At 34.1% G+C, this 72,089-nt stretch overlaps 2 protein-coding genes across 2 annotated transcripts; both read right to left on the bottom strand.

Annotated features, from left to right (window-relative positions):
• Window positions 1-13,804: 13,804 nt before the first annotated feature.
• On the bottom strand, window positions 13,805-16,798 carry LOC144367600 (complement factor H-like). The gene is made up of 3 exons (XM_078024667.1): window positions 16,596-16,798; window positions 14,401-14,595; window positions 13,805-13,986 (listed from the first exon to the last, which is right to left on the bottom strand). The coding sequence occupies exons 1-3, from the start codon at window positions 16,762-16,764 to the stop codon at window positions 13,805-13,807; spliced, it is 546 nt and encodes a 181-aa protein (XP_077880793.1). The 5' UTR covers window positions 16,765-16,798.
• Window positions 16,799-20,767: 3,969 nt separating this feature from the next.
• Window positions 20,768-63,090, bottom strand: LOC101966045 (complement factor H-like). Its single transcript, XM_078022522.1, has 11 exons — window positions 62,584-63,090; window positions 47,454-47,639; window positions 46,855-46,960; window positions 44,179-44,255; window positions 42,589-42,780; window positions 39,034-39,204; window positions 36,419-36,592; window positions 31,394-31,588; window positions 30,806-30,979; window positions 23,802-23,978; window positions 20,768-21,029 (listed from the first exon to the last, which is right to left on the bottom strand). The coding sequence occupies exons 1-11, from the start codon at window positions 62,639-62,641 to the stop codon at window positions 20,773-20,775; spliced, it is 1,767 nt and encodes a 588-aa protein (XP_077878648.1). The 5' UTR covers window positions 62,642-63,090; the 3' UTR covers window positions 20,768-20,772.
• Between the last annotated feature and the right edge of the window lie 8,999 nt (window positions 63,091-72,089).

The raw sequence follows: 72,089 nt of genomic DNA, 5'->3' as shown, positions 1-72,089 counted from the left end.
ACTCTAGACTTTCAAGTAGTGTGAGCACTAACCTAGGTGGAGTTTGTAACCTGAGGACTCAAGTGTGGAGACATCCTCCCACCAAACCTAACTGGATAATAACACAACAAATACAAGATTAAAGGATGAGTAGCATCTCTGATTTTTCACAAGTTATTTTAGAAAAAAATATACTTGAGGACTGTAAATACTTTATATTATTTCCCCTATTTTTGATTCAGAGCAAAATGAATTGGGCAGTAACTGAACTATTATCAAAACTGGCTTGAATATAGTAAGCAAAATGACTACAGCGTGAAGTGTGAATTCAAGACATTGTGAAAGGTGTGAACAAGGAATTTCTCAATGATAAATAGTTCTGGGACCTGTATTTTAGGAAAGACCTACAGAGTAAATAATGATACATAGAAAACTGAAGTTGAGAGCTAGAGACACAGCTCAGTGAGTGGTAAGGCACATGCCTAGTGTGCGGGAAGACCTGGGCTCAATCTCCAGCCCTGGAGGGAAAGAAAATTAGGTTGAATATTTTCAAAGCTCAATATTCATATGTAATGTATTTCAGAATGAAAGATATTTTAGTGTAATGATCATTAAAAAGTATCATTTCACTGGGTACAGTGGGGCCAAGCCTGTAATCTCAGTGACTTGGGGACTGAGATAGGAGGACCACAAGTTTGAGGCCAGCCTCAGCAATTTAATGAGGCCCTAAGCAAATTAATGAAACTTTGTCTCAAAATTAAAAAGCAAAAGGGCCAGGGATGGAGCTCAGTGGTAGAGTGCCCCTGGGTTCAATCTTTAATAATAATAATAATAATAAAAGGCTCATTTCAGGTGGGTGTGGTGGCACACATATATAATCCTGCAATCCCAGCTGCTCTGGAGAGGCTGAATCTGGAGGATCAAAAGTTCAGGCCCAGCCTAGGCAACTTAGTGAGACCCGTTCTCAGTTGTAGAGTGCCCCTGGGTTCAATCCCAAGTACCAGAACAAATATGTAAATACATATATACTTATATACAAACCTCACATGAGACATTGTTCTATGCCATATAAAATTGAAATAGCTCAATATGTAAGCAAAGGAGAAAAAAGAAATGCCCCATCACGGAAATAATTCTTACCAGTTCCTGATCTCGCACCTATTTTTAGTTTTCGGCAGATACATCTTTGTTTTGTATGTGGTGCTGAGGCTCGAACCCATGCCACATGCATGCCAGCCGAGCACGCTACCGCTTGAGCCACATCTCCAGCCCACCTATTTTTTCTTAAAGGAAATCATCAGTGTGCTTTTATTACTAAAAGATCAAAGCTATGAGGATCCTAATATTTACTGAGTGCATAATTTAATATTTATGTTTAATTAATTTTTATGAAGCTTATGAATGCTTCCTAAATTCAGGTCAGTACACTTCAGAAAAATAGATTTTAGATGGACAATAAACTGGCATGTTTATTTTTCAACAATATAACAACTAACTTTTAAATATATATTCAATACTATCTTCTGAAGTTATTTTCTTCTACTTCTCTTGCATATTGAAGAGCATTGAAAATTGAAAATTTATTTTTTTCTATTGATGAATTAGCTGTACTGTTAGTTTATATTGTTGATCATTTTGTATAAAATCACAACTTAGTCATAGGAATGTTTGTCTTCCAAAAAAATAGGATTCCTAAAAGCTGCAACAAAGAATTGTTCTTCCTTTTGATAGATAACTATTCAAAATTAGCTTACACTTATTCACCATGGAATCATAGAAACACTTTTAAAGGTAACATCTTCACCAACATTTATTGTTATCTGTATGCATAAGATTATAAAACTCCTTAATGATTGAGTATTTTAATTTCTGTGATATCACTTGTCATGCCTCATTTCTCCTCTGTTGTCACGACCCCCTTGCCCGCAAGGAAGACACGACTCAGGAATCTTCTTTCAGCAGTTTATTCAGGCCCTTGATATTCTTCTAATAATTCTTCTAATCCTCCTCGGATGCCCCTCCCAGCCTTAATAAAGCACCGCGAACCCCAATGCGAAGCTGCCACGTGGACCCTTCTCACAGGGTGCTAGAAAACGACACGCCAACTTTCTCTGATAAGGAGTTGACAATACGCCAACTCTCTCTGATATGGAGTTGTCCTTCACAGACCACAGCGGAGCCAGCGCCATCATGTAATGGCGACCACAGTCCGCAGGAACGGCTCACCACAGCTCCCCCTTTGTTTCACTAAGACAATACAGGCGAGAGTAGAGGTCCTATCCCACTGTGCAGAAGTGGCTGCATAGTATGGCCCAGCCCTAGGGGGCGCCTTCCCCAGATCTGACACCATATCAGCCGACGCCTTTTTTCGTGGGGCGGGGCGGAGTCACGTCAAACCCGCATGCAATAGGACATGCTCCCCTTGAGGTCCCTCTTCTCAATGGATCACTCAAGTGCAGTGCCTTGCCTCGCATCCTGTATCGTGACGATGGTGAGTAAGAGGGAATAGCTGAGGTTGAACTGTGGCTGTCTAGAAGTACAACTACAAACAAGTTGGCAGCACCCTGAAAGAAAGGCACGGACTTTAAGGCGATAGAGAAGCACTAGCGTGGAAACCCATCTGCGTGCAATGGTATCAAGACCGGCAGAGTGCAAAGGCTTTCCAACACTAGAAGGATGACAAAAGAAGGACATGTCGAACCCAGTGCAATGTTAGAATAACTTGGGGTGTAACGACCATGTCAAAGGCACTAGTGTAGAAACCCATCTGCGTGCGATGGCAGCAAGGCCTGCAGAGTGCAAGGGCTTTCCAACACTAAGAGAATAACGAGGAAAGACATGTCAATCCCAGTGCAATGTTATAATAACTTGGGGTGCAATGACCATGTCAAAGATTTACTGCTTAAGATGCGCAAGCCAGACTTGAGGTGAGTTGCCAGTTTCTAAAGCAGCAAGAGCTTGTATGATCATAGCCTTATCTTGAGCACTACGAACTTTAAGGCGACAGAGAAACCATAAACAGAGGAACATACCAAAACAACACAGTGCACCAAAAATGCCTACTCCCACCCATTCCTTAAAAAAGGAAAAAGCAGAAGATATCCAATTGGTGAATTGACCCAGAGTCACGGGATCGACACGGGTGTTGTTCAAGACAGCTATCTGGGTTAGTTGAGACTAGATCATGTCTTCCGCTTCCATGGACCAATTTCCAGCCAAATATCCACCAATGATGTGGGAAGCATTCCTGGAATCATTAAATCTGACAGAGGTTATACATAAATGTGCACGTTGGTCAATGCAGCCTAAAAGTACTAGGTCATCCAATTCCTCTACCTGAGCTTGAAGAAAATCTATTCTTTGGTTGGTAGCTAAAATCCCTGACAAAATATGTTGATTAATCGCATTTTGCGATTTAAGTATAGTGGGCGTTTGTTGAACAACTTGATTAATGGTGGCAGCAGTTTGTACTTGACTGGCCATGGCTACTCCGGCCGTAACTGCTGCAGCAGCAGATGCCGCCACGGCTGTCACTATAGCTGCTGTAATTCCAAAATCTCTGTGGACTCTAAGTAGCTCTACAATAGGAAATGTATCTGGATCTGCAGTGACTGGGATTGGGACAAAAGTTGGAATTTTTATAATCACTGCTACAGTCCAAGAACCATTCCAACACTCAGATAAGAAACAGGTAATATTAGAACAATCCAGCATCCCCGATGAGGTGTTATTAGCTAAAAGGAACAGGAACGGGGATTGGATACAGACCATTGCAGGAGGCAATGTGGCACTATGTAACAGAGAGTTGAACGAAACAGATGTAAGCCTATTACCTCGTTCACTCTCCTTAGTAGTGCCAGAAACATTAGCTAGCCAACTTTTGGCTCCTAGTAATTGAGCCAATGTAGAAATATCGGCTGAAGCCCCCTTCTCATTGGAAATGAGCCATTGAAACCAGGACCAACCTGTTCCTGTAGAGGAGTTGGCATTGTTGTTAAAGTTATAAACATATCTCTTAAGAGGGGGGGAAAAGGAGAAACCTTTAGCAACTTGATGTTTCTTCCAAGAATGATCCTGACAAGGCGTAAATGTTGGGGGAAAACCAAAATTAGGGGTACAGTAAGGAGAGGCCTTGAAATGAGTGGCATTGCAAGTACTATTAGAAGAAGGAGGCATTGGGATTAGTACCTCGGAGATAATAGCTAAAGTAGTTATGTTTAAAACAGAGCTAGTTGCGGGGGTCCCTGAGCCTGATTGCTTCCCTGAAACTACTTGGCTCAATACAGCACTGAGAATGCTCCCTGAGACTCGACTGGACCGCAATGGGTCCTCCCAGTTAGTCAAATTTTTGGTCTTAAGGCTAATACAATTAGTGTTCCCAAGGCTGAAACAAAAAACTCCTGTGAGATTAACTTGAGACTGATTAAAAATATTTTCCATGTCCCCTCTAGGAGAGGTACAAGGAGCAGACATCTCACATGAGGTAGAAAAAAGAGTGTGGAGGACACTAGAATTACTATGAACTGGCATTGGCATTGGCCATGCCCGTGCCACTGCCCACCACTGCATTGGTGCCATCTGTACCGTTGGTACCAGCATCAGAGCCAGAGCACTCATCAGAATGAAGCTCCTCATCATGGGACTGTTGTGGCACCTCCTGCTGCTGGTTAGTAGATCTCGAGACTCTTCTTGTCAGGCGTTCAGGGATCCACAGCGGCTCCGTGCGATCCTGGGGAAAACACATACAGATCCTCGTGCCCATGTCAGCACGGGGTCAGGGCCGTTCCATTGGCCCGTAAGAACATCCTTCCACTTAGCATAGCCAGTCACAGAGGGCTGAGGGGACACATGTCTATCGGCCGCAGAGCGGCCATGAATATCCAAATTCAAAAAATTAATGGTAAAAAGAGCTAAGGACAGGCGTTCTTTAGGAGTGTGGTCAACTCCTATTCCCCCTTTTTGTTTTTCTAAGGTTTCTTTTAAGGTGCGGTGGGCACGTTCAACAATGCCTTGCCCTTGAGGATTGTAAGGCAACCCATGAGCAAGTTGTACTCCCATAGTAGAACAAAAAGATGTAAACTGTCTGCCAGTATAAGCAGGTCCATTATCAGTCTTAAGGGATGCAGGTGCACCCCATGCTGCCCATGCCTCTAAGCAATGAGTAATGACATTACGTGCCTTTTCTCCCGATAAAGCAGAAGCATGAATAATTCCAGAGCATGTGTCAACAGAAACATGTATATATTTGAGGTTACCAAAGTCAGGCATGTGAGTTACGTCCATTTGCCAGACAACAAATGGCTTCAATCCTCGTGGGTTTATACCATAAGTAGGAGGATGAAGAAATGTGACACAATGGGGACATTGTAATACTATCTGACGAGCATCCACTCTTGAGATGGAAAAATGTCTGCGCAGTGTCATAGCATTGACATGAAAGTTGTGATGAAGCAATTTAGCTTCTTCTAAGGAGGAGGCCAAGCATACCAACTGACTTCTAGTTGCCGAGTCAGCACAGGCCTGTGATAACGGGCCAGGAAGAGTGGTGTGAGCCCGAATGTGCATTGGATAGAAAGGGGCAGTACGGCTACGGATAAGCTGTTGAAGCTGATTAAAGTAAGCAGATACATTATGGGTGTCACTAATAGCTCCTACAGCCTCCAGAATTTTGAGCGCCTGCACCACATAGATGGAGTCCGAAATGAGATTGAAAGGAAAAGAACACTGTTTAAAAACTTCAATGACAATTTGTAGTTCTACCCATTGTGGATTTCCAGGAGCAAATTGATGCTGGACAGGGGGAGAGTCATTAATCACATAAGCTCCCATTCCAGACTTGGAGCCATCAGTAAAAATGTTAACAGCCCCCAGAATTGGGGTGGGTGAAGTTACTTTAGGGAAAATGATGGGATGCTCTTTAACAAAATGGAGTAATGGATGAGAAGGGTAATGATTATCAATATCCCCTTGAAACGAGCAACACAGAATGGCCCAGTTGTCTAGAGTAGCACACAAAACATTAATTTGAGCTTTAGAATAGGGTATGATAAGAGAAGAAGGTGCTTGTCCGAAAAATTGAATGCTCTGTTGAATCCCTCTAAGTGCTAACGCTGCAACAGCATCAGGATAGTATTCTAAAGATTTTCCTGGGGATACATGTGGGTGGATCCATAGTAAAGGCCCATTTTGCCACAGTACTCCAGTAGGCTGCCGCATAGTGGCAAGCACACATAACTGGAAAGGTTTATCACTCTGGAGCCTGCATAGAGTAGCATGTTGTATAGCTTCTTCTACTTTTATAAGGGCCGCTCTGGCCTCTTTAGTGAGGGTACGAGGGGAAGTAAGATCTGGATCACCCTTAAGAATAGCATACAAAGGCTGGAGCATGATATTAGGAATATGTAAATAACCTCTTATCCAATTAATATCTCCCAACAGTTTTTGAAAGTCATTTAGAGTTTGGAGATCTTGAGTTCTTATAGTAACTTTTTGTGGTTTTAACATGTCATATCCAATCGTCGCTCCCAAATATTTAATAGAATCGCCTGTTTGAACCTTTTCAGGTGCAATATGTAATCCATACTGAGCTAACAACTTCACCAAGTCTTTATAGGCCTCATTAACTGACTGCTCTAATTTGGCTGCCAATAATACATCATCCATATAATGAATAATCTTAATGGAAGGATATTGTTGTCTGAGAGGTGCGAGTGCCTTCCCTACATACATCTGACAAATCGTAGGACTGTTAGACATTCCCTGTGGTAAAACAACCCACTCAAACCTTTGATCTGGTTCCTCGTGATTACACGAGGGAAGGGTGAAGGCAAAACGCTGTGAGTCTTTAGGATGCAAAGGAATAGAAAAGAAACAGTAGCAAATCTCCCTTGTCCCAAAAGCATTTCTTTGTCCCAATGGGGGTGTCCTGCTGCATGATTTTGGGCGGCCTGCTCTGCTGCGCCCTCTAGCACAAATGCTCTCCAGTCCAAATATTTGCCTGGGGAGACGCAAGCCCAAACGAGGCTAGCCCAATCAGAGGGAGTCATGCAGTATCTGGACAGATTCTCTACCTGAGTTAGTGTAAAAGCGGCATCGACCCCATAAGTGCACACAGACTCTGCCAGGGTCTTTACAATTTTGAAATCCAAAAGCTCATGAAATCTTCCCCTATTATCATCCTGAAAAACTGGATAAGCAAGACCCATCTCAATGTCAACAGCCCTTCATGTTTGGGCGTGGAAACTTCGTCCCAAAACACCCCCGCCATACGGAGGCGGATCGGGAGGCCGTCCGTTCTTGAGCCCTTGCTTATCTCTGTTCCCTGTACCTAAACTCCCTAGCTGCCGGGACAGCGTTCTTAACTCCTCCTCCTCAGCGTCTTTTGCCTCTGACCCACTTTCGCATGGGGGCGTGCGCAGCACACTGAGATCTGGATACAGTCTCCTCCCGTTCTCCACGCCCTGCACACTCCCCTCTTCCTGAGACACTTCACTCTCTGTTGTTTTTGATTTTTCTTCATGTAAGTGTTCTAAAACTTCCTGCCCTTTAACAAGCGCTTCTTGGCATCTGCCATCTGTAAGGCAACTACGGACCATCTTCCAGAGGGGTATCACCCCGCCCTCTAGCATGCCTTGCTCACGAGCAAAATCAAGGTCTTTGCCTAATTTATCCCAGCTGGGTGTAGTGAGGCTGCCCGAAAATGAGAACCACGGTGCAGCGGTATCTACCCTCTGTAAAAATTTCTCCAAAGTGCGATGTTTCACCTCTAGTCCCTTGGAATGTAAAAGGCCATCTAGGGCCAGAAGAAGTGGACTTGAAGTCACGGCACCCATGACGCAACACAAGAAAACACAGAAAAATACACAAAAACAAAACGAAAATACACAGAAAACAAAAACGAAAATACAGAGTGCAATTGCTATGAGATGTAACGCCCTCTCTTTATTTGCAGAGGAGCAATTACCTTTTAACGCTCCCTCTTTATTTATAGAGGAGTCTCCGCTTTTTAACAGTGGGTCCCACCTTACCTGGGACTTACCGGCACGCCTCCCTGGCTACTGAAAGTTCTGGTTCCTGGTGTTTTCTCCCGGGTTTCGGCACCACTTGTCACGACCCCCTTGCCCGCAAGGAAGACGCGACTCAGGAATCTTCTTTCAGCAGTTTATTCAGGCCCTTGATATTCTTCTAATAATTCTTCTAATCCTCCTCGGATGCCCCTCCCAGCCTTAATAAAGCACCGCGAACCCCAATGCGAAGCTGCCACGTGGACCCTTCTCACAGGGTGCTAGAAAACGACACGCCAACTTTCTCTGATAAGGAGTTGACAATACGCCAACTCTCTCTGATATGGAGTTGTCCTTCACAGACCACAGCGGAGCCAGCGCCATCATGTAATGGCGACCACAGTCCGCAGGAATGGCTCACCACACCAAAGGTTCCAGGAAAACTCAAAATCCATATGTAGAAGAGTAAAATGTAACCTCTATCTCTCATGCTGCACAAAAGTCAACTTAAAGTGGACTGAAAGCCTAGGAATTAGACCAGAAATCCTGCAGCTAATAAAAGGAAATGTAGGCTCAACAGTCCAACATGTCAGTACAGCAACCAACTTCCTTAAAAAGACTCTTAAACTGTAAAAAGTAAAATAAAAAAAAATAAGTCAGATGACATCAAATTAAAAAGCTTCTGCACAGCAATGGAAACAAAGAGTGTGAAGAGAGATTCTACAGAATGGGGGGTCTTTGCCACCTGCTCTTCAGATGGGCATTAATATCCAGAACATACAAAGAATTAAAAAAAAACACACACACAGAGAGAGAGAGAGAGAGAGAGAGAGAGAGAGAGAGAGAGAGAGAGAGAGAGAGATATCAATAAATGGCCAAAAGAACTAAATAGACACTTCACACACACACACACACAAAAAAAAAAAAAAAAAAAGAAAAGAAATACAAATGGTCAATAAACATAAGAAAAGAAAACTTCACCACCTCTAGCAATTAGGGAATTGCAAATCAAAGCTGCATTGAGATTTTATTTCTAGTCAGAATGGCAATCATCAATATACAAAGAAAAATAAGTGCTGCCAGGTACATTGACTCATGCCTCTAATCTCAGCAGCTTATGAGGCTGAGGCAGGAGAATCAGGAGTTCAAAGTCTCAGCAACTTAGTGAGACCCTAAGCAACTTAGCAAGACCCTGTCTCAAAATAAAACATAAAAAGGTCTGGGGATGTGGCTCAGTGGTTATTAAATCACATAGGATTCTAATGTGTTTCTTGTATATTAGCATCTTATTAAATTTACCATTGGTTTTGCAGTATATATCCCTCTGATTTCATTCTTAAAACTTGTCTGTGTAACTAATTATACTATAAATCTATGTATTTAGATAAGCTTCTAAAGGATGTCTCCAGGGGAGTTTTGAACTTTAAATAGAAAATTATTAATCACTACATATTGCATCTCATGCTTATCTTGGTCAAGGCTTAACACTGGAATTCCTAACATCTTTGGAGATAACCACAAAACGTATTATTCCTGTAACAAAAGAGTTCTGTCCTGACAGTTTATACTGTCATGCCATGTATATACTGAGTTAAAATTGATATGTTGTAAGAGGTGCATCCCTTTCTGGAAGGTTGAGGGAAGAATCAATTTTCTTGTCATTTCCAGTTTCCAGAGACTTTCCCCTTTGTTTGGCTTATGTCCCCTTCCTCCATTTTCAAAGTCAAAAACATTGAACTTCTATCTGACCCTTTTCCACAGTAACATAACTCTTTGCTTTCTCTCCCTCCTTCTCTCTTTCCACACATTATCGTGATTTCACGCAGATGATCCAGAATACTCTCCATATTTCAAGATCAAAGTAATATCTCTAAAGTCTATTTTACCATTTAAAGTAATGCATTTCAGATTCCAAGAATGAGAACATAGAAATCTTTAAGGAGGCCATTAGTTTGTCTACTACACTTAAGAACAAAGGTGGAGGACTCATACATCAGTAAACAAGACAGAGTATATTGATATAAGAATAAATATATACATCAATTTAAAAAATAAAGGAATAAAAAGCCTATAAAAAACACAAAAACTGGGCTGGGGTTGTGACTCAGCAGTAGAGTGCTCACATTAGCACAATCGTGACCCTGGGTTTAATCTTCAGCACCACAGATAAATAAATAAAATAAAGGTATTATGTACAAATACAGCTAAAAATAACAAATATTTTAAAAATCATAAAACCTACATTTAACAATTTCTTGACAATTATATAAGTTTCTCATTGCTCAAAAAACACAAATACCACTCTCCCTTATGTTGTATTGTTCAAAACTTATTTGTGTAGATATACCTAAATTGGAAGGAGCCTTTATTTGTGCCCAGACAAAGTATGCAGATTCTGTTATAAGAAGGGGAAAATGGATATTTGGGGACATATGGATATCTTTGGTACCAGTGAATAAATGCATATTCAATTTAAAAAAACACAAGTTCTAAAATTTTTATTTTTTTAAGAATGACATCCATATAAAAATAAATTCCATTTCATAAAAAACATAACAGTATGTCAATCAACATATGAATATGAGATATAGAAATATTACTGGAAAAATATGGAAATTTGGGGATAAATTTAGCATTGGAAAAATGATCTATATAAGATCAAAAAATAACTCACAAAAATGATTAATTTGGAATTCATCAAAAGTTAGAATATATGTTACTGGAAACAATCTCTTAGAACCTCAGAAGATAAACCACAAAATATGAGAAAATATGTATAGACATATATCTGATAATGGAATTGCATCCTAACTATATGAAGAACTATCACAATGGAATGATAAGAAAACCTACACAATTTAAGTGGGAAAACATTTAAATTTACAATAAAAAGTATAACAATGTCCCTGAAGATATAATGTCTAAGCAAATATAATAGTGCTCACCATAAAGAGTCAACCAGGAAAATAAAATGAGGGCACAATGACATACCATTACATATATGCCAATATGGCTAAAATTTTAAAACTGGCCATCCTATTTGTCAGTGAAGATGCAATTAAATTGGAACTCTTATATGTGGCCAATAGGAATGTATAAAATATTCCAATAATCCTGAAAATCAATGTAGCAAATTCTTACAGATTTAGTCATGTACATATCATATGACTCAGCAATTTCACTTTTAGAAATCTATCCTACATAAAGAGTAAAAATATGTCTATACAAAGATTTTCTTCAAATGTTCATAAAGAGTGCAACCAAAATTACCAAAACATGAAAATACCCCAAATGTTCATTAGTAGTGGAATTGAAAACCAAATACTCTTTGACTTGTATAATGATATATGACTTGGTAATGAAAAAAATTAGTTGTTTGTTGTTAATGCAAGAAACAACAGAAAAAAATTACATTTTGCTGAAAAAAATAAAGCCAAATATAAATGAATATGCTGTGTAAATCTATTGATAACAAAGTTGTCAAAAGGCAAACTAATCTGTAGTGACAGAAATAACATTGATTACCTATGGTGATGGAATTGAGGGTAGACTCAGTGGATAAAGAACCAGAGAACTTTCTCAAAATATTAAAACTATCTCAAACTTCATTATGTTTATACTTATATAATTTATCAAAGTCTTTCACCTTCACACTAAATTCATGTGAATTTCTTTGTATACACTTCATACCTAAATAAATTTTGTCCTTTTAAAAAGTGAACCTTAGAAATTGAAAAATAAGAAGGTGACCAGCAAGGGAGGAAGAAGGACCAGAGGAGGTAGTGGGGAATGAAACTGATTAAACTATCATGTGCAGGTATGAATATGTCACAACAAAGCCCATTAGTCTATTTATAAATACAAACTAATATAATTTTTAAAATCAGCCCTTAGAAATTAAATATACTGTTTTTAAAACATTTTTAAATAAAGTTTAGTTATTGAAAGAAAAAAAGTCAAAGCAATCTATCTACATAGAACATAAAAAGCAAAAAGATATAGAAATAAAAGTCATATGTTCAAAGCAGATTAACCCAAATAACAAACACTTCAGATAGAAAAAATATAGAAAAATAAGAATTAAGCAAAATATAGTTCTGAAGAGAAAGTTAAAAAACATCAAATAAAAGCTCAATACAAATTTTAAGGAAAATAATAATATAAACCTTGTAAAATTTAAAATTTCCAAAGATAAAAGAACATTCTTAGAGCTTAAACAAGTAATGGATAATCTTGTTACCTACAAAGAATAAAGTCAGAAAAGCTCAAAGCCTCTCATTAGCAAAAATGTGTTTCAAAAGACCTAGATATGAAATACAGAATATATACATAGAAATATACTTCATTTCTAAAAGGGAAAGGTCAATATCATTAAGCTGTGAATTATTTGTAAATTATTCTGCAGACCGAAGAGAACTGCAAACAAAATCTAAACAGGGTAATTAAAAGTATGTGGTAAGCAAAATTTAAAAGTTTACAGAAGATCAAAGTGTCACCTCCCAAAGGAACTGATACAAAGAAGATTGGGGTGAAAAGTCCTGATTAGATAGTGATACTTATTATGAATCTATAGTGATTAAGGTAGAGATTACTAAAATATTATTTGCTAATGTTGTGAAATAAAATACACAGTATAAATAGTCAGTATCCATTTTATGATATATGAAAAGTTACAATATTGGATTACTGGGGAAATGTTGAATTTTCCCATATTGTTTTTAAAAGGAAATAATGTCATTATCATGCATAAAATAACCTGCAAATGAATTAATAAATGAAGACAAGATATAACTTTTAGAATAAAAAGTATGTTTACATTCTGAAGTATTACTATTAAAAACCCAAAAACATAAGCAATAAAATACAGTTAATTTTATAGTGAAAGGAACAATATTATTCATAGTAAACATAAAAGAAAAAATAAAAGCCACATAAATTAAGAACACATATGTAGTACATATAATTGAAAAAAATGATATTTAGAATTACTAAGAATCCAACATCAAAGCTTCCAAAAAGATAATCTAAAAAAAATCAAGCCTCATCTTACAGATTAAATGAACTTCCCATTAGCCCATAACAATGTATGCTAAATCCAATTATTAATAAAAGAAGCACATATCAACACTTCAGTGTTTTACCACTTTATTGCCATTTATCTAGTAAATATTAAAATACAACATCACTTAATCATTATCAAGAATGTAGAGCAAGAATTCAGCATTGACCAGAATGTATATTAGTACAAGCTCTATAGAAAATCCAAAACAAAATATGTACAATTTCCCAGAACACTCATTTCTGTAACATGTCCCAGAAATACTCAGAGACAAAGGGCAATACTGCAAAAATACCACATCACTTCTTGACTGACATCTTTTACTCTCATTGTATTCATTTTTTATTTATAACAATTTTATAGTAATTTTGAGTCAAATGATTAATTTCAACATATATGCATATGACTTAATTAAACCAAAAATATTGTATTCAAATTCTTTTTCAAATATATTTTCTAGTTGTATATGGACACAATACCTTTATTTATTTATCTTTATATGGTGCTTAGGATCAAACCCAGCGCTTCACATACGCAAGGCAGGTGCTCCACTACTGAGCTACAGCCCCAGCCCCTGTATTCAAATTCTTTACTATATTCTTGAATACTGTTTACTAAGGTGCACTTATTTTGCAACATACTTATCAATAAATTTTGATTTCCACTTTTACATGAAACATGGAAACAAATTTTTATAAATATTTTGCCCCAGTTTAATGTAGATGGGCCTTTAAAAAATCACGAGTATAGGTATCAGAGCATTTTACTTACTAATCCGAATGCATTTGAGAGGAGGGGACCAGCCATTCTCTGTACATGTAACTGTGTTTTGACCATTTGAAAGACTATAGCCAGAATAACAGTCAACTTTAACAGACTCATGCAGTAAATGTCTTGTTTCACGTGAGTAATATCCATATTCCACATAATTGAAAATGCATTGTCCTAAGGAGCATAAAGTGATAAAAAGTGAAAACATTAATTTGAACAAAATATTGGATTAAAAATTACCTTTATAATATTTAGAAAATGTATAGCATCCGAAAAATGTGCAATTAAGAAAAACCCAAAACTACTATACCAAATGTTTGTTAAAAAATAAAAATCAATAACATTGAATTCATCTTTAATTTTGTAGCTAAAACATGTGTAAATGATACAGGTTTTCTTGTAACTTTGGTTTTCATGTGATTTTTATGAAGAGCTTCTTATAAAAGACAAAAACTAATAGGGTCTTTTTGCACACACAATTCTTCCCTTGGCCCTAATTTGTCATGCAAGACTTAACTGTAAATACTTATGTGCTTCTTTCTTTCCTCATTGAAAGATACATGTATCATTGTAAAGACATTTACTTACTGATGCATGGTACTTCTGGCAGCCACCCTTCTTTTGTGCAATAAATGTAACCCCAGTATGCTTTTGAAGGAGACACAAAATTGTTATCACATTCATAGGTATATCGTTGTCCTATAGGTACTGGAAAGTATGGTCTATATCTTTCTTCATAGTATAGACGTCCATGTTTTATCTCTGGAAAATCACAAGGTTTCACTTGTGATAAAAAATAAGATAAAATAATATTTTATTTTATTGAGCAACATATCAGAAATAAACCATTTAAGTAATGAATTTTGTCTTATTATTAACATAATTACAAGGTTTTCAAGAAAAGATAAGTCAAAGAAATCAGATGATTATGCTCTGTGAGGTCTTTGTTAGTGAAGTCAAATGATATCTTTTCAGTCACCAGAGAAATCAAATAGAAAAATTTGTTAGTATCAAAATAGATAAGGTTATAATAAACAATAGTTTTATTCTAGTTTCAGTTGGGAAATGAGATGTTTTAATGTGCTAAGATCTTTTTCAATGAGGTATAATAGGATTATATCTTATTGACTTATTCTTATGTATTAAATAATTTAACACAAATTTAAATGCTGTTATTTATTTTATTGTCAGCTTTATTTTTATTTTCTTGAAATTTACTCATTTTCAAGAGATTGTTTAGAGAAAACCTAGTCCTTTGAATATCTAAATAGCACTAATTTTTTCCAGGCAATATGATTCTGTTTCAAGAAATCTTGCATGATATGTTATAAAGAATCCCCTCATCGCCTTCATGTATACACACATACAATAAATGTACTACAACTTCAATTAATTTTTCCACTTTATGTTTGATTGCAGACCATTTTCAAGAAGTTTCTTCTCTTCAAAATGGTAACTTGCATTATACACTTTGAATTTTTGCTCATCTTTTGTATTAGAACATCATAAATATTGGGTTCATTTTGACACAATCAAATATGCAAGAAATTTTATTTCAAGCCCCACCCAACCTTTTCCTCCCTTCTTCTCCCTCATGTTCCCTCCTCTTCTCTACTAAAATTTTATTCTATTACACATGCAAAAGGGAAATTTCCTTTGGGATGTTTATATATGAATATGACATGATTTGGTTAAATTCATGCCATTTATCTTCCTCTTTCTCTTCCTTCTTCCCTCTCATTCTCCAATAGCTACTACCACTGATCTTCCCTATATCTTTATGATATCTGATCCCACCCCCACTGCCTTCTTTCCCTAAATTTACTATAACTTCCTCATATGAGAGAAAACTTTCAATCTTTGAGTTTCTAAGTCTGGCTTATTTCATTTAGCATGATTTTCTCCATTTCCATCCATTCATCAGCAAATGTCATGATTTCACTCTTATGGCTGAGTTAACTCTTTTGTATTGTATGTACCACATTTTCCTAATTCATTTCTAAACCTATTGATGGGCTTCTGGGTAGAATCCATAATTTGGGAATTATGCTGCTGTAAACACTGAAGTGGCTGAATCACAATAGGATGCTAGATGTGGTAGTAGCAAGAGTGTATGAGTAGATCCTAAGTGGTATTCAGGCCTCTACTCACTCAAATCAGTAGCTCTGGAGAAAGTTAGCTGTCATTCAGGTAACCTAAGAGAGGCCCTTGTGGTCAGGAGCTGAGGCCTCCTGCCAAAATCTGTGAGTGAACCATGTGGGAAACTGATCCCGCAGAACAGTCTATTACTCCAATGTACTGACTGCACCACAAGAAGAAACTGACTCAGAACTACCCAGGGAAGTCATTCCCCAATTCCTCACCCACAGACACTGTCAGACAACAAATGTTTGGTATTAAATATGTTTGGGGGGGTATATTTGTTTTAATGAAATTAATAACTAACATATTATCTGTTAGAAGGTAGTATTTTCACCCAATGTTTTATTCACGTATTGGAAGAATTTTATTAATTAGAGAAATACACTTATACACATACATATATTTTTTCAGTTGCAAGAAACTGTTTTTAGTTTACTAAAATGTGATTTTCATACTAAGAAAAATAAAGAATGCTTTTAAAGGCTCACTTTAGGTACATATCATGTACATAAACATAGACAACTATTTGGTCTTGTCACTCTGTGTGTGTGTATGTGTGTGTGTGTGTGTGTGTGTGTGTGTTTAGGAGAAAAAAATCAATTCAGAATTACAAAATAGGAAAAGATATAAATGAAACTTACAGCTACATCTTGGAGGAGGTATCCAGCCACTATTTGTACATTTTGCAGTATTTCCCCTGGTTGCAGGATAAAAACCACTTTTACATTCATATCTGATTTCATCCTCAGTTCTGTGCTTAATCCTTTCAGGTGAGTAAACACCATTTGGAATATAAGGAGGATTACACATTACTTCTGGGGAAAAAATAGGATGTGTGAATAGTGTGGAAATCAGTACTCATTAAAATTAAGTATATCAAAGTAAGACTATAGGTGATATTTATTTGTCCGTAGAGGAGCATCAAATGACATTAAAATAAACGTATCCTCATATATATATATATATATATATATATATATATATATCCTCATGTATCATTCCTGTTTAACTTACTGTGGTTTTCACCAATATATATGTTTCTCCTGAACTCCAAATCCCTCTTTGTCCAAAGCTATCATATACTTCATTATACTCCATGTCTGGCAATGACTTCATCATTTATAACTTCAAATATTTCTTCCACTTTCTTCTATTTCTTTGGGCACTGTTGCTCTCATAAGGATTGTTTACAAATATACATAGACTCTTCTTTCCACACAATTGGTAGGATATCACATCCCTTCTTTGAATTAAATGTGGCCATGTGACTTAGATAGTTCAATGTAATGAAAATTAAAACAGAAGGGATTTTTAAAAGACATTGTGTGAATTTTCATGTTCTCACTCTCACATCTGCAATAACTTAAGAAGAACATTGGAAAGATGATGCCTTTTCCACCAGATTCTTAGAACTAGTTTACTATGTTTCACTGCATTATCATTGCCACTGTTACAGGATTCTTCCACAGAGAGACAAGAAATGAGGGCATTCTACAGAAAGCAGAGCATATTAGTGTTGGCACTGGTCCAGCAGATTTGTATCCAAAGGCTGAGGCCCCAAAGCAGGAGGTGTTGCCATATATACATCTTGTTAGCTTCTCTTTATTTGCTATCTCTTTGTCTCCCATATAAGGTAATATACATTCTAATTGGGCGTTATATTTCTATACTATAGATTTGCAACAGTGTTACAATAGAGTTGTGGAATATGCATGGTGATTTTGATGGTGCCATGTTACCTTTCCTTTGTTCTGAGAAAGTCCCTGCCATACCACTGCATTAACATATGTTCATGAGTATTCCATGCATTCTAATCTTGCACCAAGACAGTTTAGTAATGAAGAATGTCAAGTAATACCTGCACAATTAAAAAAAAAGTTTCATATGTGAAACGTTTATTAGCACTTCACTTTTTGGCAAAAAAATGCATAAAATCTGCAATGATTTTTCAGTGAAATACTGTGCAGGGACCATTCTGAACTGTGTTAGAAGTGAGCACAAACCAGAAACAAAGTGTAGTTTGTTAAGATATTGATATACTGCAATCTATTTTTTGGAAAGCCTTTTTTGTAAAGGGTCTCTTTTGCAACTACTTAGATCTGGCAATGTAATATAAAAGTAATCATACCCATTACATAAATAAATTGACATTGTTGTGCTCCAATACAACAGTTCTTTTTAGATGCTTTGCAAATATCTGAGGACAAGAATTACTACAATATAGCTATGTCTTCTTGCTATTCTTTTTATGGTTATGATTTCTTAAACTCTTCAATCATCTATATTCTCTCTTCTAAGTCATGATAGTTGGAAGACATCCCTTTAAAAGAAGGTAGGCAAAACAGAACACAACATTCAGATATACTTCTTGTGGGGAAAAGCGCTCTGCCTTTCTGCATGACATCCTTCCATGAAGAAGCTGGGAGTTAGGATTTCTTTTTCAGCATCATCATCACTGTTGTTCCAAATTAGACCCATTGCTCATGAAAACCTCCACTTTTTGGATCCCTTTAATTCCATTTCCAATAGAGATTTACCTCATCTGATATTAATATAATATACTCTTTAGAGCCAAATTCTAGGCTTTAGAAGAGCATTCTATGTATTTGAGAATTGCAGATTATTTAAATTGAAAAGCCTATGACAGTCCTGACTCTGCTCCTGGAATGTTTTATCACCATGAACTAGCTACTTAATAGTATATTTAAGCTTCTGGTTCTATTTATTTTTATCGTTAGAGAATATCATACAAATTAGGTCAAAAGGACTTTGCACACTTAATTATTACAAATTTAATACTCTGTTTTGAGAAAAATAGATTGCTTACATAAAATTATTATATTAATTAAAATAATTGGGGTTGGACTGTAGCTCAGTGAATGGTAGAATCCTTGCTTAGTATATAGAAGGTCCTGGGCCCAATCCCACATACCACAAAAATAAATAATAAATAAATAAATAACCAATAAAATTCTTTTGGTGTAGGGTACCAAGGAATGAACTCAAGGGTACTTGACCACTGAGCCACACTCCCAGCCCTCTTTTGTATTTTATTGAGATACAGGGTCTCACTGAGTTCCTTAGTACTTTGCTTTCACTGAGGCTGGCTTTGAATTTGTGATGCACCTGCCTCAGCCTCCTAAGCCCTGGGATTACAGACGTGCACCACCACAGCAGACCTGATAAAAATTTTTAACAAAAGAGACAGAAAATAAAAATAACCATACCTTCACATGAGGGAGTTGGACTCCATCCTGAACTAGTGCATGTAGCATTGCCTCTTTCACTGTTTTCAAAACCTTGATTGCATTTATATTGAAATATTTCATTCTCCTTATAAATTTTCTTAGGAGATACAGAATAGCCATTTCTAATTTCTGGTGATGTGCAGGAAATTTCTAAATGCAAGGGATTAAATTCTAAAATGTTTATTATGAACTAAAGGACTATGACCAAGTTGTGTTTATATAAAAATAGAAATTTTGTTTCCATTAGGTAAATCAGCCAACCAAACAAAAGTTCTCTTTTAGCTTGACTGTCTGTTTTATCTGTTATTCTTAACATCAGTTGTTATCATCTGTTGCTCTTCATTTTTGCCAGAAGCTAAATTTCTGAGTAAAATTATGTTTCAACTTTAGTTTAAGGGTAAATTAGTCCTTTGGCAGTGATTTATAGTAATACTCATCAAATGTATATGTGATATTGAATATAGATTTACTGTGATAAATATTTTTTCCAAGTGATCTGTAAAAATAAACCACTTTCTTGTTATTGATTAGAGTACTTATTCAACATAAAACTTTCTCAAGGAAATTTATTCAACTCATTTTTCATTACATCTTTGGAAGTAACTGAGATTCTGCTGTTGTGTCTACACTGTCTATACAGGTTTTCTTTTTCTTTTTTCGTTTTTAAAGAGAGAGTGATGGAGAGAGAGAGAGAGAGAGAGAGAGAGAGAGAGAGAGAGAGAGAGAGAGAGAGAGAGAGAGAATCTTTTAATATTTATTTTTTAGTTATTGGTGAACACAACATCATTGTTTGTATGTGGTGTTGAGGATCGAACCTGGGCCGCACGCATGCCAGGTGAGCGCACTACCGCTTGAGCCACATCCCCATCCCCTATCCAGGTTTTCTGTCAAAAGCAAAAACACTGTGGAACCAACCTAGATGCCCTTCAATAGACGAGTGGATAAAAAAAAAAATGTGGCAGTTATACACAATGGAGTATTACTCTGCATTAAAAAATGACAAAATCATAGAATTTGCAGGGAAATGGATGGCATTAGAACAGACTATGCTAAGTGAAGCTAGCCAATCCCTAAAAAACAAATGCCAAATGTCTTCTTTGATATAAGGAGAGTAACTAAAAACAGAGTAGGGACGAAGAGCGTGAGAAGAAGATTAACATTACACAGGTGTGAGAGGTGGGAGGGAAAAGGAAAGAGAAAGGAAATTGCATGGAAATGGAAGGAGGCCAGACACAGAAAGATAAGTCCCATACATTCTCTCTTATATGTGGAATATTAAAAAGGGTGACCTGGATGTAGAATAGTGACCAATAGAGGTTGAGAAGTTATGGTAGGGTGGGTAAATAGAGACTGGATATGATCATGCTGAGTGTATGCATATATGGAAAATCACACTGACCCCCATTAATAAGAGCAACTATTACATGCTAATAAAAAACACATATATATATAATTGTATTTATTAATTATTTTAAAATAAAAAATAACATTAATCTTTATTTCCTCACATATGAATATTTGGTAGAGAAGCATTCCACAGAATATTCCTTTTTTAATATGTGAATTATTGCTATTTTACACAGAAAAGTATCATACTCAAGGTGCTGATTTTCCCAGGTCCCATGAGATTACTGAAGTACTTACGTAAACATTTTGGCGGGTTTGACCACTCTCCATTTCTACATGTTACTGTCTTGCTACCCTCAAGTTGATATAAGGATTGGCACTGATATTCAACTGATGAACCCGTAGGATATACTGGTAATGGGAATGAAGTGAGGTCTCCATTGTCAATAGGTGGAGGAGGTCCACATTTTCCTGAGGAATCTGGAAAAATATCATTTCATTTATGAGAGAACAAATCAAAATACAGGATAAAATTAAAGCCAGGACAAACACATCACTTTAGATATCATCAATATTTTATGATTTCTGGTAACAAATGATTCCTCACAGAAATCTTAATCACAGAAAATGAGAGTTACATTTTAAGCTCTTCTTTTCATCTCACTGAAGGCGCATATAAACCATCGACAAATGTGTCTGCTTTATAGTGATTCAATACTAAAAAATGTGTCTTAATATATAAATGCTGAACAGGTAGACAGTGAGGACAAACTAAGAAAGTTTCTTATTATATATGACATTACGCAGTATTTATTGTGTCCCTTCTGACTTCTTTTTAATTTTCCTTTTTATTACAAAAGAAACAAAAACTCCTTGAAAAAAGTTCAAAGGAAGTAATTTGTAGAAAATAATAGGGAAATATTGTCTTCCTAATTTGGACAAGATGAGTGAAAATCATTCTTACCTATTCCTTTTTTTTCAGGTTTTGTATGTTGAGTTTTTTTAAAATTTTAATTTGTTATGTATGACACAGAGTGTATTACAATTCATATGACACATATAGAGAATAATTTTTCATATTTCTGTACAGAAAGTATAGTCATACCACTCTTGTCTTCATACATGTACTTAGGGTAATAATGTCCATCTCATTCCACTGTCTTTTCTATCCCCTTTGCTAAGCATAATTTATAATCTTGGACATAATAATTTTTAAATGCCAATATAAGAAGACTCTAGAAGGTGCAGAGAATTCACTCTGGCTAGGAACTTCAGGACTCAAGGAATGGCAAACAGGTTGCTATATGAGTTCATTTTGGGGCTCCTGTGTGTTCTAGATGGAGCACTGGAGAAGGCTGGTAATCTCAGAAATGATATCAGGTAGAGATAAATAAGGAAAAGCTCATGCAGAGTCTCATCCCTTTAACCTAAGGACAAGGAAGGGAGCGGCCTTGCTAGTCTAAGAGATCTTTAAAACAATACATGACCTAATCTAGAGAAAATAATAAAAACATCATAAGGCACTGATGACCAGAGACCACCCACATATAGGGGTGGCAGAAGAGATCCTGTATGCCTGTAGAGGCTGAATGAGAAACCTGGACTTAAATCCAGCATGGCTGTAATGGAGAACCACTGAACAGGAAATTTAAATAAAATGGGGAGGGGGTCTCAAATGTAATACCTAAAATATCAAGTGTAAAATTAAAAATTACTCATCATATTAAGTATCAGAAACATTTAAAAACAAAAAAGATAATAAAAGAGAATACTGATGTGATAAAGATATTGATAGTCAATGTTTCTTAAAAACTCAGTAGGGTTTAGAACAGATAAATATAACAAATTAAAAACAAAACAAAATGTCTCACTGTACAGACTGAACAGTTTGAGGATGACAGAAGGATAAATCCATGCACTTCAAGATATAACAACATAAATTACCCAGTGTGAAAATAGACTGAAAAAAAATCAATCAATGAATCAATCAAACTTCAGAGACCTTTAGAGGAAAAGAAAATGTTGAAGAAAGAAGGAAGAAAGGATAATTGAGTTATCAAATAAATGACAAACTAAGGAGGAAAAAGTCTATTATATTATATATTCTTCCTTTTATCAATTACAGTGTCATTTTCTCACTCCTGTAATTGCTAAAAGGAAGAATATATAATATAATAGACTTTTTCCTCCTCAGTTTGTTCATTTATGTTTATTTATGTTTGATGTTTGAAAGAAAATTATATCATTTGGTAACAATGTTCACTGTATGAACAGGAAACACTAAAGGGTAAGTGGATTTAAATGGAAGCAAAGTTCTCATGTTTTGAGTGAAAATAAAATGCCATTACTAGTAGAGTGGTAAGTTGCAAATATACTATGTATATATTGTAATTCCTAAAGCAACAATTTTAAAAAGAAAAGTAATGAGGAAAGCTATCATAAAGATACACTCAAAACCAGGAAGATAAATCAAAATGCAATTCTTTTAAACTGTTCCCTGAAAAGAATGGAAGAGATCAGAAACAAGAATGAGAAATAGCGAAAATAAACAAACAAAACAAGAAACAAAAATCCCAATATTTATTTTGAATATAAATGATCTAAATATACTAGAGGAAAGAGCAAGTAGGGCAAGATAGATACGTAAAGGAGACCTAATTCTGTGGTTTACATAAAACTGACTTCACCATTAGCCAAAGGTAGAATCAAAGTAAAGTGAGAGAAAATAAATTAGGAAAAATTAATTTTTAAAAATAGAAATGGATGATATAATATCTCCATTATTCATTTCCTGAATTCTAAATGTTAGAATGCTGATGACCGAATATCCAAACTTATTTTTATAAATATAGTGATTCCCTGGCTGGCCTCAGCCATATATTTTCAAATACACTCTATATACAGAAGATGCCCAAATGTATATTTATATTCTATGATCAGTCTTCAATGACCTATTTCTGTTTCTCAAAGTAGATATCTCTTGGAGTTGTCAAAATGTACTGAGTGTCTTAACGTTTAAGATGAGGAATTTTCTCAGATTGTAACTGTTCTATTAATCTGGTTAAATGTGTCTTGAAAAAAATACACCATATTTCTTAGTTCCTTTTACCAGAAAATAAATCTTTAGCAATATCATATTATTTGCATTTGAAAAATATAATCCCTAAGAATGACTTGACTTTATTTTTATCAACATATTTTACTCACATTATGTCCTCAAGCAAAGAAAAGTTAGGAAATATGCTCTTCTACCTTTGCACTGAGGTGGCTCTGTCCAAGTTCCATTTAGACACATCACTTCTACTTCCCCAAATATTTCAAAAGGTTTGATACATTCATAACGTACTCTCCCACCAGACGGATACTTAAGCATCTGATTTGATATTATATTAGCATTTTCCACTTTGGGTGGATTCACACAGGAAAAATCTGAATAGAAAGAAAAGAAAGTATCTCTACCTAGTGTTCATTTTGAGTAGCTAAACAATGAATAAGATTCTGAATACATTTTAAGTAGGATTGAAGATTAATAAATACTTTGTCATGAAGAACTTTTCTGATTTTAATAAATTCACATGTAATACAAGGAAAAGAAGATATAGCGATTTTTTTTTTGTCAGAGCTAACCTTTCATGCCTTTAAATCTCTTTGCTATCCTTCACTAGAACACTGATAGATATTTTATCTCCTTAAAAGTCACTGAGAATAAAATATTTCCTCTTGGGTTGAGTACAACAAATAGCATGTTTGTCTCCAAGAGACGTTTCATTTTGAAGACGTGTGGTACTACCCTCTTGCTGAAAGCACTGGTTCCCCTGTTGAAGCTTGCTAGGGATTACAGTGGGTTTGACTCAAGTCAGACCTCTTATGATGACCTGATCAGGAAAGTTGTGGAAGTCTTCAAGCCAGGAAAATTTGTGACCACCTTGTTTGTTAATCAGAGTTCTAAATGTTGCACAGTGCTAGATGAAATCAAATATCTGTGGAATGTCTAACTAGTCATATTATCATGTATTACAATACATCTGGACTGTGATTTGGCAAAAAAAAAAAAATGCCAGTGGACTAAATTTTGGCCCCTGTCTCTTTTTGTGAATAAAGGTTTTTAGAATACAGCTATATTGATGATTTTTACATTAAGACATTCATGCTAAAATGCCAGTTGAATAACAGCAACAAAAATGTGGCTGCAAAACCCAAAATATTTATTGTCTGTCCTTTATTGTCTTGTCTATGCTGTAGATGATATCTTTGTGGATGGAGAATTCTTTGTTTTGTGGATGACTGTCAATATTCAAAGTAAAGAATGCTTCATAAACTGGATCCAATTCAGAATAAGAGTTCACTATGCCTTCCATACCAAGTATTAACAAGCTTAGTGCTTGCTAAGGGTAACTGCCTTTGGAATAGTCAAATTAATGTATACGTCAGGTAAATACTACCTTTATAAAAATATATGGAAAAGCCTATAATTCAGTTACAAAATATGTCAGCTTTCCCTCATGACAAAATACTCACTCCCCCCCCCAAAGAAAACCATAAATGGGAAAGATTTATTTTAACCCAAAGTTTCAAGGTTTTAGTCCATGGTGGCTGCCTCCATTGCTATGGGCCTGGAATGAGACAGAGAAAGTGGGAGGGGAGACAGAGACAGAGACAGAGGCTGGAGACAAAATAAACTCTTCAAAGACACATCTGCCAGTAAACTTCTTCCAACCAAGCCCCACCTCCTGAAATTTCTACCATCTCCTAATAGTGCTATCAGCTGGGGATCAAGCATTTATCACACATGCCTTTGGGAGGCATTCCAAATGAAAAAACACAATGTAAAAGTACATATTCATATTGTATTCATGGAGTAGACAATCAGGGGTAGTAACACACTTTATAGATAAATTTATGCTGAAATATTTATTAAAACTCTAATATTTCTGGAAAGCAATGCCTACATACCAGTAGTTCTTCTTTTTTGCTTTTTCAATTCGATACATATTATTAAAAATGCACGAAAAAGAATGACAATGAGATACTTTTAACTAAGAAAAGTTGACCAATAAACGGGAAGATAAACTGTCAGGACAGGATTCTTTTGATAGAGGAATAATACCTTCTGTGGTTATCTCCAAAGATGTTAGGAATTCCAGTGTTAAACCTTGACCAAGATAAGCATGAGATACAGTATGTAGTGATTAATAATTTTCTATTTAATGTTCAAAACTACCCTGGAGGCACCCTTTATAAGCATATCTAAATTATGTAAGAATATATAGATTTATAGTATAATTAGTTACACAAACAAGCTTTAAGAATGTAATCAGAGGGATATATACTTCAAAACCAATGGTAAATTTAATAAGATCCTAATATACAAGAAAAACATTAGAATCCTATGTGATTTAATAAAAATGGAAAAATAAATATAATATGTAATATTATTTTAAAAAATCTCCTGCTACCTAAGAAAAGATTTAACAATATATGTACATAACCCACATTTTAAAAGTTAAAAAGCATTACTAAACAGATTAAAGAAGACCTAAGTAAATAGACCTACCATGTTCATGAAAGGGAAGAATTAATATTTTTATAATATGAATCTCACAATTACATACATATCACACTTACTCTCAATCAAACCCCAGCATAATTTTTATAGAAATCAACAAGGTGATATCAAAAGTAAAATAAAATGGAAAACAGCTAGACAAGGCAAAATTATTTTTTAAAATAATGTATTTGTATTTTATTGCTTCTGTAAAAAGACTTCTATTATCTTATAAATTCAAACAACACTAAGTTTTTATCTTAAAATTCCAAATATCAAAAATATGTCATGTATAACTGAGGTAAAATTGAGATGTTGTAAGAGGTGCATCCCTTTCTGGAAGGTTGAGGGAAGAATCAATTTTCTTGTCATTTCCATTTCCAGAGGCTTTCCCCTTTGTTTGGCTTATGTCCCCTTCCTCCGTTTTCAAACTCAGAAACAATTGAACTTCTATCTGGTCCTTTACCACAGTAATATAACTCCTTCTCTTTCTCTCCCTCCTTCTCTCTTTCTTTCCACACATTATCTTGATTTCACCCACATGATCCAGAATACTCTCCATATTTCAAGGTTTTGAAAGTAGCATCTCTAAAGTCCATTTTATCATTTCAGATTCCAAGAATGAGAACATAGACACCTTTAAGGAGGCCATTATTATTTCTACTACACTTAAGAACAAAGGTGGAGGACTCATACATCAGTAAACAAGACAGAGTATATTAATATAAGAAATAAATACATACATCAATTTAAAAATAAAGGAATAAAAAGCCTATAAAAAAAACTGGGCTGGGGTTGTGGTTCAGCAGTAGAGCGCTTGTCTAGCATGATCAAGGCCCTGGGTTCAATCCTCAGCATCACGTATAAATACATAAAATAAAGGTATCATGTCCAAATACAAATAAAAAAATATGTATTTTAAAAAACCACAAAAACCTACATTTAACAATTTCTTGACAAATGTGCAAGTCTCTCATTGATCAAAAAAACACAAATACCACTCTCCCTTATATTGTATTGTTCAAAACTTATTTATGTAGATATACCTAAATTAGAAGGAGCCTTTATTCTAGATGTTCATGTGCCCAGACAATGTATGCAGATTCTGTTATAAGAAGGGGAAAATGGATATTTGGGATATATGGGTATCTTTGGTACCAATGAATAAATGCATATTCAATTAAAACACAAGTTCTAAAATTTTTATTGTTTTAAGAATGAAATCCATATAAAAATAAATTCGATTTCATAAAAATCATAACAGTATGTCAATAAACATATGAATATGAGACATAGAAATATTACTGGAAAAATATGACAATTTTTGAGCAAATTTAGCATTGGCAAAAATGATCTATATAGATCAAAAAATCACTCACAAAAATTATTAATTTGGATTTCATCAAAAGTTAGAATATATATTACTGGAAACAATCTCTTAGAACTGCAGAAGAAAATCACAAAATGTGAGAAAATATGTATAAACCTATATCTGATAATGGAATTGTATCCTAACTATATGAAGGACTATCACAACGGAATGATAAGACAATCTACACAATTTAAATGGGAAAACATTGAAATTTACAAAAAAAAAGTGTAACAATGTCCCAGCAGATATAATGTCTAAGCAGATATAATAGAGCTCACCATAAAGAGTCAACCAGGAAAATAAAATGAGAGCACAATGACATACCACTACATATATGCCAATGTGGCTAAAATTTTAAAACTAGCCATCCTATTTGTCAGTGAAGATGCAAGTCAATTGGAACTCTTATATGTGGCCAATTGAATGTATAAAATATTCCAATAATCCTGAAAATCAATATGGCAGATTCTTATAGATTTAGTCATGTACATATCATATGACTCAGCAATTTCACTTTTAGAAATCTATCCTAGATAAAGAGTAAAAATATGTCTATACAAAGACTTTGTTCAAACATTTGTTCAAATGTTCATAAAGAGTGCAATCATAATTACCAAAACATGAAAATAACCCAAATGTTCATTAGTAGTGGAATAGAAAACCAAATACTCATCGATTTGTATACTGTTATGTGACTTCATAATGAAAAAAATAGTTGTTAATGCAAGAAACAACAGAAAAAATTATATTTTGCTGAAAAATAAAGCCAAATATAAATGAATATGCTGTGTAAATCTATTGATAACAAACTTGTCAAAAGGCAAACTAATCTGTAGTGACAGAAATAACATTGATTACCCATGTTGATGGAATTGAGGGTAGACTCAGTGGATAAAGAACCAGAGAACTTTCTCATAATTTTAAAACTATCTCAAACTTCATTATGTTTATACTTATATAATTTATCAAAGTCTTTCACCTTCACAATAAAAGCATGTGAATTTCTTTGTATATACTTCATACCTAAATAAAGTTTATCTTTTTAAAAAGTGAATCCTTAGAAATTGAAAAGTGAGAAAGTGACCAGGCAAGGGAGGAAGAAGGGCCAGAGGAGGTAGTGGGGAATGAAACTGATTAAACTATCATGTGCAGGTATGAATATGTCACAACAAAGCCCATTAGTCTATTTATAAATACATACTAATATAATTTTTAAATCAGCCCTTAGAAATTAAATATGCAGTTTTTAAACATTTTTAAATATAATTAAGTTACTGAAAGAAAAAAGTCAAAGCAATCTGTCTACATAAAACATAAAAAGTGAAAAGACATAGAAATAAAAGTTATATGTACAAAGCTGATTGACCCAAATAACAAACACTTTGGATAGAAGAAAATACAGGAAAAATAAGAATATAAGCAAAAAATAGTTCTGAAGAGAAAGTTAAAAACCATCAAACAAAAGCTCAATACAAATTTTAAGCAAATTAATAATATAAATCTTGTAAAACTTAAAATTGCCAAAGATAAAAGAACATTCTTAGAGCTTAAACAAGTAATGGAGAGACCTGTTACCTACAAAGAATAAAGTTCAGAAAAGCTCAAAGCTTCTCATGAACAAAAATGTGTATTAAAAGGCCTAGATATGAAATATACAATATATATGTAGAAATACATACATAGAAATATACTTCATTTCTAAAAGAGAAAGGTCAAAATCATTAAGCTGTGAATTCTTTGTAAATTATTCTGCAGACTCAAGAGAACTGCAAACAAAATCTAAACAGGGTAATTAAAGTAACATGGTAAGCTAAATTTAAAAGTTTTCAGAAGATCAAAGTGTCATCTCCCAAAGAAACTGATACAAAAAAGATTGGGATGAAAAGTCATGATTAGATAGCGATACTTATTATGAATCTACAGTGATTAAGGTAGAAGATTACTAAAACATTATTTGCTAATATTGCCAAATAGAATACACAGTATAAATAGTATCCATTTTTATGATATATGAAAAGGTACAATATAGGATTCCTGGGGAAATGTTGAATTTTCCCATATTGTTTTTAAAAGGAAATAATGTCATTATCATGCATCAAAAGCACCTGAAAATTAATTAATAATATGAAGACAAAATATAACTTTTAGAATAAAAAGTATGTCTACTTTCTGAAGAATTCTACAACTTCTAATTAATTTTTCCACTTTCCTTTATGTTTGATTACAGACCATTTTCAAGAAGTTTCTACACTTAAAAATGTTAATTTGCATTATACATTTTTAATTTTTGCTCATCTTTTGTATTAGAACATTATAAATATTGGTTTCATTTTGACACAATCGAATATGCAATAAAATTCACTGATAATTTTATAGTGAAAGGAACAATACTATTCATAGTAAACATTAAAGAAAAATAAAAGCCACATAAATTAAGAACACATATGTAATACATATAATTGAAAGAAAAATGTTACTAAGAATCCAACAAACATCAAAGCTTCCAAAAAGATAATCTAAAAAAACCATCAATCTGCATTTTACAGATTAAAAAATGAACTACCCATTAGCCCATAACAATGTATGCTAAACCCAATTATTAATAGAAGAAGCACATATCAAGACTTCAGTGTTTTACCACCTTATTGCCATTTATCTAGTAAATATTAAGATACAACATCACTTAATCATTATCAAGAACATAGAACAAGAATGCAGCACTGACCAGAATGTATATTAGTACAAGCACTACAGAAAACCTAAAACAAAATACGCACAATGTCCCAGAGACCCATTTCTGTTACATGTCCCAGAAATACTCAGAGACAAAGGGCAGGACTGCAAAAATGTCCCATCACTTCTTGACTGACATCTTTTACTCTTATTGTATTTATTTTTTATTTATAACATAATTTTATAATAATTTTGAGTCAAATGATTAATTTCAATGTATATGCATGCATATGACTTAATTAAACCAAAAAATGTTGTATTCAAATTCCTTTTAAAATTTTTTTTTTAGTTTTAGATGGACACAATACCTTTAAATTTATTATTCTTTATATGGTGCTTAGCATTGAACCCAGGGCTTCACACATGCAAGGCAGGTGTTCCACCACTGAGCTCCAGCTCCAGCCCCTGTATTCAAATTCTTTACTATATTCTTGAATATTGTTTACTAACTTGCACTTATTGTGCTACATACTTATTAATAAATTTTGATTTCCACTTTTACACACTTGAAACATGAAGACAAATTGTTATAAATATTTTGCCCCAGTTTAATGTAGATGGGTCTTTAAAAAATCATGAGGATAGGTATCAAAGCATTTTACTTACTAATCTGAATGCATTTGAGAGGAGGGGACCAGCCATTCTCTGTACATGTAGCTGTGTTTTGACCATTTGAAAGACTATGGCCAGGATAACAGTCAACTTTAACAGATTCATGTAGTGAATGTCTTGTTTCACGTGGGTAATATCCATTTTCCACATAATTGAAAATGCATTGTCCTAAGGAGCATAAAGTGATAAAAAGTGAAAACATTAATTTGAACAAAATATTGGACTAAAAATTACCTTTATAATATATAGAGAATGCATAAGCATCCAAAAATGTGCAATTAAGAAATACACAAAGCTACTATACCAAATGTTTGCTAAAAAATAAAAATCAATAACATTGAATTCATCTTTAGTTTTGTAACTAAAACATGTATAAATGATACAGGTTTTCTTGTATCTTTGGTTTGCATGTGATTTTTATGAAGAGTTTCATATAAAAGACAAAAACTAATTGGGTCTTTTTGTGCACACAATTCTTCCCTTGGCCCTAATTTGTCATGCAAGACTTAACTGTAAATACTTATGTACTTCTTTCTTCCCTCATTGAAAGATACATGTATCATTGTAAAGACATTTACTTACTGATGCATGGCACTTCTGGCAGCCACCCTTCTTTTGTGCAATGAATGTAACCCCAGTATGATTTTGAAGGAGGCAGAAAATTTTCATCACATTCATAGGCATATCGTTTTCCTATAGGTACAGGAAAGTATGGTCTATATCTTTCTTCATAATACAGACGTCCATGTTTTATTTCTGGAAAATCACAAGGTTTCACTTGTGATAAAAAAATAGGATAAATAATATTTTATTTCATTGAGCAACATATCAGAAATAAACCATTTAAGTAATGAATTATGTCTTATTATTAACATAATTACAAGGTTTCCAGGACAAGAAAAGTCACAGAAATCAGATGATTATGCTCTGTGAGGTCTTTGCTAGTGAAGTCAAATTATATCTTTTCAGTCACCAGAGAAATCAACTAGAAATATCTGTTAATACCAAAATAAATAAGATTATAATAAACAATAGTTTTCTTCTAATTTCAGTTGGGAAGTGGGATGTTTTTAATGTGCTAAAATATTTTTCAATGAGGTATAATACAATTATATTTTAGTAACTTATTCTTATATATTAAATAATTTAACACAAATTTAAGTGCTGTTATTTATTTTGTCAGGTTTATTTTTATTTTCTTGAAAAAGTACTCTTTCATGATATTGTTTAGAGAAAACCTAGTCCTTTTACTACCCAAATAGTATTAATTTTTTCCATGTAATATGATTTTATTTCAAGAAATCTTGCATGATATGTTATAAAGAATCCCCCATCGCCTTCATGTATACATAAATAAAATAAATATTCTACAACTTCTAATTAATTTTTCCACTTTCCTTTATGTTTGATTACAGACCATTTTCAAGAAGTTTCTACTCTTAAAAATGTTAATTTGCAATATAAATCTTGAATTTTTGCTCATCTTTTGTATTAGAACATCATAAATATTGGTTTCATTTTGACACAATTGAATTGAATTGAATTGAATGCAAGGAATTTTATTTTAAGCCCCATCCACTCATTTCCTCCCTTCTCTATTAAAATTTCTTTCTTCTACACATGCAAAAGGGAAATTTCCTTTGGGATGTTTATATATGAATATGACATGATTTGGTTAAATTCATGCCATTTATCTTCCTCTTTCTCTTCCTTCTTCCCTCTCATTCTCCAATAGCTACTGCCACTGATCTTCCCTATATTTTTATGATATCTGATCCCACCCCCACTGCCTTCTTTCCCTAAATTTACTAAAACTTCCTTATATGAGAGAAAACTTTCAATCTGAGTTTCTAAGTCTGGTTTATTTCATTTAGCATGATTTTTCTCCATTTCCTTCCATTCATCAGCAAATGTCATAATTTCACTCTTATGGCTGAGTTAATTCTTTTGTATGTGTGTACCACATTTTTTAGTTCTTTATATATTCTGGATATTAGTCCCTTGTCAGAGGAGTAACTGACAAATATTTTCTCCCATTCCAGAGGCTCTCTCTTCAATTCTACTAATCATTTTCTTTTCTGGGCAGATTCTGTTTTAATTTAAGGGTATCCCACCTTCTGATTCTTAGTTTTATTTTGTGAGCTTTAGGGGTTACGTTTGGAAAGTCAGTGCCTGCACCAAGATGATGGAATGTTGATCTTATGTTTTCTTCTAATTTTGGCTCTGATATTTATTATTTCCAATCTTCTGCTGATTTTGTAATTAAGGCCTTGAAGTACTACATAAGCTTATTTATTTGGGCTCTCTATATATTTTTAATGTAGATACTCAATGAAATAAATTTTACTCTGAGCACTGCTTTCATACTATCTCAGAGATTTAATATATCTTTGGTTTCATTTGTTTCTAAATATTTTTTATTTCTTCCCTCAATTATTCTTTGATCCATTCTTTATTTAAAGGATATTGTTTAATTTCCACATGTTTGTGTGGTTTCTGTTATTTTTCTTGCTTTTGATTTCTAGTTTCATTTCAGTACGTTCTAATAGGATACATGGGATTATATCAATTTTCTTTTTGTATTTGCTTAGACTTACATTTTGACCTGGAACATGGTCTGTTTTGGAGAAGGTTCCATGAACTTCTGAGAAAAAGATAAATTGGGTTTGAATACATACAGTTTGGATATATCCTTATTTTTATTTTATGTTTTGATGACCTATTAGTGATAAGGATGTATTGAAATCTTCCAGTATTACTGTATTGGGATATATCTGGGATTTAATGTTAGTTGTGATAAACCTTTATTTTATTTATTTATATGAGGTGTTGAGAATCGAACTCAGTACCTCACACATGCCAGGCAAGTGTGCTACTGCTAGCTACAGCCATAGTACTACTGCTAGCTATAGCCACAGCCTCTTAAGAAGAATTTTTAAATGTAAACTGATGATATTTGGGATATATATATTAATTATCATTATTTCTTCTTGTTGGATTGTTTCCTTTCCTAGGATGCAATGGCTCTCTTTTTCTCTTCTGATTTACTCTTGCTTGAAATATGCTTTGTCAGATATGAAGAATGACTACTCCAGCTTTTTTTTGAGAGTCCATTTGCATGAAGAAATTTTTTTTCAATCCTTCTGCCTTCAGTCTGCAAGTGTCTTTACCTATGAAATGAGTCTCCTGCAAACAGAATTTGGTTGGATCTTGTTTTTGGATCCATTCATCTAGTCTATGTCTTTTAATGAGTGAGTTGAGACTATTTATTTTCAGTGTTACTATGGATATATTATTTGAATTTTGGATTATATATTTTGAATTCTTGCTCAACCTAAACGTCTTTTTTTTTTTTTAACAAACGTGAGAAAATGATTTCTTCTAAGTATACTTTCTTGGTCTACAGTTCATATCTCTTATCATTGACAAATGCTTCCTCACTTTTATGAAGCTTCCAGTGTTGAAATTAAAATGCTTTTTAGCATTTAGTCTTGTTCCTTTTATGTAACATTCACTTTTCCCCCTGTAATGCTTTTTTAAAGATTTTGAATATTCTATATTAACCCATGGGTTTTAGAAATTACATCATGATCTGTCCAAACTTGTGTTATTCAACAAGAACTGTGCCTTGGACATGCTTGAGTCTTTTGAGTTGCAAGAAGTGAGATTTTAAGATTAATCAATTAAATTTCCCACTTGTATATCAGAGATTTGAACCTGGTGGTTGCAGAACAAATGTGTTTATTCATCTCCTTATGCTATTTCATGGAACATCAATAAAAAAAATTAGTTCACTCTTTGCAAAATACACAAAAAGCAGAGAATTGACAGGTATAATTATTATGATAGGCCAGAGGCACTTGGCTATATTCTTCACACTCATGTGTGCACATCTAAACCTCATTAAAAGGGTATTCCTTGAAGCAAATTGAATATTCCACTAGGGACTGATCAGCAGAGATGGGTGGTTCTCACAAAAGCCTCATTCTACTACTTAGAGAATCCACCTGCTTATACTTTCACTAAATGTAGCTCATAGTCTCATTACCAGCTATAGTGTTGAGTCAAACTGATCTTAAAATTGAATATTCACTAATTTTCATAACTGTTGCTAATCCATCTGTCCAAGGGAAGTTTATTTCTTTGACTCAAGCCCAGGATTTTATAGTTACCATTGCAGAAGTTTATTCTATTTGATTCAATTTGACATGTAGGATTTTCTTTGAATGATATGCCTAGTGTAGATTCACTAACATCATCCTTTGTGTCATTCAAGTTGTGAATTTATGCTACATTTTCCCTGAGCCACTGAATAATTTGATGTCACCAATGAGTAATGGAGTTGTTCTGAAAAGAAAGTTCTTTTGGTCGGTTATCAGATAAAATTATTTAATGAAATTGCAAAGAGATAAACCACCTAACTCATCAATTTCATTGTCTTATCCATAAGAACCTGTGGAAGGCAGGTTCAGATATATTTGAGCAAATCCATATTGTCAAAGTCAACTATAAAATCACTGAACATTGACCTTATAGTTCTTACGCACATTGAAATTTGTTTCACAGTTATAAAAGCTTTCTCTGTTAGTGACTGGAATTTTGCCTAGAACTAACATTGAACTCATTGGCCAATCATTTGTGTCATCACATTTTTGTTTAAGTGTGATACACCTTTAAAATGTACTGCTAGACAGAAAGAAAAGGAATATGACTATGGAGATAAACTAAAACTTGAAGAGGGCCAAGAAAGCATTCCATAAATAAAATAGTGTTGACCAGAATGGAATTTTGCCACATGTAAGATTTGTAGAAAACTACATAAGTCCTCAGCACTCCTCTCTCACAATAGGGGAGCTTTATTTTTCTCCTTTTGGGGGCATGTTGGACTTAGTGTCTCATTTCTGAAGAATAGATGTGGTGGTAGCAAGAGTGTATGAGTAGATTCTAAGTGGTATTCAGGCCTCTACTCACTCAGATCAGTAGCTCTAGAGAAAGTTAGCTGTCATTCAGGTAACCTAAGAGAGGCCCATGTGGTCAGGAGCTGAGGCCTCCTGCCAAAATCTGTGAGTGGACCATGTGGGAAACTGATCCTGCAGAACAGTCTATTACTCCAATGTACTGACTGCACCACAAGAAGAAACTGACTCAGAACTACCCAGGGAAGTCATTCCCCAATTCCTCACCCACAGACACTGTCAGACAACAAATGTTTGGTATTAAATATGTTTGGGGGGATATTTGTTTTAATGAAACAAATAACTAACATATTATCTGTTAGAAGGTAGTATTTTCACCCAATGTTTTATTCACGTATTGGAAGAATTTTATTAATTAGAGAAATACACTTATACACATACATATATTTTTTCAGTTGCAAGAAACTGTTTTTAGTTTACTTAGTGATTTTCTTAGTGATTTTCATACTAAGAAAAATAAAGAATGCTTTTAAAGGCTCACTTTAGGTACATATCATGTACATAAACATAGACAACTATTTGGTCTTGTTACTGTGTGTGTGTGTGTGTGTGTGTGTGTGTGTGTGTGTGTTTAGGAGAAAAAAAATCAATTCAGAATTACAAAATAGGAAAAGATATAAATGAAACTTACAGCTACATCTTGGAGGAGGTATCCAGCCACTACTTGTACATTTTGCAGTATTTCCCCTGGTTGCAGGATAAAAACCACTTTTACATTCATATCTGATTTCATCCTCAGTTCTGTGCTTAATCCTTTCAGGTGAGTAAACACCATTTGGAATATAAGGAGGATTACACATTATTTCTGGGAAAAAAATAGGATGTGTGAATAGTGTGGAAATCAGTACTCATTAAAATTAAGTATATCAAAGTAAGACTATAGGTGATATTTATTTGTCCGTAGAGGAGCATCAAATGACATTAAAATAAACATATCCTCACATATCACTATATATATATATATATATATATATATATATATATATATATATATATATCCTCATGTATCATTCCTGTTTAACTTACTGTGGTTTTCACCAATATATTTGTTTCTCCTGAACTCCAAATCCCTCTTTGTCCAAAGCTATCATATACTTCATTATACTCCATGTCTGGCAATGACTTCATCATTTATAACTTCAAATATTTCTTCCACTTTCTTCTATTTCTTTGGGCACTGTTGCTCTCATAAGGATTGTTTACAAATATACATAGACTCTTCTTTCCACACAACTGGTAGAATATCACATCCCTTCTTTGAATTAAATGTGGCCATGTGACTTAGATAGTTCAATGTAATGAAAATTAAAACAGAAGGGATTTTTAAAAGACATTGTGTGAATTTTCATGTTCTCACTCCCACATCTGCAATAACTTAAGAAGAACATTGGAAAGATGATGCCTTTTCCACCAGATTCTTAGAACTAGTTTACTATGTTTCACTGCATTATCATTGCCACTGTTACAGGATTCTTCCACAGAGAGACAAGAAATGAGGGCATTCTACAGAAAGCAGAGTATATTAGTGTTGGCACTGGTCCAGCAGATTTGTATCCAAAGGCTGAGGCCCCAAAGCAGGAGGTGTTGCCGTATATACATCTTGTTAGCTTCTCTTTATTTGCTATCTCTTTGTCTCCCATATAAGGTAATATACATTCTAATTGGGCGTTATATTTCTATACTATAGATTTGCAACAGTGTTACAATAGAGTTGTGGAATATGCATGGTGATTTTGATGGTGCCATGTTACCTTTCCTTTGTTCTGAGAAAGTCCCTACCATACCACTGCATTAACATATGTTCATGAGTATTCCATGCATTCTAATCTTGCACCAAGACAGTTTAGTAATGAAGAATGTCAAGTAATACCTGCACAATTAAAAAAAAAAGTTTCATATGTGAAACATTTAGTAGCACTTCACTTTTTGGCAAAAAAATGCATAAAATCTGCAATGATTTTTCAGTGAAATACTGTGCAGGGACCATTCTGAACTGTGTTAGAAGTGAGCACAAACCAGAAACAAAGTGTAGTTTGTTAAGATATTGATATACTGCAATCTATTTTTTGGAAAGCCTTTTTTTGTAAAGGGTCTCTTTTGCAACTACTTAGGTCTGGCAATGTAATATAAAAGTAATCATACCCAATACATAAACAAATTGACTTTGTTGTGCTCCAATACAACAGTTCTTTTTAGATGCTTTGCAAATATCTGAGGACAAGAATTACTACAATATAGCTATGTCTTCTTGCTATTCTTTTTATGGTTATGATTTCTTAAACTCTTCAATCATCTATATTCTCTCTTCTAAGTCATGATAGTTGGAAGACATCCCTTTAAAAGAAGGTAGGCAAAACAGAACACAACATTCAGATATACTTCTTGTGGGGAAAAGCGCTCTGCCTCTCTGCATGACATCCTTCCATGAAGAAGCTGGGAGTTAGGATTTCTTTTTCAGCATCATCATCACTGTTGTTCCAAATTAGACCCATTGCTCATGAAAACCTCCACTTTTTGGATCCCTTTAATTCCATTTCCAATAGAGATTTACCTCATCTGATATTAATATAATATACTCTTTAGAGCCAAATTCTAGGCTTTAGAAGAGCAATCTATGTATTTGAGAATTGCAGATTATTGAAATTGGAAAGCCTATGACAGTCCTGACTCTGCTCCTGGAATGTTTTATCACCATGAACTAGCTACTTAATAGTATATTTAAGCTTCTGGTTCTATTTATTTTTATCTTTAGAGAATATCATACAAATTAGTGTCAAAAGGACTTTGCACACTTAATTATTACAAATTTAATACTCTGTTTTGAGAAAAATAGATTGCTTACATAAAATTATTATATTAATTAAAATAATTGGGGTTGGGCTGTAGTTCAGTGAATGGTAGAATCCTTGCTTAGTATACAGAAGGTCCTGGGCCCAATCCCACATACCACAAAAATAAATAACAAATAAATAAATAAATAACCAATAAAATTCTTTTGGTGAAGGGTACCAAGGAATGAACTCAAGGGCACTTGACCACTGAGCCACACTCCCAGCCCCCTTTTGTATTTTATTGAGATACAGGGTCTCACTGAGTTCCTTAGTACTTTGCTTTCACTGAGGCTGGCTTTGAATTTGTGATGCACCTGCCTCAGCCTCCTAAGCCCTGGGATTACAGACGTGCACCACCACAGCAGACCTGATAAAAATTTTTAACAAAAGAGACAGAAAATAAAAATAACCATACCTTCACATGAGGGAGTTGGACTCCATCCTGAACTAGTGCATGTAGCATTGCCTCTTTCACTGTTTTCAAAACCTTGATTGCATTTATATTGAAATATTTCATTCTCCTTATAAATTTTCTTAGGAGATACAGAATAGCCATTTCTAATTTCTGGCGATGTGCAGGAAATTTCTAAATGCAAGGGATTAAATTCTAAAATGTTTAATTATGAACTAAAGGACTATGACCAAGTTGTGTTTATATAAAAATAGAAATTTTGTTTCCATTAGGTAAATCAGCCAACCAAACAAAAGTTCTCTTTTAGCTTGACTGTCTGTTTTATCTGTTATTCTTAATATCAGTTGTTATCATCTGTTGCTCTTCATTTTTGCCAGAAGCTAAATTTCTGAGTAAAATTATGTTTCAACTTTAGTTTAAGGGTAAATTAGTCCTTTGGCAGTGATTTATAGTAATACTCATCAAATGTATATGTGATATTGAATATAGATTTACTGTGATAAATATTTTTTCCAAGTGATCTGTAAAAATAAAACATTTTCTTGTTATTGATTAGAGTACTTATTCAACATAAAACTTTCTCAAGGAAATTTATTCAACTCATTTTTCATTACATCTTTGGAAGTAACTGAGATTCTGCTGTTGTGTCTACACTGTCTATACAGGTTTTCTTTTTCTTTTTTCGTTTTTAAAGAGAGAGTGATGGAGAGAGAGAGAGAGAGAGAGAGAGAGAGAGAGAGAGAATCTTTTAATATTTATTTTTTAGTTATTGGCGAACACAACATCATTGTTTGTATGTGGTGTTGAGGATCGAACCTGGGCCGCACGCATGCCAGGTGAGCGCACTACCGCTTGAGCCACATCCCCATCCCCTATCCAGGTTTTCTGTCAAAAGCAAAAACACTGTGGAACCAACCTAGATGCCCTTCAATAGACGAATGGATAAAAAAAAAAAAAATGTGGCAGTTATACACAATGGAGTATTACTCTGCATTAAAAAATTACAAAATCATAGAATTTGCAGGGAAATGGATGGCATTAGAACAGACTATGCTAAGTGAAGCTAGCCAATCCCTAAAAAACAAATGCCAAATGTCTTCTTTGATATAAGGAGAGTAACAGAAGAGCATGAGAAGAAGATTAACATTAAACAGGTGTGAGAGGTGGGAGTGAAAGGGAGAGAGAAGGGAAATTGCATGGAAATGGAAGGAGACCCTCAGGGTTATACAAAATTACATACAAGAGGAAGTGAGGGGAAAGGCGAAAAAAAAAAACAAGGGGGAGAAATGAATTACAGTAGACGGGGTAGAGAGAGAAGATGGGAGGGGAGGGGATGGGGGATAGTAGAGGATAGGAAAGGCAGCAGAATACAACAGACACTAGTATAGCAATATGTAAAACAGAGAATGTGTAACCAATGTGATGCTGCAATCTGTATACGGGGTAAAAATGGGAGTTCATAGCCCACTTGAATCAAAGTGTGAAATATGATTTGTCAAGAACTATGTAATGTTTTGAACAACCAACAATAAAAATTTTAAAAAAAGCAAAAACACAACAAAACAAACACACAAACAATAACAACAGAAAACTGCCCCCATCATCTTTGACACCACTTCTCTCAAACACTTTTCCCTGAGACAGTGACAATGATAACTGTTTTCCCAAATCCTCTTCTTCTGTCTTCCTAATCTGTTTTTCTTGGGGCTAACTACGAAAACTTCCAAATGGTCACTTTATTCCTCCACTTGAAATCCTTCACCAGTTCCCAAATCAGTCTGCATTAAAGCTAAGTTCTTAAGAATGGTGCATTAGCTTCTCAATACCTTGTTCTGGCCTATCTTCAGTTCATCACTGATTATCACCTGACTGCATCCTATGTGAGGCCCCTGTGGACAGTGGACAAGGAACAATAGGACTTCACACTTATTGAAGCCTCACTGCCTTTCTATGTTCCTCTTCTGACCTTCCTGGGACTGGCATGCTTTTGCCTTCTTCATGGTCACCTAAAAACAGCTCTCTCTTCCTGTAAGACTTTCCTTAAGCATCTGCAATTCCAGGAAGGTTCTGCTAGTCATTACATCTAGCTGTGATCATAGAAATCCCATGTATGAACCTCTAAAGTATTTAACTTAACATTATTATCACAGTATTCTCTTAGAATACTTAAAAAATTTATTTATTTATTTATTTACTGTAAGTTAGAATAGATAAAAAATGTGAATAAATCAGAGGTTTTAGGTAATAAATATGACAGAAACTTCTTCCCAACAAGAATAGGTTAAATGAAGTATGGTACCATTAAACTAATTGGCCATAATGTTTAACTTAAAAAACAAAATCATTGATGAATCAAGATATACAAATCAGCTGTAGTATGACAAAATAAATTGAAGAAATCATGGCTTACAATTGACTTAGAGATTTTTCTAAAATAAAATTATTTATTTGGTGGATTCAATTATGTTCAGCAGTTCATAATTAACCTTCAGCACAAATAAGAAAGAGAATCATTTCCTAGAAATAAGTTATCAAAGATGAGTTATTCAAAAATATAATGCCATCATGATGCATCAGTGGAAACAAATAATAAATATTTGGCATCCAGGATTAAAAATAGACTTTTCTGGAGATCAGCACAGAAAGGCTGAGCATTCTCTTTTAACCTGTAACAGCCAGGAGTGGTGTTACACGCTATAATCCCAGCAGCATAGGCTGAGGCAGAATTTCAAGTTCAAAGCCAGCCTCAAGAATAGCAAGACATTAAGCAACTCCATGACACTAAGCAATTCAAACCCTGTGTCTAAATAAGTACAAAAAAAGGGCTAGGGATATGGCTCCATGGTTGAGTGCCTCTGAGTTCAATCCCTGGTGCCTACCACCCTGAAAAAAGAGCCAACAACAATATGTTTATGGTTAGAATACGGATGTTGATGTCAGATAATAACCTAGGTTTAAATCTAGAATCTCTATGCTATGGTAATCTAGGCGGCATGATCTGATTTTTGTATGGTTTACATGTGAAGTAACACCAAAAAGCTCATGTGTGAGGAGAGTCAGTCTCAATCTCTCTCTCTCTCTCTCTCTCTCTCTCTCTCTCTCTCTCTCTCTCTCTCTCATTCCTGATCATCATGTCCTGAGCCACTTTCCATCACTTCATTATTTCCCCATCATGTCCCTTGAGCCCCAGGGAATGGAGCTGGCTATCCATGGACCGAGACCTCTGAAACTGAGAGACCTCAAATAAACTTTTCCTCCTCAAATTGTTCTTGTTAGTTTTTTGATCAAGCAGCCAAGAAGCTGACTAAAACAATTTTGCACCAAAATTTCTTCAATTATAGAGATGATACTAGTACATAAATCATAAAACTGTTTTGTAGGTAGAAAATAGATGACTTATACAGAAAACTAAGATCAACTACAGGGATATTGTACATGCTTAATAAACATTAGCTTTTAAAAAAATTTTTATATTCATTATTGTGTACAATGTTTTTAAATATATATTTTCATAAGAAAAACTAAGAACAATCAAGCAAGCAGTTAAGTACATCTTACCCACACATCTTGGTTTTTCATTACTCCAATGACCATTTACTAAACAAAATATTTCTTTGTGTCCTTCATGTTTGAAGCCTGAATTACACTCAAACTGCACGACTTGTCCAAAATAATATTCCTCATCTGGTTCTATCGAACTACTGATAATTCTCCCATTCTCTGGTTCTGTCACTGGCAAACATGTAACAACTGAAAAATAAAAATAATTTTTTCTACTAGAATTTGAAAACTTTATAATAAAATTGTGTGTGCATATGTGTATGTGTGTGTGTGTGTATATGTGTGTGTAAAATCATCAGCAATATAAAATAAAGGAAATTACTTAAATATTTTTAGAAGCATTTGATACACCTGTTTGCAAAAGATAAAAGTTAGGTAACATTAAAATTACTGTTTATCTCTGATTCTTTTCTGTGGAAGTAAACAAACAAATACTACTTTGAATGGTAGTTTGCATTTTTATGGTAACAAGTAGCTCAAATTATTAAGAAATATATGTTTAGAATGACTAAATACAAAATTTCCATTTATGCCCCAAATAATATAAACCAGCATTCTACAAGATATAAAAGTAAACTTCATAATATTTATTTCAATAAAAAATTGTTCTTAAATTTCCTTCCTCTTCCACCTCAGTGTTCAAAATAACTTGAGTACTTATTTTGATTTTACTTTATATTTTCAAATATCCAAGGTTATGGAAGTCAAACCTTTTTACTGTAGAAGGACCCTGGATTCTTGTTATAATGAAAATTCTAGGAGTGCTTCTCTCTCACCCCAAAGATACTGATTCAATAGGCCTTTTTTTTTTTTTTTTTTAGTAACCCAAATCTCAGTTTTAACAAGGATCCCAAGGGATATTCTCTCTCTCTCTCTCTCTCTCTCTCTCTCTCTCTCTCTCTCTCTCTCTTATTTATCTATTTATTTATTTTTGTGGTACTGGAAATAAAACCCAGGTCCTCATGCATGGCTAATAAACACACTACCACTGAGCTATAACCTCAACTCCTATATTTGATATATCAAAACACAAAATATGTAGTAATAAAATGACTTGTCAGGAGTGTTTGGTACATATCTGTAATCCCAATGACATGGTAGGCTGAGGCAGTAGGATCACAAATTCAAAGCCAGCCTCAGAAACTTAGTGAGGCCCTAAGCAACTTTGCAAGACCTTGTCTCTTAATAAAATCCCCAAAAGACGGAACTGTGGCTCAGTGATTGAGCACCCCTGAGTTCATTCCCTGGTACCAAAAATAAATTTAAAAATAAAAAATAAGATAAAATTACTAGATACATTGCTGCACTGGACAAGCAGAATGCAGAAAGAACAACTTTTTCAGATTTTTAAAAAGTTTCTTAAAGCCACCAACCTGTAGGATAATAAAACTAGATATCCACATTGAATATCCAGTTAAGTGGTTGGTATTCAGCAAGGGAAGGAACTGCACTGCATTATAAACCAAAAAAAATAATTAAAATAAAAAATATTTAATTAAAAACTTAAGGATGTTTCGATGTCAAACGTTTTGAAAAAGCTTAAATAGTTTAGCTATCTTGAGAGATTGTACATAAATTTTATATTACCTTTACATATAGGAATGTCATTTGTCCATCCTTCTGCTTCACATTCACGGAAATTATTCTCACTTAACATTCGATACCTGAAAACACAAAAATAACAGACTGGCAAGAGATTACGTATTTGCATGCAGTTTTTAGCTTAATGCTATTCTGAATGTCTCTCATAAACTTCTTTTTATGAAAAATTAGCAACTTATACGTTTCCTTCCTTCTTTTTCTCTTCCTTTACCTTCCCTACTATCCTTTCTCCCTTCCTACCATCATTTGTTCTTTCCTTCCTTTCTTCCTTCCTTCCTGTTTAAATGTCTTTCTCTCCCCCTCTCTTTTTTTTCTTTGAAAGAACTGCAGACTCACTAAATAATTTTCATGGGCCTTTGTTTTCTTCATTTGCAAATAAGGATTGTACTGCTCATTATACAAGTAAAATAAATGTTCTCCCTCAAAAAAAAAAAAAGGAAAATGCTTTTATTTGTGACTAATTCTGTAAAGAAAGAAAACATTTTCATAAACCAAGTTTTAGTCACAGAGCCAAGCATTTATTCTATGTATCATTCATGTAAAGGAAACAAAATAATTGACTATTAAGATTATCCTGTAACTTCTCTACTAGCTAGAATGTACCCTTTTAACAGAGAAAGCAGATTTTCTGGTTATTTTTTTTTCCACCTGCACCAGAGATCCATTTGTTTCCCAAAGATGTTTCAGATATTCTGCAACATTCTGCAAAAGCCTCCCATGGTCCAAATATTTGGAGGGAGGAGGGGAGGAAAAAGAAAGAAGTTGCCTATTTGATAGTGATTGGCAATAAACAGTAGCTCACAACACTCAAACCCAGAGAAGCAGAATAATAATTAAAAAAATTAAGGTTTTTTGAAATTTCTCAAAAAATTTATAATTCCTGTAGGATTATAAAACTGGATATCTTCATTGAATATCCAGTTAAATGGTTAGTATTCAGGAAGGGAAATAACTACAGACAAAAGATCAAAAAGGGTTAGTTGACAGAAACCAAGGGGTAAAAAAATCTACTTCACTGGGCTGGGGCTATATAGCTCAGTGGCAAAGTGCTTGCCTTGCACTTGTGAGGCACTGGGTTCTATCCTCAGCACCACATAAAAATAAACAAATAAAATAAAGGCAAGCTGTCCATCTACAAATCCAAAAAAAAATTTTTTTTAAATCTACTTCCCCATCTATAACTGGGTCAAAACAATTATATCCCCTTGAAAATAAATTTAAGAGTTAAATTTATTTTAATAAAATAATTTTAAAATAACATAAATTACTTCTGTTTGCTGGATGTTCTGAACACTTAATTTCACTGATAAATATCAGTGATTTCACTGACAAAGTTCTGTTGGAGAATAAGAGAAGAGCAGGAACTCTCACAGTGAGGCTATAGCAGAGTTACCCCTAGTGGTTTAGTATAAAATTACAGTGATCTGATCATGGCTTTCTAATATACAGGGTGAGGTAAAGAGAGCCAGAGTCAGAGGAAAGTCTGTAGCTAATTTCTTCAACAAGTTGTAAATATGAATTGTTACAATTGAGGAAATCAAGTAAAAGAAATTTATGGATTTTGATTCCTTTCCAAGTCATTGTTGGAATCTAAAGGGAAGACTTTTCTAGAAATAAAGGGATATTTCAGAGGTAGAGCAAATCGAAAAGTTCAGGCCCAGATTGGCTTAACCTACTTGGTTACATATGAAGACCACAGTAGTAATGACTGAGAGTTGAACTGAAAGTGTGTTTGAAAAACTTCCTCTGAAGAGGTCAAACTATTAAGAACTGATACTTATTGGGCATTTGAAATATTCCAGGATCTCTTTTAAGGGCTTCAATATGGGTCTTATTTCTTTCTTTCACTAATCCCATGATGCACATGATATGTGTTCACTTTAAAAAGAGAGCAAAATACAAGTAAAGACCTATTTATACACACAGATACTGAGAGTTGAAGGTTTGGAAAGTGGGTTTAGTGTGAAGCCTGACCTTTAAACTATTATATTTTCTTGCTTCCAAATCAAGAAATGTATGAGGGGAGAATAATGATTTGATTTATAATCTCTTGATTCTTCTTGTTTAGTATAAAATTACAGTGATCTGATCATGGCTTTCTAATGTACAAAATTTTCTGCAAAATAAGTTTTTGACCTAGAGGAATAATAGAGAAGAATAAATACTAAGGAGGTATCATGATGAGATCAGTCAGGAACCCTGACTGGTTGGTTAGAAGGCATAAAATCAATGATTCTGAAAGAGTAGCATTTTTGATATGAATGATAAGAAGAATTTGTATAACATGGAAATTTAAATAATAGCAATTATAAGTAAAACTTACAACCAAAGACTTGCTTTTTTCTAAATTTTATAAATTTATAATTTTATTATATGTCCAATTATCTCCAATATAAATAACCCCAAATACCCTGCAAATAGTACAATGTAGAAAAGATGCCTTGGGTGAACACTAACTTACATGCAAACTGTTTTTCCATATACTTATAATAATACTATATCAAAGCAATTAAGCTTGAATTTCTTAATGTTAAGGAGACAGTATGATATCACATATAATAATTTATATTGTACCTTAATTTTCAAGTTATTTGTGTATATAAATAGTATAGTTCCTCTTTAGTATTTGAGTTATAAACCTTTTTAATATTGACTACATACCCCTCATCACATTTATAAACAACTTTTGCACCATATTCAAATTTATTTCCAACTTCAAGATGAAAAGAACCAAATGGAGTATACCCAGGATGTCCACAGGGCTTCTCTAAAGAAGAAAAAAAAAAAATATATATATATATATATATGTATCAGTATGTTATACAGGGAACACATTTTATGTAGGAGTTGATGGACAAAGATATTTGGCATTTAATTAGAGGATAATTCTGAATATAAGGAAAATTGAAAATAGCAAAGCTATTACTTTATAATTGAATGTATTTTTGAATTTTGTTGGATTACTGTCCCCTTTTAAAAATAATCATGTATTGCTTTGTATTAAAATGATAAGAATGATATAATTCAACCAGTATTGTTACAATATCAAGTATTAAGCATTTTCACAACTAAAAGATTTCATAAGTTTCACCAAAAAAGTGAAGTACTTGGGGCTGGGGTAGTGGCTCAGTGGTAGAGTGCTCACCTAGCATGCATGAGGCACTTGGTTCAATCCTCAGCACCACATGAATGTTAAATAAAAATATTGTGTCCACCTAAAACTTAAGAATAAATATTGTTTAAAAAAGTGAAGTACTTACTCTGACATATCCTGGCTGGATTAAGAGCCACCCATTCTCCATTTCTGCATGCCCTTTTGATGGTGCCAAGGGTTCTGTAGCCAGGGTGGCATTTGTAGGTAGCCTGAGTACCCTCTGTATAAGGCTGGTCAGGCCAGGAACCTAACAGAATTTCTGTATCTCCTATTGGAGGAGGTCCCTGGCAATCTGCAAATAACAAAAGCAAACATATGGTGTGTTGGGGTTAGCTTTGCTTTTAAAAATACCTATATGGTTACTGATTCATCCCTTGTGGGAATGTGTGTCATGGGTTTGTTGTGATGTGTCCCCAAAAGTTCACTTATAAGATAATGCAAGAAAGTTTAGAAGAGAAATGAATGGGTTATGATAGCTTTAACCCAATCAGTGAATTTATCTGTTGATAGGGGGATGGGGATTAACTGAGTGGTAGATAAAGGTGAGTAGGGTGTGGCTGGAGGAGATGTGTCATTAGAGTATATATTTTGTACCTGGCCAGTGGAGTCTCTCTCTCTGCCTTCTGATCATCATATGAGCAGCTTCCCTCTGCCACACTCTTTCCCCCTGATGTTTCATCTCACCTTGAGCTCTGAGGAATGGAGCTGCCTATCTATGAACTGAGACTTCTGAAACTGTGAACTCTCAGATAAACTTTTCCTCCTCTACAATTGTTCTGGTCAGATCTTTTAATCACAGCAACAGAAAGCTGACTAGAACAGTGTGCATGTAAAACAGTGTGTGTGTGTGTGTGTGTGTGTGTGTGTGTGTGTGTTTAAAAGTAAATTGTGGGATTGAGAGAATTAAATGAAATAAATCCAAGTGAAAAAGCCCTATTTCATGCAAACATATGGTCTTTGGCTATTTCTTACCTTGTTTTGACTGCCAGCTCTGGATATAGATTGATGATCAGAATTTGAATAAATAGAGGAATGGTAATTAAGAAAGGAAGAACCAGATGAACTTTGAGAGATTACGTCTAGCATGAAATTTTCTGAAACTTGTTTAGAATCAGAGTTCCCTGGTGAAGCTTTGGACTGAAATTTCCCATATTCTCAGACAAAAAGTTCCAACAGGAAAAGTTTCCTGCTTTAAGTAAACAGTATCTTTATTAACATATTTGCTATATTTGAAAATCACTCAGGATCAAATTTTCAAACAGGAGTCAATGCACCAAAGAAGTAGATAAATTTATCAGTCTTTTGGGATAGAGGAGCAAGATTCTAACCATGTTCTCAATTGAAAATATATGAGCATACATACATACATACACACACACACACACACACACACACACACACACACACACAGTCTTCTCTTTGCATCAAAAGAAAGAAAACACTCCTGTTGGTGGGAGTAATTATATAAACTTAAGTCATAACATTCCATCTCTTCAAATGAAAATTAAAGCATACATGAAAGGAGAAAAAGTATGTCCAGGAAGAGAAAATAAAGTTAGTAAATAGCAGACAATTAGCTCCTGAAGCTACAATGCTATCAATATCTTTAGAATAACTCTTTTAAGTATGTATATAAAGAAGATGTAAATGAGTAAAAATAAAAAGATACCCAAAACAAAATGACTCTAAAAATCATGTTATTCTGAAACTACAGAAAAATATGTGAAATAATGTCTTATGAGTCATATGGACACAGAGGGAAATATATTAAACTTGAAGAAAATCTAATGTAGAAATGCCACAAGTGAAATACAGAAAGGCTAAAGTGCATAAACAAGAACAAATCAAACAGAGTAAAAAAAAAATGTGTCATGCAGAGTTAAGTGACACAACATATGAATAACTGGAGTTTCAAAGGAGGGATAACTGACAGAAGTAATAACTGAAAAATTAATAACTCAAAGGTACCTAAAATTGATTAGAGAAATCAAAACACAAATATAAATCTTGGCAAACTCCTTGAGTATATACACCAAGGAAACCTATATTCAGGCTCTGATAAAACACACATACCAAAAAGCAAAATACCTTAAACACATACAGAAAAAAATTATTTTGATAACACTAAAATAACAACTGAGTCTATAATAGTAAATGTCGAAGCATGAAATCGTTGTCTTACATTTCTAAAGTTAGGTGCTTAAAATTTCATTTCTAAAATTAGTTAGGTGCTTAAAATTATATGTTAACTGAGAATTCGTAAAGAAAAACTTATTTTAGGCTCACCAACTCAGAGGTTTAGTCCTTAAAACTATAAACTCAGAATAAATTCTTTTTTTGTTAAGTAACTGTTGTCAGGTACTTTGGTCACAGAGATGAAAATCTGACTAACATACAAATTGATACTGAAAAGTAGGGTTGTTGCTGTGAGTAATCTGACCATGTAGTTCAGAAGCATTTTGAACTGGTTTGTGGCAGGAGTTTGATAAGTTTGGAGATGCAGGCTGGAGAAAACTTAGAATGTTAAAAACAAAGCTTATTAGGTATTCTGATGGGAGCTGAGAAGACCAGAATGTTGATAACAATATGAACAGTAAAAAGTCTATGCTCATGAGGTTGCAGATGGTAATGAGGACTCTTAGGAAGTGGATTAGAGACAAGTCACATTAGATACAGTCACATGACAGCAAAGAACTTGTCTGCAATTTGCCCATGACCTGAAACTTTGAGTCTCAATCTATGGTTGATGGACTAATTGATGTGGGGGAGGAAATTTCAAGGCAGCACAAATTCAGAAAGTTGCATGAGTATTGCTGATGGTTCTTAATCCAAGTTTACTAAGATAATGAGAAGCAAAAAAAAAAAAATTAAAAAAAAAAAGAAAGATTCAAAAAGCTTTTCAGTTTTGCCAAAAAAGTAAAAGTAAAATTGGGGCCAAGAAAATGTGGTTGCTGAAGAGATTACCACCACTAAAGAGAAGCTAAGTATTTTGTACAGAGATACAAGGAAAGATTCTTTGAGGGCATCTTAGAAAACTACACCCATAGAAGTCTTAAGAGTATAAAATAAAAATTCATTTGAAAAGAGATCATAGGAGCACCCTGCCTCCATAAGAGGAATCTATGAAGTTGCTTCCCCAGGATTCCTTATATAATGTTCAGTTGTCTAGATTCAAGGGCCCCTGCAACCATAGTCAAGGAGCCCAGCTATTCCTTGAACTGGCAGCAAAAGTTGGCATCATTTATGTGGTGCCACTGTTCAAGAACATAGGATTTTGGAGTTGGGGATCATGGAGGCCCCCACTGAGGTTTCAAAGGAAGGCCTGGGAGGCCAGGAAAAGTGCAGGAGAGTCAGAATCCTTTCAGGTAACCCCTGAGACAGAAATGCATTAAAATGTGAGAATGAAGCTGCAGCTTCATTCTCTTCAGGAATTAAAAGATTCTAGTAACATGGAACATCTGCCAAGGAAAGCTGTAGGAAGCAATGGGCAGAGCCATCCAAGAGAGAAGCCATGTTGGTTGCAGCCCACAAGGCCAAAGGTGTGGGGCACCAAAGCAAAGGGATTCACATCTTACCACAATCTATGTAAGAGAATACACATTCTTTTAAATCTTCTTTAACTAAACACTATATGTGACACTCTGTCAGTTGTTTAACTCACTATTATTTTTGTGTCATTAACCTACTATCATAATTGCTTATTTTATCAATATTTTCATTTTTTCTTTTATTTTTTGAAAAATTGATAGATTAAAACCAAAATTACACCTAATAACAGTTTACTATGTGGTATATCCCTGTTTGTATAGTCTGTGCAATGTTTAAGTCAAGCTAAACATCTATCTTCTCAATGATCTATCATTTCTTCATGGTAAAAACATCTTTTTAATTGATACTTATTTGCACATATTTATAGGGTCTTTGTGATGTTTTAATACATGTGTACTTTGCACAGTGTCCAAATCATGGCAAATATCTTTCTCCTCAAACAATTATTTCTTTGCAGTTAAAACATTCAAAATCCTTTCTCCAGCTCTTGAAATACACAGTACATTATCATAATTAATACTCATCCTATATACAATGAAAACTTAATGTTTTAAACACTATGATTAAATATCAAAAATATAAAGTTTAATGAATAAAACAAACTTCAAAAACAACATATATATTACAGTATTTTAAAATTAAAAAAAACCTATGCAAAATTAAACAACTGAATAATTACATTCTCCTTTTCAGTAAGAAAAGCACCAATACTATCAAAAATCAAATGTTAAAATGAAAAAAAAATTCATTATCTTAAGAACAGTCATTAACATGACCATTACTTGTTAGGTTTATTAGGTAAAAGTAATAAATATGATGAAAGTCAAATTAAACCCTGAATGGGTTCACCCTTATGAAGCTAGCATTAGCAGGGACTTCAGAGCCCTTCCTCCACCCTTATCATGATAACCTGCCCTGTTCCAACCTGTTGCTAAGGTAATTGGTCCCAGGAATTGTCCCTCCCTACAGGGAGTTGTAAAAGTTGTTAATTAATGTGTCCTGGGCTGCTTCATCTGGTCAATCCCCCTGTCCATCTGCTTCTCACCTTTTGGTCATTCCACCTGAGCATCTCCTGGGCCTAGTCACATACACAGAAAGGAGAGAGATAAGGGAAAGAGAGCAGGAGAACAAAGGAAGCCTAAGACATTAAAAAAAAAAAAAAAAAGGCAGAATACCCTCACTTCTTAAGATACCAAGATACCAGCCATGGCCTCCTTCCCCCTCCTGCGAGAAGTCTATGTTACCCCTTTCTAAATAAACCCTGCTTTATATGCTTGCCTCAGTGTGCTTCTCTAATGTTATACTTCAACATGTGAGGAAGCAGGATTCCTCTCGGGTAACTGGTGGTATCACTGGTATGAATGCCTAGCTTCATTTTAAAAAATACACAGAAAACCAAAGAAAAGAGTGAAATCTTAAACTGGCCAAAGAAAAAGTCAGATTCATTTAATGGCAATTAATGGTTAGACTTACAGCAGACTTCTCAATAGCGGTAACAAGCTAGAAGATATTAAAAGATATTTTTAATTTGGAGAAAGCTGTAATTACCAATCTAGAATTCTACATACAGAAATAATTTTTCGAGAATGAAAATTTGATCAATAAAATTTGAGAAAATTGCCTCCATAAATTCACATGAAGAAAACAAAAACAAATGAACTAAAAGATATACTTCAGGAAAAGGAAAATGCCCCTGGATATAGGGTCTATGATAAAAGAAGAAATGAAGAGCCAAGAAAATGATATACACAGAAGTAAATTGAAATTAACATTGACTACAAAACAAATATATATATAATATATGTACATATATAATCTCATACTGTTTAAATACACAAGTGTGCATACACACACATATATAAACTACGTGACAATGGTGTATAAACTGAGAAAAGAGAATTGATGTCTTATAAGCTCTCAGTGTTGAGAAGAGTGGAAAGTTATTAACTAGCTGTGATAGTTTTTTTATTTTATGTTTTACACAAATGGAGCACAACTTTTCATTTCTCTGGTTGTACATGATGTAGGGTTACACCATTCGTGCACTCATACTCATACATAGGCATAATAATTGATAGATGAAAATGGCTGGGCCTCCATCTTTTGGTATTCGATCAAACACTAATCTATGTGCTGCTAGGAAGGCATGCAATAAATCTATTGACTTTACTCCAGGTGATTATTCAAAGTAAAAATTCTGGAAGGAATTTTACTTGGACAGCAGTTGCCTTCCTGTGAGTTCCAGTCTGTTTGTTACCTTCTCTTTCTGACTTCCCACCATGTAGATTTCAGACTTGCTTAGATTGTTCCCACAGTTTCCTAAGCAACTAGGAAGAATCTCTTATTTTAAGAGCTAAATAGATAAATGGGTATATTGATCAACTGATTGACATTTACATAATCTTCTGATGTCTGAGTGATAAATTAGCATCAGACTTTGTTAAGAAGGCTCGTGATATGATATCCATGTTTGTTGCTTCCCCAACATTCATGTTTAAACCTAATTACCAATGTGTTGGTATTAGGAGGTAGGGTTTGGGAAGGTAATTAGATTATGTAAGTGGAGCTCTCATGAAGGGGATTAGAGCTATGTTAAAAGAAGCTTTAGAGTGGTTTTACAAAGGAGGCTGCCCTGTCCATTCCACTGTGTGAGGACACAAGTAGAAGGTGCTGTCTATGAACCAGCAGGTGCCCTCAGTTGATCCTCTGCTGCACCTTCTCACACATCCCAGCCTTCAGAACTGTCAAAAATAAACATGTGTTGTTTTTATAAACTGCCCAGTTAATGATGGTGTGCTATATCAGTACAAATGAATTAAGACAACTAGTTAATTGCCAAAGTTATAGAAGCAGAATTGAGATGAAATTTTTAACCTACTTGAAGGGAAATATTAAATCATGAAAATTAACCAATTCAGAAGGCAACGAGATTGTAAAGAGGAATCAAATACAGTAAAAGGGATTAGGCTAAAGGGTTAGATTTTAACTGCAACACATCAGTAATTTTATGACACAGAAATGGATTGAATGTTTCAATCCATTTGTACATATGGCTATCCATATGTAGAAGAATGAAACTAGACTTTTATCTCTCATACTGCACAAAAATCAACTCAACATGGATCAAAGACCTAGGAATTAGACCAGAAACTATGCAACTCCTAGAAGAAAATGTAGGATCATCACTCCAACTCAACAGCCTACCTAACACTCAGGAAATAATGCCAACAGTTAATAAATGGGATGGTATCAAATTAAAAATCTTCTGCACAGCAAAGGAAGCAATTAAGAATGTGAAGAGAGAACCTACAGAATGGGAGAAAATCTTTACTAGTGACTCTTCTGACATAGGTTAATATCTAGGATATATAAAGAACTCAAAAAACCTTACACCAAAAAAAAAAAAATCAAATAACCCAATTACTAAAAGGGCAAACAAATTAAACACAAATTTCTCAAAAGAAGACATACAAATACATATGAAAAACATGTTCCATATCATTAGCAATCAAGGAAATGAAAATCAAAACTACACTGAGATTTCATCTCACAACAGTCAGAATGGCTGTCATCAAGAATACCAATAATTCTGGGAGCAGTGGTGCATGCCTTTAATCCTAGAGACTCAGGAGACTGAGACAGGAGAATCTCAAGTTCAAAGCCAGCCTCAGCAATTTAGGAAGGCCCTAAGCAACTCAGCGAGACCCTGACTCTAAATAAAATATAAAAAAGGGCTGGGGATATGGTTCAGTGGTTAAATGCCCCTGGTATCAGTCCCCAGTACACACACAAAAAAAGTCTAAAATAAAATGTGAAGCACCTAAGTAAAAATGAATGAATGAATCAGACATTATTGCCCTATGTACACATATGACTATATGACCAGTGGGATTCTACATCATGTACAACCAGAAGGATGAGAAATTATACTCCATCTATGTGTGATGTGTTAGGGTGCATTTTACTGTCATGTATAACTAATTAAAGCAAACAAAAGTAAATAAAGTCAAATGAAAAAATAAATATGCTGGTTATTGATTTTAATTGTTAATGCTTTTAAGACTGTGTGCTATTAAGATACAATAACAGTGATATTAGAAACATTGTATATTAGTTTTAAAAATGGTAAATTTTAAGATATTATCATACATATTTGTTAGATTATTATTTCAATTGTCAAACTTCTTTTATTACTTGGTTTTATAAATAATAGTAATTATTTAACTTTCTGTTCTAGAATTTCTTTTTAAAAAGTAAGGGGAAAGTGTCTGGGGTTGTGGTTCAATGGTAGAGCACTGCCTGGCACGTGTAAGGCACTGGGTTTTGATCATCAGCACCACATAAAAATAAATAAAAAGATATTATGTCCATCTACAACTAAAAATATTTTAAAAAAAAAAAAAAGAGGGGGGAAAAAGACAACCAACTGCGCCAAGTCCTACCATAGACATATTTGGGCAAAAATGTTTTACATTTCATTAAAAAAATACTCCTGTGAAATTACATTTTGTGAAAAATAAAATATCTGTGTAGGCTGTAATATTCATTGATTTTCCTCAGAAGATTTTGCAAAATATTTTAACATTAGTGTTAGTGAAGTTAACGTGAGCTTTGAGAATCATAATTTAAAGGAACAAAATCTCCACTAGGTGGTGCCAATATCCCATTACAAAACACCACCACTCTCCATCCTTCACCACTACCACAGAAGCTTGATGTTTTTGTGTTGATATTGAAATTTCACGTCTAGGTTGCTACATAGAGAATTTCTCTTTAGTTATAGGTTGGACTGTGTGTCTTTTACTTTCAAAATTCAGATCAATTTTGTGTTGTTCCAGTTACTGGGAAAACACATTAGTTAAATTTCAAATGTAGTTCCCAACATTGTAAGTAGAGACTATTTTCCATGACCTGAAGATTTTGATGAATTCAGTTCCTTTGCTTTTATTAAGTTAATGGGACAAAGAGATGCAAAGTTTCCTATCAATTTATTTGATTAAAATCACTTTTATTAAAGGAATATCTCTACCCAAAATGTAGTTCATCTGCAAAGACTTTGGCCCAGAGGCCAATAATTTTTTTCTGCTTATCATTCCAATTTCAAACAATATGTTTATACTTCTAATTCTTGATCTTTCAAATTTAGTTACTTTTAATAAGATATAAAGTATAAGGCCATATTTCTTCCTACCAACTCCTCAAAACCTTACTCTGTGTATAGGTGTTTATCAGACCTAAGGAATTCTTATACAATTACCTTTTCTTTTTCTTTCTTTTTTTTAACCACAAATAATTTTTAACACTCCAGTGCTTTCTTTCACAATTTTAAGTGACATCACTGGATTTTGTAAGAAAAAAAAATATCATCCCTTCTCCATTTCTCCACATTATGTAACTGACCAGCCATAACTTGTCTCTAGGCCTCAGTTCTTCTATTCTTCAGGCCATTCTGTACAAACCACAAGTGATTTTTGCATATCTGATCACATCACTCCTGTGATTAAAATTCATCTTTTCGCCGACGCCACTCCTCCTTCAGGACTCCCTGGACCTCGCCGCTGGGGCAGGACCCCGGCAAGTAATAATTTATAATATTGAGTTATAACAATAGTAAAGCATTTCTTATGTTAGGATGTTTATTTGCCTGAATCAACAAAAAAACTATATGTTTAAGCTTAATTAAAACCTTCTCAAAAATTTCTAATTAAGCAATAAAAGTTATTTTGCTCCAAATAATCAATGTATGTACAAAATTTTCTTGAATTAAATTGGCAGTTCTTAAAGAAAACTGAGCAGTGACTTATTAAATAGGCAGCATAAAAATATTTTCCAAAGTGTGAAAATATTTTTTTATGCTTGATTTATCTTAAACTTTAAAAAATTTCCATGTTATGCTTTCATTTCCAGATTAATAACTAAAGTCAGTGTTCTTATATCCAAGTATTTATTTAGATTTAAACAACAAATGTTTCACCCTATGCATTTAATCATCATTTACCTTTTTTTTTACATTCAAATTTAAGGGAATGGTATTATTTTCTTTGTATCTTTGAAATTTTTATCGTTCAATTATTATTATAGATAATAGTGAGATTCAGAAAACTTTACTTAAATTTTTACCATTTTTTTTGTACATTTGCTCTATTTTTCTAAAATCACTTTTTTTGGGGGAGGGGGAAGAGTACAGTAGGAGATATTTTTAAATAACTTAGATTATGGTAGAATACACTAAAAACCCAAACTACAAAATCAATTTAGAAAAAAATAAGGCAAGTGAACAAAATGGAAAAGGAAAAAAGCAGATATTCTGCATCAAATTTCTTTCCTATCTTCTCATGGATATACATGAATATACTTTATATGCATATATGATCTGATCCAAATAGCTTCTAAAAATGTTATTCAAATTATAAGTATCATGAGAAGAAAGATAATTAGGAAAAGTGGTGTAAAGAAAATATCAGTGGCAGTAAGGAAGTTTTTTTAAAAATAAACTCTAAAAAAGGAATAGAATTTATGTTGCACTTAATAATAAAATTATATATTTTATTATTAAGTGCAACATAAATTCTCAAAAATAAAATTATATATTTTTTATATTTAAAGATATGATTGCACAATTTCTGTGTAACATTTTTTAATAGTGAAAAAGAATATGATGATTATTCCAGGGTGGAGCTGGAGTTGTAGCTCAGTGGTGAAGAGATTGCCTAAGGTGTGTGAGGCTCTGGGTTTGATCCTCAGCATCACATAAAAAGTAAATAAATAAAATAAAGGTATTGTGTGCATCTACAACTAAAAAAAATTATTAAAAAAATATTATCCCAGGATCATAAAAAGAGAATGGAAAAACAGGTAACAGCCATAAGAAACTGGGTAGAATAATAGGTATGCCATAATTAGGTTGAAATACATTATTATCAGAAAACAGCTTGAAATGGTGTGGGGAGAGGAGGCATAATTGCAAAAAAGGAAAAGTGGTAGACTGAAGAAAAAGAGACTTAGTGGATAAAAACCGATCAATTTTAAATTTGGATCAGACTTTAGTAACCAAAGGCCAAAAATGAAAACTGTTTACTGACCTGTTTTTGAACTGACATGTAGAAAATTACTTCTCCCTTAGAATTATGTCAGTTTCCAATGTGTAAATATTTGATTTCAGTTTAAAATTGTATGCAGGAAGGGCAGCATATGCTTTGCCAGAATATGCCTAAATTTACAGTGAACAAGACCCACCTTACTACACCTCTCACTTTCCCACCATTTCTGAGGATGATGTCTACCCCTGGTCGCTTTCTGTAGTGCTTCATCCCTCTACCTGGAAGCACCTGGTGTTCAAGAATTACTCTGTCCTGTTCTTATTCTTGGTACCATCCATTTCTACCTTCCCCTACTAAAATGGTTATAACATTTCCAGGTTATAATAATTCACAGGACATATGGAGGATAATTAAAGTATTGATTCAGAGTGTTTGTCATTCTATGTAAATTAAAGAATGGTTGAATTTATGACAACATCAACTTGCAAAGTATTTCAGGAGAAGAGAAGATATTAAAGACAACTGAGATATTGCATGGGATTACACTTTGTATTCTCATCATATAGGTAAAAACCCATATACCTATCTCTGATTATGTGGAGTTTGGACAAAATGGGGGATTTTATTTGTCGCACTAAAATTAAAACAATTTGAGATAATATACTATCACTTTTTTGGATAAGAAAATGACATGTAACACTTATATGTATATCTTTATTAAGAACAATTTTTATTGATGTGTATTTAGTTTTTATATGATATATAATATCGGTTTTTTTACATTAGGGTTAACTCAAATTTTAAAATATCTTACACCTGAAACAATGTATTTTGTAACAAAACCAATTCTTCTTTTCTTGACTGAAATGGAACCTCTCAATCTTTATAAGATCTTTCTAGGCCTCAAAGAACATTTTTGCCCTCTAAACCTCCAGGATCAGAAAACACATGTATCCAAAAACACCATAAGCCAGCGCATATTTCAGTTGGACATAGTTCAGTATAGTTTGTTTTTTTTTTCAGATTTTTTTTTTAAGAGAGAGAGAGAAAGAGAGAGAGAATTTTTAATATTTATTTTTTAGTTTTTTTTTTAGTTCTCGGCGGACACAACATCTTTGTTGGTATGTGGTGCTGGGGATCGAACCCGGGCCGCACGCATGCCAGCCGAGCGCGCTACCGCTTGAGCCACATCCCCAGCCCCAGTTCAGTATAGTTTTAATCTGTTTACTTTAATAATCTTGTAATTTGGGGGTTATGGCCTAATCACAAATAGTATTCAATTGTTAGATCCTAAATTTTCAAGATCTACTGGAAAAGCTTGGTCATAATACATTCAATAAAACTGAAACTCTGGTTTTATTAAGGAACTGTAATTTATACTCTGTCTTGTAAGTCCCACCCAATTCTCAGTAGCCTGTGTTCTCTCCTGGAGCCAAGACCTTTCACAAGAAAAAAAGCAACTTATGTTCCTACACAAGGAGGAATGTGAATGCAGATCAAGCACTACATTCAAGGTGCCACTTGGTCCCCAGAATAGTAAAAGGGGAGAACAAACAGAAAGTTGAGGTTACACATTTTCCCTGCTATTATTATTCTGTAGGAGTATTGGTTTTCTGAGGAAAGGTTTGATAAGGTTTTCACTCTTATCAAGGCAAAAGAAATTTATGAAATGTTTACATTTTGTGTCTAGTGGAGTGGAGCAGATTGTGGTAGTTTTCAAAACTCTTTCAACCTCTCAATTTAGTATTCAGTATTCAATGAAAAAAATAAAAACAGAAGCAAATGTTGTAGTATATATGAACACTTTCAGCAATCAACGCTATTCTGCTTAGTAAAATTTCTCTGAGGCATAATCGACTGATGAAATCGATGACGTTTTCAACTAGTTGTTTCAGAGAATTTCTGAAAAGTAAGGAATAAATTAGGAATCCTATATCCACTGGAAATTCATGAAATTTTTCTTATTGGCTTACTATCTTACATGTGGTCTGATGGCTATTATGAGGCTGACCTAAATAACATTTTAAATTCTAGAATTTTTTTTATCTGTTAGGAATACAGCCAGATAAAGATTGTTTCTTCTAAAACATGGATGTGCTATTGCTCAATTCACCAGGAGGAACTGATATCACATTTAAACACACGTTGAAGAAAAATAAAATACAAGTGAAACAAGCCAGCTAGAATTGATTATGCAAATGAAGAATTTAAATCACTCTTATTGAATAATCATGTATACTGTGCTGCACTCCATTTTAATAATATTTCAAATTCTATTTTGTAATCATTTAAACAATTCAATTTAACTTGGCCTTAATTCTTCATTTTGAAAAATTATTTAAAAATAAATTAAATCTTCCTTACATAGTAAATGATATCTACATAAAACTTCAGCAAACAGTATGTAATGTAAAACATTAAAAGCATTCCCATAAAATAAGAAAGACAAAAACATTTACTTAAGGGAAAAGAAAGTTTGCTATGATTGGTAATATTCACATTCTTTTTAGAACATTTTGCAAATGTAATAATAATAAATGTAATAATAACTTCCAATTATTGTATTTATATGTGCAAGAAACTGATATCTGCCTGGTTCTAAATGTAGCCAAATTATGCTATGTACTTGTATGAATATACCATAATGAATGCACTAATAAAAACATAAAATAAATAAATAAATAAAAAAGCACATACATACATAAAGGTTTTTTTTTCAAATCACTAGATATGAGTAGGGATGTAATTCTGGGAGAGTACTTGCCTCGCACCACATGAAAGGCTTTGAGTTTAATCCCCAGTATTGAGGGGGGGAAAAGTGGTTGGATATAAGGTTTATGAGCTAACAAGCAATAACATATTAGAATATATAACTATGAAAAAGGGTGGGCTGGGGATGTGGCTCAAGTGGTAGCGTGCTCGCCTGGCATGCGTGGGGCACTGGGTTTGATCCTCAGCACCACATAAAAAATAAAAAGTAAAGATGTGTGTCCACCGAAAACTAAAAAATAAATATTAAAAAATTCTCTCTCTCTCTCTCTCTCTCTCCCAAATAAGGTACAATATTTTAAAACATTAACTTTTTAAATAAAAATTCCTAAAGAACATAACTGAAATAACTTTTAAATAACTTTAAATAAATTTTAAATAATTTAAAAAAAAATTCCTAAAGAACATAACTGAAAAAAAATGTGAATTTATTTTCTAGATTGGAAAAACCTCAAAGGAGAAAAGTTCTGTAACATTTGCTACTACTCTTCAGGGGCTAGATACTATATTGTAGGCTCTCAATCAAAATGTTTTGGATAAGTAAAAAGTTCGGGGAAATTATGAATGATATGTTTTTTTTTCTTTCTTTTTTTTTTTTTTTTAGAGAGAATGAGAGAGGAGAGAGAGAGTGAGAGAGAATTTTTAACATTTATTTTTCAGTTCTCGGCGGACACAACATCTTTGTTGGTATGTGGTGCTGAGGATCGAACCCGGGCCGCACGCATGCCAGGTGAGCCGCTACCGCTTGAGCCACATCCCCAGCCCAATGATATGTTTTTCAATTGACATTGTAATGTGGCTCAGATACCTATCACATATCTAGTTACCTATCGTGAATTACGAAAGCAAACTTCACTGAGGATAAAAATTATAATCTATTGGAAATTATAGATAGAATTAAATTTAATTATAGGGACTGGGATTGAGGCTCAGTGGTAAAACACTTGCTTCACACGGATGAGGCACTGGGTTTGATTCTCAGCACCATATAAAAATAAATAAATGAAGATATTATGTCCATCTATGACTAAAAAGATTTTTTAAAATTTAATTATAAATTTAGAATTTGTTTTACTAGTATCAGAAAAAAAATCCTAGTGCTCACATTTACTAAACCAAAAGACTGCTCTTAGACAACATACCTTATAGATAACCATAGGAAAAAAGAAACTAAAATGAAAAAGTTAAATGTTTCAATTGTGTTTCAAACTGATAGGGTTTTCTCATTCTAATAATACAAGTAATGCTTTTCTACAAGACTTTTAAGGCCATGGTAATATCATTTGTAAATTATTATTTTTTAGGAAGAGTTAAAATTATATCTGAAATAAATCTAATCATTATTGATTTGAAGGCTTTCTTTGATTATGTATATATGCACATTATCTCTTACTACTTTCACATAAAGCATATTGATAAAGCTTGTAAACAAAAAGAGTAGATGGTATCTTATGTTAATTACATGGGAAATGATTATACCAGATTAGTTTTCAGAAACACTTATTTAAATAGTTTCTTAAATTATACATGAAATAAAATTATGAATAGTCAGGTATGTCATTCGAATAAGGTAATTACATTTTTAAAAAATATTCATTTAGTTGTAGATGAACACACAGTATCTTTATTTGTTTTTATGTGGTGCTAAGGATTGAACCCAGTGCCTCATACATTCGAGGCAAGCACTTTACCACTGAGCTACAGCCCCAGCCCAGGTAATTACATTTTTAATGTATAAAATGTCAAAAGCCAAAAACTGAGCTATAGACTACTAATTAAATCACATTTTCTAGACTAAATTTTAATTATGTGAAAACAACATCAGCAAATGTTTCCTAATACACTTATGAGGAAAAAGCTTTATTGTTTTCATCTTACCTTCTGCTGTACAAACAGTCCACAATATCAACCAAATAATCTTTGCAGGCAATCTCATGTTTTGAATCTTTTAAGGGCACATTTATTAGCTGAGAGTGCTCACAGGGTCCAGTTCACCTCTGCTAGAAATCGCAATCAGGACAGGAAAGTAATTGCTTCTAAAGGAAGTTGAAAGAGCTTGGGAAATAGGGGTTACTGGATGCTCCACCCATCAGAAACTTTCCCAAAGCAAAGAAGGAGAAAAAAAAAAAAAAGAAAAACAAGAAAAAAACCCCAAACCTACTAAACCTACTAATCCTAGCATCACCAGAACTTGATCAGGATTCTTACTGCACTCCCACTGAATTCTAATGCTGTGACCTCTCTTTGATTTGTTCTGGTAAATGAAGGCATGTTCTCTATTGGGAACAAGCTCAGGTCTCCTGAAATGTAGAAGCAGCAGGGGGTTATCACCTCCTGGGATTTCATAAACTCTCCAGTAACCCAACTCTGTTCAGTTCTATTGCATGTAAACCATGGAACAGGAAGTAATGTAATAATGTCTTTTTAAAACCATTTACAGAACTTCAGTTGAGGCAGTGGTTTCTCAATCAACTCCCAGACAACATAAGCAAACAACATAAGCAAACAACATAGTCCTGTCTGATAAGGGGAGCTTGCTTTACCAGCAATTTGTGAAATCAGTCTTTAAAGACTTTTTAATATGCATGCGTGAAGCAACTGGTTCACTCTGACATAAATGAGTTTAATCATTCAAGAAAAATTGAAATGTTGTTTTTTAAAAAACTTGATAGTGAAGTATAATATGCATAAAGAGAATAAGAGCAAATGATTTGCTTAATATTAGTGTAAAAACACACAACCACCATCAAGGTCAAATCACTAAACTTCACTATCTCCCCAATCAATACTGCCTTTCAGTCAGTGCCCCTTGCCCTCTGTCCTCCTGGCCCTCCATATGGGGTGAACACTATCAGGATCTCTAAGAACATGGGATATATTTACCTGGTTTTAGTACTGTATATAAATGGAAAGTAAGCTATTTGCTCTTGTGTTTAGTCTTTCACAATGTTTGGGATAATCAACTGCATTGTTGGATATAGTTACAGGTTGTTAATTCTTAATTCTATATAATATCTATTGTTTGAAATATTTACCATTTTTAATTTATCGGTATGTTTGATAATGAGTCTGTGGCTAGATTCTAGTTTGGAGCTAACAGAAATAGTAGTATTGCTATGAACATTAAATTATATGGGTTTTGGCAACATTGTGTCCACATTTCCAGGTAATACCTAGTTAGGAGTGAACCATTAGGCCACAACTTATGTTTAGGTGTGGTAGATAATATCAGACAGTTTTCCAAACTGGTTATACCAACTGGTATTCCCCTCATTCAATCTTTGTAATTTTAGCTTTTTTGGTGACCATAACATCTTTCTCCAGCAGTGAGAAGCCAGCTGCTATCATCTCACCTCTGTTTACCTTTCTTTAATCCTACTAGATAGGCATAGCATTTTCAGATTTATTAATCTACACCCATAAGAAAAATAACTTTATAAACTAGAGTAGTGCTTATGCACAGCTCCTTTGGTATTTAGTCTTACAATTTCCAATAATTTTCAAAGTTACGAAGGTTATTAGAATATTTTCCACTTCCCTGTCAATGAGGTTATGTGATAAGTTCGGATATAGTCAATTGTTTTGTTAAAGTCCACATTCCATCCTGAAATTCTCCAACTTCTTAGTTTATTTATTTATTTATTTTTTACATTTGGGTGCATTAATTTTTATTCTTAGTGACAGAAATTGTTATAACTTTTTGGCAAATGTATAATATCCTGAATTGACCACTACAGTATCATTTGATATAGTATCATTTGATACAGTAATTGATAAATTAAAATAAAAATAGGGTTTTAAAAATATTTATATTATTATTTTTTGTGCAAGAAAACATATCTCCTTGACTTTGGAAGAATAATTTTGCTGGACATAGAATTCTAGTTTGGTAGGCTGTTCTTTGAATACCTTAAGTACTTCACTTCACTTTGGTTCTTGTTGTGGTTCCTTTAGCAATGATTTTTAATAATGACTTCTACTAAAAAATCAACTCATGGCACATCAAGGCAATCCTAGAACATCTGACTAGAACAGGTTGACTTTGAATGAAGCTGAAGTTTAAGACATTACTCCACTTACTAAGTTGGGAGCTTCTTGAACTATAATTCAAAGAAATGGTAAAGGTGAACCACTGGTTCTACAACCATCAACTATTACAAAAGATGTTCAATACCTAATTGATTCCTTTGGATATTACCCATAGCATATATCACAGTTGGAAAATTTTCTTCAGTCTCTGCACTAATTCAAAAGACATTCAGACTACTCTCTAGAGGTAGTGGCCTTGAAATCAATGCAAGAATTAGTTACACAAGTGTTTCCTGCAGCCCATATCACCTTCAGATCCCATTACATTACAAATACCTTTGTCCAGCCTCATAGCTAATTAAAACCTTTGGCACAGACCAACTATACCCACTTAGCCTCCAGAATTCTGCATTCATAGACTTCTTTCTGCTGCATAGCACCTATAAATTGCCCTATATAGTCCCATGATCTCACAAGAAGTAGGCATAACACTCCAATGGAGACTGTAGAACTTTGGTATCCTAACAAGTTTAATTTTAGACACAAAAACAACATGGTTCACTATTAGCCTGCCTCCAGAAAAATTAATTTGGTGAAATAAAATAGCCTTCTAACATAATGATGGATTGCCAGTAGTCCATGACATTGTTCTTCCAAATGAACTGAACATCAAATGGTGTTTCCAGACATACAGCATATCATCTCAATATTATCTCAATATTAACTAAAATTTACCTTTACCAAGCACCTGGGCCAACACTAGCAACCTAAAAATTGTAAGGCTATTGGTCATGTACTCGAGACTATAATACTAAAAATATATGAATTCAGATAAAACTTACTATTTATGTTACACATATGTAAACCCAAATAAATTACTACATCTCTGTAAAAGCATCATTACTGTCAAAGTCAATGAAGTATGTACAAAATACTCAATAGCCCTATAGGGTCTATAGTCAAATGCACTATGATAAAATGAAAAACATAAAGTCAGTGTTATTTTCAAAGATTTTACTATTTGTGGTTGCATAAGCCAGGATTTCTGCAGGGCCAGTTGATCCAAATGTCTGCAAATTCTTTTAAGTTTCACATGTCCATATTTTCCTTCTGCTTTGGCAATGTTCCTAGAAATACATGATTCAGGAAGTGAAGAAAAATTTAAAAGGAACAGTATGTTCCCTCATTTTTATAACAATATTTTTAAATACATGTAGCCTCTTCCTCTTGTGTCTACTATGACCTCTGAAGATATACAATCAACTTTTTAATAATTTTTTTAACCTCAACTGGTAGCAGAAAAGATCCAGTGTACAAATCAAAGAAACCTGAGTGAATATGAACTTTGTATTTGACATTTTGCCTCTATCTATTTCATGGATCCCTTTCTATGACTCTATAGATTTTTTTGTGAGGAAAATAGGGGGACACTGCAGAATTCATCATTCTGGATAAAGGAGTCAGACTGTCTCATTCATAAGAGGAAATGCAGACTTTAATTGATTGGGTGTGAAAGTGTTCATCCCTGGGAGATGGGTGGGAGGAAGAGAGAGTATAATATTCTCCTTTTCTATTATAGATTCATACAAATTTATACAAATCTTTTTGGCAATGTCTCATAATATGAGTCACTTACAAGTTTGGATACACTACTTCCCACTTGATCTAGCCAAGTGGTTTCTCATTGACACTCCACTCCTTCTATTTCTAGCTTCTATTTCTGTTTCATGTGATTTTGTCTGTGTTTCCTTCTGGGTATTTGTTTTATATTCTGGATCTGACAATTTCAATATCTGAAGTCTATGTGATTGTAAAACCTTGTATTTTTTTAACCTCTAATTCTTTAAGGCAACACCCCCTCTGTGTCTGATAATCTTTAATTGTTAAATTACTTCTTCTTCTTCTCCCTCTCCTCTTTGTCTTATTTGTCTCTCCCCCCACACCGACCAACTTTATTTTGTGGTACTAGGAATTGAAACCAGAAGTGCTCTACACCTCCAGTCCTTTTTTATTTTGAGACAAGGGCCTGTTATATTGCCCAGGCTGGCCTTGAATTTTCGGTCATTCTGCCTCAGCCTCCCAAGAATCTGGGATTACAGGTGTGCACCACTGTGGTTGGTTTCCAGTTATATTTCTTATGTTACATCTCACTCATTCTACCTGTTTTTAATGGGCAGCTCATGACTGTGCATGTCTTTCTTGCCCTGAGACTGGGGTCATATTGAGTGCTACCAGTCACCAAGGCAAGAATGGAGGAGATCTGACATTTGAATGCTATTTTTTAAAGCTTCAGCTTAAAGATCACATAAATCACTTCAGCTTTCATTTCACTTTTTTAAGCAGGTTCAATGAACAGATATAATATACAAACTATGATATATAGTCCTACAGTCTCCAACACCCTTCTTTCATTACTTTCTGATTTTTGTTAGTTTAACATTTATTCTATGATTGTAGCACTTAAACATTTAATATCATAACTAATTTTCCCATTTTTTCAAATTTTAATTTTATATGTAAGTGAATTTTTTTCCTACTAACATTTTCCTAATATAGCTCCTCTGTGATTGAGATCTTAATTTTGATTCCTCTTCTTTCCACTTGGAATTTATAATCATTTTTTAAGGATAGGCTCTTGGACTCTATTCCTTGATTTCTTACATATTTATGAATTTATTTCTTTTATATTTAAATGTCAATTTGAGTGAATATAAAAATTATTGATTTACATTTCCTTTTTTAGGACATTAAAAACATTATTATTGTCAAAGCCAATGAAGTATGTACAGCTACATTTTTAATATATTTACATAAGAGTCTAATGTCATTCAGATATTTCTCCTTTCTGTGATTTTTCCTGAGTGCCGTAAGATTTTTAAAATTATTTTAATATAATTTTATTTACATTTTAAGTCATAAAATAAGACATTATATATCACAGGTATACAAACGGCTATTAACCTTTATGTTCCCAACCAATCTCATCTCCCTTGGTTTTTCCTCTTTTTAAATACATTTATTGAAATTACAGCACAGACAGTGAAAATGTGGAAATCACATGTCTAGAGTGAATTAATTTTATAAATGTGAATATTCCCATGCAAGCAGCACACAGAACAAAACTGCAATATTAGCATTCCAGACGTCCCTGCATACACTTTTCCAATCATTCTTCAATGAAGAGGAGCCAATATTCTAACTTTTAACAGGTAAAATAAATTTAACTATTTTTTTTCTCAAAAACAAAGCAAAATGAAGAAGTTTTTGGCAAAATAAAAATATGAATAGAAAGACAAGTAAAAGATAGATAACATTAAATTTATATTTTATGGATAAAAACATTTGTTTATCAATGTAGTATTAAATGAAAAGAGGCATGTATAATTTCAAAAATAATATTTGAATTAAATTTTGTGAGTTATATTCAAGAAGGCCAAATTTCCATACTTGTAGGTATTAATGACTATATTTACATGAAAAGGATCAATGAGTTTTGATTCATTGCCATCTTTAATAATATTTTGTTTTACTTTAGTCTAATAATTACAAACCTTCTTAGCAAGGCATTTTTGGCTTCACATATAAATGAGCCTAAGTCACAATTGCTCAGGACACAGGTTAACTGCTATGAATATCATTAAACAGGAAATTACCAGCATACCAAGAGTCCCTCTGAACTATCCTGACTTCTCAAATAACAATATCTTGCCTGGTTTATTTCAATATGTAAATTACATATATATAATTTACATACTGAAAGAATTATATATAATTATAATTATATATATATACTGTTTATTCTTTCATTGCTTCCTTTATTCAACATTATACCATGAGCTTTCTGTATCTATGCATTCAATCAACTGCAGATAAAGAGTACTCAGGGAAAAATCATGTCTTTATTGAACATGTGCAGACTTTTCTACTTGTCACTGCTTTCTTAACAATACAGAATAACAAATTTTACGTAGCAGTTACATTGCATTTATGTGTTATAAGTAATGTAGAGATGATTTTAAGTATACAGGAGAATGTATATAGGTTATGTGGAAAAAAATATGCTTCTTACATAAGGAACCAGGGCATAATCAGATTTTGATATTTGGTACATCTCAGTGTTGGGGTGCAGCGGAGCGTCGGAGGGGAGAAACCACACAAGAGACTCACTTCATGCAATCGCAGGGGGGAAGTTTATTGAGGATCCTGTTCCAGCACGCTGGGACTCTGTGCTCACTCAAGAAGGGAGAGCGGCTCAGAGCCCAGAGCAGAGTTCAAGCGGAGCTTAAGTACACTTTTTGGAGAGGGTGGGGGGTTTTGCATACATCAGAACAAATCATCATGAGGCGAGGGAAAATTGAACAACAACCCTGAGTCAGGATTAGTGCATACATTGGCGGGAACAATTAGGGCAGGAGTGATTGGTGCTCCTAGGTGGGGTACACATTCAAACTGATTGGTTTAGGTCCTGCAATGCCTATGTGCCAAGCAACCAGAAAGTCAGTGGAAATATTTACTGGGCAGTTCCAGTATTGTCCTAACAGCTACAGGGATTACAGGTTTTGGGGGTAGCAGAGGGACTCTAACAATACTAGTCTTTTACTTTTTAACCCAATCCCTGCACTTTGGAAACTTTAGGATGCCTGGTCTTTTACACTTTAACTCAGGCTCTGCGGCTTAGAATCAGCTTGGAACTTTTACCTTTACATCAGAAACAATCCTCTCCAATACCCCAAGATGACTGTAATTATGAGATTCATTTTCATTATTGTGTGTAGTTGTAGTTTATCTCATTGCCTTTATCATATTCTATTGTGTGGTTAAAGCACGATTTATCCATTCACTTCTTGATAACATTTGGTGGTTTAAAATCATTACAAATAGTGCTGCTATTTGAATTTTAATACATGTCATAATTCTTTTGGTGAATGTAAACATGCATATAAAAATTTAAAATATATACCCAGGAATAGAATTGCTGGATCATAGTGAAGCCAGATTTAAAGTTAGGTAGTCAGTATAGTTAGGTAAAACGGGTCTAATATCATATCAAGTGAAATCTAAAATGGAGGCCATGCTCAGAATGATTCCGGAAATGCAGGACAACTCATGGGCCTGAAAGGCCCTAGGCCAAAGTCCACGACAAAGAAATGTTAATGGAACCCAGGAAACAGCTCCCAACAGATCTGGAGATAGCCCATCCCAAGAAGTGATAATGAAGTCCTTCCAGCCCAGATTACCTATGTCCCACCCCTCGGGCCTTTCAACCTACATTCCATCATCAAAACTATAAAAAGGGGAGACAACTGCACTTCCACGGATTCCACCTCTTGGTTCCCCTTCTTCCTCTGGGAGAAGTCTTTTCTGCTGTCCTTTAATAAACTTCTAATTTCTGCTCTGACCTTGCTTTGGCTTGCTCTCTGGTGTTATTCTTCTTCAACAATGGGGAAGTGAAAAACCAGCCTCTATCTCAGAGCAAAGCCTGTCCAAGAAAGGGACATGACCTTTGTCCTTGGAAAAACCCACAGAGCACTCCTAGGCACATTCCCACCCTGCTAAGTTGTTTATCTACAAATAACAGGAGAGATCTGCTGTGCCAGGTGTCCCTGATTCAGTCAGGGTAGGTGGAGATCCATAGCAACCCCCTAGTAGCCACCAATCAGCATGAGACAGGGAAATACCTGGGATGCCATATGACCCTCCCAGTAGTTTATGATGGTTGATAACATTCAGCACGTACACCCCTCTTGGCTCAAACCAATCAGTTCAAACCAATACCCCTTTTGTTCTGACCAATCACCCCTACCCAACTTGTTCCCTCCAGTGAATGTGCTAATCATGTTTTAGAGTTGTTATTTGATTTTCCCTCGGTGTGTGATGATTTGCTAAGAGATGCTATGATGTATGTGAAGTCCCTGCCCTCTCCAAAAAATGTATAAAAATGCTGCAAACCCTGGGCTCCGGGCCTCTCAGCGTCACCAGTTGCTGTGTGTGCACGCGGAGGACCGAGCTAGCTCGCAATAAACACCTCTTTGCTGCTTACATTGATCTTGGGTCTCTGGTGGTCTTTGGGGGTCCTGAATTCGAGCATAACAGAAGCAAGGACTCATCACCGGCCAACAGCGGTAACAATAGTGTGCATATGTGTTCAGATTTGGTGGATTCTCTGAAAAAAAATATTAAAAGTAATTGCACTGAAAGGGTAAAGTTTCTAAGCTGGAAGGCTTGAATTAAAATGTAAAAGATTAGGTATTATTGAGTTCCTCTGTTACACCCAGATTCCTGAGATAGTTAAGACAACACCCTACTAGCCATTTAGCCTAGGGCCCTGTGCAGTTTGTCACAGGGCCTGAACCAATTAGTTTGAATGTGTACCCCGCTTAGGAATGACCAATCACCCCCGCCCGACCTGTTCCCGCCAATGAATTTGCCAATCACTTCTCAGAGTTGTTGTTCAATTTCCCCGAGCCTCATGATGATTTGTTCTGATGTATGCAAAGCCCACCGCCCTCTCCAAAAAGTGTACTTAAGCTCTGCTTGACCTTTGCTCTAGGCTCTGGGCTGCTCTCCCTCCTTGAGTGAGCACAGAGTCCCAGCTTGCTGGAATGGATCCCCAATAAATATCCCCTTTTGCCAATTGCATGGAGTCAGTCTCTTGGGTGGTCTCTCCCTCTGACGTTTCGCCAGACCCTTACAGCAGAAATATGCATTTCCATTATCAACATGAGAGTTCTGTTTTCTCCACTCGGCCTTCAATATTGCTTAACTTTTTTATTTCAGCAATTGTTCAATAGGTTTGTTGCAATTATCCAAAATAGTATGAGGTGACATTTTGCCTGAGTCAGGAAATTATTTCACTAACTTATTTCTACCAAAAATGTAAAATGCTTTTTTTCCTTCTCTGTTATTAATATAAACTTCTTAACATCAACTTCTGCAGAAATATATTTAAAAGAAAGTATAAAAAATGCACAAATGAAGGCTAAATACTCTTAGCTAAGTGCTCTTCATTTTTGAAATAAAATAAAAATTAAACAATATATGTATTAACATGTACCAGAAACTAGATCATGTTTTTATTTCTTTGCTGACCTTAACACTGAATATTTCTGTGGACTGTAACAATTTGTGTTCCTATTAAACTGTTTTAGAAATTCATAAATCATTTTGTCATTGATGGTCCATCTGTTTTTTATTGGTGTATTTATGTGTTGCTAATGCCATCTTACTTAGGCACCAGGCTTGTCTAATCTATCTTTGGAAGTAAAAAAAAGAGTTTTATACACTGAAATTTAACCAGTTGCTTTATGTACTTACTATATGAGATTACATCAGTCTGGGTGTCATCCTCGCCCTCC

The sequence above is a fragment of the Ictidomys tridecemlineatus genome, chromosome 10 (genome assembly GCF_052094955.1).
Source record: "Ictidomys tridecemlineatus isolate mIctTri1 chromosome 10, mIctTri1.hap1, whole genome shotgun sequence".
NCBI classification, from domain to species: Eukaryota; Metazoa; Chordata; class Mammalia; order Rodentia; family Sciuridae; genus Ictidomys; species Ictidomys tridecemlineatus.
This window is presented reverse-complemented; position numbering and strand designations above follow the sequence as displayed.

Bases quoted from the DNA above. Each gene is read 5' to 3' on its own strand.
- LOC144367600 (XM_078024667.1), bottom strand. From the start codon at position 16,764: ATGTGTAATCCTCCTTATATTCCAAATGGTGTTTACTCACCTGAAAGG. The intron at 14,596-16,595 runs GTAAGTTTCATT...TTTTATCACAAG, and splicing joins ACCTCCTCCAAGATGTAGCT to TGAAACCTTGTGATTTTCCA. The intron at 13,987-14,400 runs GTAAGTAAATGT...TATGCTCCTTAG, and splicing joins GCCAGAAGTACCATGCATCA to GACAATGCATTTTCAATTAT.
- LOC101966045 (XM_078022522.1), bottom strand. From the start codon at position 62,641: ATGAGATTGCCTGCAAAGATTATTTGGTTGATATTGTGGACTGTTTGT. The intron at 23,979-30,805 runs GTAAGTAAAATG...CTTTCTATTCAG, and splicing joins TCTCAAATGCATTCAGATTA to ATTTTTCCTGTGTGAATCCA. The intron at 21,030-23,801 runs GTAGAAGAGCAT...ATATTTTTCCAG, and splicing joins AGAGCCACCTCAGTGCAAAG to ATTCCTCAGGAAAATGTGGA.